Source organism: Peromyscus maniculatus, chromosome 3 (genome assembly GCF_049852395.1).
Source record: "Peromyscus maniculatus bairdii isolate BWxNUB_F1_BW_parent chromosome 3, HU_Pman_BW_mat_3.1, whole genome shotgun sequence".
NCBI classification, from domain to species: Eukaryota; Metazoa; Chordata; class Mammalia; order Rodentia; family Cricetidae; genus Peromyscus; species Peromyscus maniculatus.
The window spans coordinates 154070170-154135223 of NC_134854.1; the positions used below are offsets into that span (position 1 = coordinate 154070170).

Here is a 65054-nt window from a genome sequence, read left to right on the forward strand (position 1 = left end):
TACTCTGTAGGGAATTGCATGACGTTCAGATTATTGCAGGGTGGTGGTATATGAGGGGCTTTGGATTGAGATAAGGCATCTAAGGTCATGTGGGTTGAAATCTCTAAGACGTCTCCCTCAACCATTGTAAATCATGGAGTCTGGGGTTCTGCCTATGAAGGTCAAAGAGGGCAGAGATTATTACAGGAAGGCCTAAAAAAAAAAACCTATGTTAGCCAATGATGATGCAACTCATAAAGACCAACAATGAAAACATAATTTATTCAGGCTGTAATGGGTGTGTATTCTGGAGGGTAGATACTAGGACTTGGCAAAACTACTCCAGTTATGACTTGCCCAAGACTGATGGGCTTTCATGGAGACAGAGAAGGTGATTATTCCTGGAAGACCTTATGTTTAGGCCAGGACACTGTCTGGTTTCTCCAGATACTAAATGGAAAGTGAGAATGGCCTGAGAGGTCTTCAAAGGGTGGTTTAGAAAAGCTTCAAGTGGGAAAGGTAGAGAGAAACAGCCAGGGGAAGAGGCAGGCTGCACTTCTCATACTGTGGAAGCAGAAGTCCTGGGGAAAGTCAGCCTTGACCTTGGCTTGATGTGTCCTGAGACAGTAGCTTCTGCCAAATGTCACTCGGCTCAGCTCCCTTGCCTGACCTTCTTCACTGTCAGCAATGAGTGAAGAGGGTAATGTATCATGAAAGAAAAATATCACCTCAGAACTCAATGGACACCATGAAGTCGGATTACGGAAGAGCTCACAAGCAAAGCTATGAGGGAGGAAGATGGGGATGAAGAAACGGGCAGGTGTCAGCTTCATGTCAGTCACCGTAAACGTTTTGTTCTGTTGTGATTTTATAATATTTAACACATTTCTTTATGGAATGTTTGTTGTCTGAGAAGTGCGTGCATGTATATAATGGATTTTGATCTAATCCATCATTTTTCTCCTCCTCTCTAATTTCTTAGCTATCCAGTCAACTGATATTTTTTTCATAATTCTACATCCTCTTTCTTGAGACATATTGAGTTCACATGCATGTGCACTGGTGTAGGACTAGATTAAAGCTTAAGATGGTGATGCTCATGTTATGTACATTTTCATAAAAACCACATAATTTTAATCTTTTATTCTTATGCTTTTTACCTAGTATTTGTACCATACAAAGAAGTGGTTTGGCTTTGATATATTCATACATACATTTTACTCTCCTTTTCTCATATGCATCTCTAAAATTATCTTCCTCCATTCTTTCTAATACCAATCATCCCCTAAACTCACTTACTTATGCTTACATGATTTGTGTGTGTGTGTGTATGTGTGTGTGTGTGTGTGTGTGTGTGTGTGTGTATGCATATGTGTCCCGTTAAGCCATATTTTGTGCTGCCCAAATTTTCTTGGATATGTAGCCTTCCAACAGAGCACAGTAAATTACAGAGGACAATACTCTGAGAGAAAACTGACCCTTCCTTTCCCAGAAGTTGAGAGCTTCCAATAGCTCTACAAGTAGGGATGGACTTCCATACCTGTTTCCTCTCTACATGCTGGGATTCCATTCAGTAATCCTCTGGATTTCACTGGAATGTGCTCTAATGCTCTCTTTCATTTTTAATTTTATTAATTTATATCTTCTTGTTTATGATTGTTTGTTCTCTGCTTGATATTGCTTGTTTGTTGTTTAAGACAAAGCCTCATGTATCCCAGACTAGCCTGAAAATCACTATGAAGCCAAAGATGACCTTGGATTTTATCTCCTTCCTCTGTATCCCAAATGATAAGGTTATACTTTAATTAAATGCTAAGGTTATAATTTAATTTATTGTTTATTGCTACTTATATCTCCAAAATGCTTAGTCAATTCATTAACACAATAATGCTTTCTAGAGCAAGAGGGCCTGATGCAATTCACTCCTGCCAGCACAGGCTAAGCTGCTCACCTAGTAAACCTCACTTCAATTTTCCAACCATGCAGGGGAGTAATGATTTGAAGGATCAGATGGATTCTACATGTTAATGCATTTGAAGGGCTTAGTACTCTTCAGAAACAGAGGGACAGGTGGTTCTCCACGAAGCTGTTTATAATACTTCGGGCCCAACTGAATAATCTTTGAGGATTTTAAGCAAGACAGAGACATGGTCTGACTTCTACTTTGTAATGACTACTCTGTCTACTGTGAGGAGAACTGATTAAATCCTGTCACTGAAATTAAGAACGACACCAACCTTCCTTGGGATAAGGACATTCCTTCTGAAAAAAGAATGAAAATAGAAATTTTATAAATGTTTTTACCTAGTATTTATTTTGAAAGTTATATCAAATGAATTTGCAAAGAGACCATACATGTGATAATAGGAATTAAAAGTGACTTTGATAACTGGAAAAAATGAGTAAATAAGAAAAGATGAAAAACAGATCAGATCTGAACTGTAACCATAACATGACTATCTTTCATAGTAGACCGTGGGAAAAAGTGATGAAATTCAAGACTTTCAGGGTATCCATAACCTATTCTGAATGGTCCTTGTAAGACACAGACATTCTAATGCAGATAGAGTTCTGATGCATGTGCATAGAGAAAACACAAGAAACACCACTCTGCACTCTAGACATGGAGGCCTCTGAGGAAACAGAACTTTCTTCCAAAGTAATCCTGACATTTGAGCCTCTGACCCATGTGAAAATGAAATTCTGCTTTTCTTCCACTTAGTGTGTGGGACTGCATTATTTTCTTTATGTCATTTTGTTTGTTGTTTTGTTTTGTTTGTTTTTCTTTTGTTTAGTGTTGGTTTGGGCAGCCATAGAAAACTAATACAGAAGAAGGTAGCAGTGTCACAGGAGGAAATTAGTAATTCTGTCTGAACCATGTTGCCTTTGAAATAGATTTAGAACAGTAGTGGCAGAGGACTTCCATGGCCCTTGGTGCTAAAGTGCCAATGGGGCTCATTGCTTCAATCCCACTCTTGTTAACTCAGTTTTCTCTCTCAGCTTTTCTCTAAATGCTATTTTTATTATCTCCAATGAGTTCATAGCTCATGTTTCTATTTAATGATACATCAATCTCTTCACTGATTGCTGACAGTGGATAAAACCTGGGAAGGGCTTGACTGACTTTTGGTAGACTCACATGCTATCCAATGTCATCCACATAACATGAGGGAGTCTTTCTGGCTCTCTCCTTTGCTCTCCTATCTAGCTAATTTCTCACCTGAAGGTCTACCATGTGCCCCTGGTCAGTACCTCACATCTCCAGGTTCCTTCCCATGTAGTGTCTTAGACCAAGTACTTATATTCTGTCTCCTGAAAAACTCATAAATATGGGAAAATTTTCCACTATAGCATCCTGCCATTGTCTCTATCCTCCGCTTTTCTCATGAACTTATTCTTCTTTTTTCCTCTGCTCCTACCGTAATCCATTCTGATAACTCATTGAGCAGTTTCTCTTCACTGTGGAGCCCTAGGGCTCTGCTCTTGGGTGTTCCACATCAGATCCTGTGCTAGGTGGAGCTGGGCTGAACAAAGCCCTCTGAGGTTTGGCCTCTGCTGCTCTGGCTTCTCTCTTTGATGTGGTGAGAACAGGTTGCCGCTGTTCACAGGCCAATTCATGATTCCCTGTTATTCCCACCACTGCTTGTGCACAGCTGATAGAGAAGGATTTCTGACTTCAGCTGTTGCTGCTCTACTTTGGATTCAGGGAAATGGTAACATGTAGCTTCTTGGGAAATATTTCCAAGATTTTCTGGGTTTGCTATCTAGTTGTTCAGTCAATTTTAAGTCATATTTTAAATACTCAAAAAACAAGATTCAGTTTCCAGTGCCTTTCCATAATCCATCACATTAATTTTTATAATTGAAAAATCACTTCACTGAGGATTGTGTTTTACCTGTTTTAACTAAATAAAAACATGTTTTAATCTTCATTGCATAAATTATGAAACTAAAAATCTCTGTTTCTGATAAAAATATAGAACTATTTTCCTCAGATTGGTTAACCATGAAAGCTTGAAGGTCAGTTTACTGTATATACATGTATGTTTGATGGAAATTCCTAAATACTAATTTTCAAATGAGTCTACATATAGGACATTCCAGGCTAAGCAGGCAATGTAGTGAGGCCTTGACTCAAACAGAACAAAACCAAGAGAGGAGCACTTTAGTCCTGATAAGGTCTGAAAGTGGTTAGAGGAACTAGTTGCCTGGGTCTTTGTGTTCATTTGTGTATCTGGGTGAGATATCCTCTTGTCTGATGACTCCAAATTGTGCCACACAGGTAACTTGAACTTGAGAAATGATGACAAATGATCCCTAATGCTGTGATAGTGCAATGTATTGTGTGGGCACTGCCTTAAGTGTGGATACTATTCTTCTATCCAGAATCAAATTTCAGAGCAAAATTCTCACCCCATAATTCCTTGCACAGGCACTTTTCAGTTCATGTTCAAATTACTTTTTATGTGGGTTTAATCTGCTACTTCTTGCTAAAGACCCTCCCTCTGCTGGCTTCACAGTTATGCTTGCTTCACCTTTCCCAAAAGAGCTGTGTTTTCAAGAGGTCAGAAGTTATCCCTCATGTTTTCCATCTCTTAAGAATCCACAGAATCAATAAGAACACAGACCCAAGCCCCCAACAGGCAAAACTTATGAAAGTTAGATATGAGATCTCATATCAAAACTTACGAAATCTCCAAGATCCAACTTGGAGAACGATGATTCTTGGCAGAATTATATTTAAGAATTCAGAACACAGTAAAATGTATGTTACCACCGAAGACATCCAGTGATGGTGAGGAGGAATACCTCTGGGACTCTTCTCCACTCAAACATTGCTGTACATTGTTCAATATTATATGATCTAAAGAGTTAAACTTAGATGGAAAATAGCCCATCAATAATAACCTCATATCTGGGAGATGTAGCTGTGTGCTTGCTTAGTACACATGAAGTACCAGGTCTGTTCCCCAGTACCATATAAGAAGAGCATAGTAGTGCATAGCTGTCATTCCAGCACTGGGGGGTAGAGGCAAGAGGATTAGAGGGAAATGCTATGCACAGGGGCCAGGTGTGATTGAGAATAGGAGGTATCAGGTGGGGGAGGATTGATGAGAGGGAGAGACTACTGGAATAGGTGAATATTTAGGGCCAACATGGAAACCTAGTGCAGAGGGAACTTCCTAGAAGCTATGATGGTGACCCTAGGGAGGTCCCCTAGTAGTGGAGGATATGAAGCCTTATTCAGACATCTTCTGTAAGCAGGTGAGTCTCCCAGTGGTGGGACTGTGACCCCCAAATCAGCCACAATACACTCAACCCACAACCTGCCCCGCCTACAAGATTGTCTGGGACAGTGGTGGCTCAGAGCTTGTATGTGTGACCAACCAATAACTAGCCTAACTTAAGACCCAAGCCACTAGAGGGAAGCCATGCCTGACACTGCCTGGATGATCAGGAACCTGAACCTGGATGACTCATGGATCTAAGATAGAACCAAACATGGATGAAAAAATAAAAAATGCAATGATTCCTAATGATATTCTGAAATTCTCTTAGATCAGTGTCTACCCCAATTATTATCAGAAAGTATTCCTTCATCAGTTAATAGGAGCACATGCAGAGGCCCACAGGTAAACAGTAGGCAGTAGTCTGGGAATCCCTCAGAAGAGGAGGGAAGATTGTAGGACCTGGAGGGTTTGAGGACACCAGGATATAACAGACCACAGAATCAACTAAGCAGTGTTCATAGTGGATCACAGACACTGAACCAATAATGAGGAAGTCTTCATGCATCTGAACTAACCCCTCTGCGTGCATGTTGTTATTGTTTAGCTTGGGGTTTTGTGGGACTCCTAACAGTGTGAGTAGGTGTTTCTCTGACTCTTTTGCCTGCTCTTGGGACCCTTTTCCGCCTATGGAGTTGTCTTGTCCAGCCTTGATAGGAGGGTTTATGCCTATTCTTATTGTATCTGTTATGCAGTGTGCTGTTGATATCCCTGGGAAGCCTTCTCCTTTCTTAAGGGAAACAGAGGAGCAATAGACTTGGGGAAGGAAGGGGAGAAAGGGGATCCTGTAATCTGGATGTATAGTTTAAGAAAAATATTTTTTAAAAAAAGATGTTCAAGGTCTTCTACAATTACATAGCAAACAAAGACCGGCCTGGGCTCCATAAGACCCTATCTCAAATGCAACTAATAAAATTTATATCATCACATGAACATCAATCTACACCATCCTCAGGACAAAGGGTCAGGACTTTTGTTGTATTTTAAATGCATTCAATACAAGTAAAGAGGGAGAGAGAGACATTAGAGAGTCCTGATAAGTAAAAGATTATATTTTTATATATTATAATTATATTTTCATTATAATTTTTTCCATTATAATTTTTTTCAGATTCAGATCAATAAAAGTAAGTATAAAATAAGACATTTATCATTTATAAAACAGTTTGATAATTGAATACTAACTTTTAGTAATATTTTAATAACACCTTTAGTAATACTTAGATGTTATTGCACAGTCATTTTAGATGCAATAAAATGGAACAGAAAATGCAACCTAGGGCTAGAAGCATAAAAACCAGGCAGGTGAACTGAGGAATGGTAAGAATTGTTCAGGTTTTGAAAATGCCACAGATTTACATCTTCTTAGTTTCCTTTAAACCAGAATGAGTCTCCATGAGAGATCTGAAAATCATTTCTTGAACTCTGAATTTGTACTACAGAAAGAAACTACAGGAAGAAACATGGAGTTACAGGACCATACAATGTTTTCATTTGCTATCAATGTTGTGGGTTAAAAAGATGGAAAATTTTCTAAGTGCTTGTGGTGTGTTTTTCTATATGTTTCTATGTTGTAGTCACAGCTCTCAAATTCTCTCCCCTCCATTACTGAAAAATACAGAAAAAATACAAAAAAAAAAAAGCACTCAGAAATTGCACACAGAAAATCTTATTGGGATCATGTAGGAAGTCAACAATGGTTCATTGGCCTATTTTTCTGAAGTACATTATCTTCTCAGGCACTCTCTGAAACTGAAAAGGAAGGAGGAAAGTTACTGAAAATTGGAACATGCTGGAGTTTCAACCGCTACTGTACCACTGAAGTGAGAGAGGTGGAAGGCCAACCTTCTCCTCCATCTCCTGCCGCGCTTTCCTTCTTCCTTTGGGGAGGGGAGGCTTACTCTTGCCAGGCACAGTGCAGAAAATATAACTAAGCTGTTTTTCACAAGAAGTTCTTAGCTTGCTCATCCTTTGGTTCTGATTTAAAATGTTCAAGAATACCTTTCCAAAGGTGTTCAGTGCAATGTTTCAGCTATATCTGGTGAACTTGTAAGTGATACTTTTATTTAATACACATTAATCACTTCACACACTGTTGAAAGTGGAAAAGTCTGTGAAAGGGCTTGAGTCAAGTTGTACTTGGCACATTCACTTGCTGTCTTTTGGGAGCTAGGTAGCAATGGACTGGGATGTCTGCCCCAGCTTTGCTGCTTCTGTTGCCCAGGAACAGCACCAAGCCTGCCTGGCTTCCCCCTCTTTTCTTTCTCTCTGGTCTACTTTGCTACCATAGGTTCTACCATGTGCCAGTTAGTCAGGACCAGTTATCTCCAATTTCCTTTGCATATGGTGTCTAGAGCACTCAAGACCAAGTAGGACCGAGTACCAAACACTTTGTCTCCTGAAAACTTCATGAGCATGGCAGGAAAGTATGGCTGTCCAAATAATCCAGGCATTGTAGATGTAACCAACCGTCTTATTAAATAAGAAACACAGGACCAATGCAAAGAAGAAAGCCAAGAGATCAGAGCTAAGTGCCTTACCCGCCTGCTGCAGCTAGCCTCTTCAACCAAGAGACCTCTGTGAAAGAGACCTACTTCCTGTCTGTTTGTCTTTATATAGACTTTCTGTTCTGCCTTCTCATTGTTTATAAACCCAACCACATGACTACCTCATCACTGCCTGCATGTACAGCCCTCCAGGTCTTCTATGGTATTGAGATTAAAGGCGTGTGTCTCCAATGCTGGCTGTATCCTTGACCACACAGAGATCTACCTTGTTCTGCCTACCAAGAGCTGGGATTAAGGGCATGTGCCATGAATGCCCAGCTCTGCTATGGCTTGCTATTAGCTCTGAACCCCAGGCAACTTTATTTATTAACATACAAATAAAATCACATTTCAGTACAATTAATATATCACCATAAGGCATAATTTTGTATTAAATAGTGTCCCCTTCCTAACACACCCATATTTATGCCATGGACATTATCATATTTTTATTCCCTTCAAGGGCCAAATTGTCTGTTACAAACCCAATTATTAAAGAGCCTTCCTGCAATTGTCTCTGCACCCTTTTAGAAAGGTCTAGAGCAGACCCTCTTAGGCAGAGTATAGTACCCAGTCATCCACATTGGACAAGCATAGTTTCTTAGAGACTTTTATCTATATGCACCTACTTCCCTTCGGCCAATCAAACTATTCACACACTCCACCACACTGTATGAAACTGGATGTCTCAACAACTCTCCACAAGTGTGAAGCAAAGAGGCATCTGGTCTTGATCACTAATTTCCATCTTCCAGGGGAAGGTTGATCAAGGAACTCCTACATATACCAGATTCTACAACTGGTAAAAAAGAAAGTGACTGGTCTAGGTACACAAAGAGGACTTTTCAGAAACATAATAGTTTGTTTTCATATGATAATAGTAAGAACTACAGGAAGTTAAGGAAAACTGACAAAAGGAAAATAAATCAACAGCCCATTATTCAGTTACCCACTACCAGTGATCAGTGGTAAAATCATGTACACTTGCACAAACTGATTCAGGAGGTCATCAGTATTTCATATCTACATTGCTGTGGGATAATGCTCTTGTACACTGTAAAGATTTGTCACTCCTTTTTATTTAATAAAATGCTGATTGTCCAGTAGCCAGGGAGGAAGTGTAGGTAGGGTAACCAGAATAGAAGAAGGCTGGGAAGAGGAGAGGCAGAGACAGGGTCGCCAGCCAGATGCAAAGGAAGTAAGATGAGAATGCTGGACTGAGAAAAGGTACCAAGCCACATGGCTAAACAAGAGCTAGTTAGTCATAAACCTGAGCAATAGGCCAAGCAGTTTATAATTAACATAAGCCTCTATGTGTTTATTTGAGACTGAATGGCTGTGGTACTGGGCAGGACAGAAACTTCCATCTACATTGTGTGTGTGTGTGTGTGTGTGTGTGTACAAAATTAAAAAGGCCATATATTTGATGAAGAGCATGGTGGTCTGAATAAGAATGGCACTCATAAGCTCATATATTTGAGTGCTTAGTCATCAGGGAGTGGCACTACTTGAAAAGGATTAGGAGGTGCAGCCTTGTTGGAGGAAGTGTGTCACTGGAGAGGCTTTGAGGTTTCAAAAGCCCATTCTGTTATGATTATGAACTCAATCTCTGAAACTGTAAGCAAGCCCCCAATTAAACGCTCAATTTCACTAAATTTGCCTTTGTCATGCTGTCTCTGCACAGCAAGAGAACAGTGACTAAGACAGAGGGCGTGGGAAGTATTAGAGGGAGGAATGGGAGGGAGAAATGTGTGTGTGTGTGTGTGTGTGTGTGTGTGTGTGTGTGTGTGTGTGTGTGTGAAAATTCTAAGAGAAATCTTTTTATGTACAGAAGACTTCTTTTTAAAAACATACAAAAATAAATTTAAAAATCAGAGCACAGCAAAGTTGGTATATGTAACTCTAGAGATTGATTTAGAAACTCAGAAGATTTTGTTTATAATGAATGTAAGGAAAAAAAATCTCACTTATCCAGAGGGCCTCATCCAGTTGGGGGCTCCTTAGCCCTTGGTTCACAGCTCATGTTGTTTCACTAGTTTGGCTATTTGTCCCGGTGCTTTTTCCAATCATGGTCTCAATATCTCTTGCTCATACAATCCATCCTCTCTCACTGGTTGGACTCCTGGAGCTCCACCTGGGGCTTGGCCGTGGATCTCTGCATCTGTTTCCATCAGTCACTGGATGAGATTTCTATTATGACAGGGTGTTCGGCCATCCAATCACCAGAGTAGGTCAGCTTGGGCTTTCTCTCGACCATTGACAGTATTCTCTTGTGAAGGTATCTTTGTGCATTTCTAGGGACCTCTCTAGCACTCTGCTTCTTCCTATTCCCATGGAGGCCCCCAGGCAGTGGGACCAGGACCTGTCCTTAGTGCATGAGCTGGTGTTTGGAACCTAGGGCCTATGCTGAGACGTTTTGCTCAGCCTTGGTGTAGGGAGAAGGGGACTGGACCTGCCTCAACTGAATCTACCAGGCTGAACTGAATCCCCAGGGGAGACCTTGTCTTGGAGGAGGTGGGAATGGAGGGTGGATTGAGGGGGAAGGCTGGGGGAGGGAAGAGGGAGGACAGGGGTATCCATGGCTGATGTGTAAAATTAAATTAATTATAAAATAAAAATATTAAAAAAATCTCAATGCCAGATTATGAGGGTAACAATTAGATCAATGCAAAGGATACCAAAACACCATTTTCACAATAAATTAGTGTGGGATAATAGTGTCAGATTATTGTTGTCCTCCTATTGAAGACCAATCTGAAAGAACAGCATCAAGTATGCCTGTTAAACAGAACAGGAATACAAGAGAATGGATCTTTTAAAGACTGAATTAAATCAGATAAACAAGTATTGAATTTGATCAATCTGTAGTAGTGGAAATGATTAAATATATATGTATATACACATATATATTCATTTAATCCTAAAGGAATTAGCGACCAGTCTAATGGACCATTCTGGAACAGAGGGTGTGGGTTACAAGAAATCTTATGAATGGAAACACAAAGATTGTAGTGGGTAGCCATTCCAGCTTGGTTCTGGAAGTTCCAACCCCCATTGAGACTCTGGCAACTGTCACGCCTACGAGGCGGGGCGAGGGGAGGCGCCTGGGGACCCGAGAGCTGGATGGGCCAGCGCTCTCTCTGGGCGCTCTCTCGGTGCCAGAACGCTGACCGGTGGAGATTGACTGTGCAGAGCTCCAGAGAACACCGCTGGACTGCATTACACCTTCCCCAGACCCTGCGACCTACCCATTACTTAATTTGTGAGTTACGCCATTAAATAAATATCCTTTTAACTACATGGAGTGGCCAAAATAATTTCTCCAATATCTGGTGCTCACGTGGGGCAAACTCCAAAGGCCTGGGCGGCTCCCGCCGTCTCCTCCCTAGCTGGCGGGTCCTAAACCCGCCTGCAAAGTTCCATATAACCAGGGAACACCTACACGGTTCCATTCCCGAAAAAGGGAGCAGCTAGTCCGATCTCAATTCCCTAGCTTAGCCCCAGACCAGCGAAAGAGGCAGGAGAGTGCTAGCTCCGATTTCCGCCATCTCCCTCTGACTCCAGCCAAGATCGCCAGCAGGCCCTGTTTCGGAGCTGTACCAATGCCACCTGCTGGCTGAAAAGTGCTACTACACGCCCCCAAACCCACGAAAGGTAAGCATATTGTTTCAAGTAAAGGTACTTGATAATTTTACACCTTAAAATTGACTAACAAATTTTGAGTAATTCGTGTAATATGGCCGACAACATTACCTCACAAGAATTTAAAAACCTTTTTGCCTGTATGATGAATGACATCTTCCTGGAAATATACGACATTCCTAAGGCATATCTGGGCTATACCATTTTGGCATTCATCATAATAATTCACACAGTGTTCAAACACTAGTTTAAGAACAAAGATGAGTCATTATTGGGACTGATACAGGCTTTAAAAGATAGCAATGAAGGCTTACAGAAAAAGATTCTCTCTCTGGAATCTGCTTTAAAAGATAGCAATGAAGGCTTAGAGAAAAAGATTCTTTCTCTAGAATCTGCTAATCAGGATTTACAAAACAGGCTTGTACCCAAAATTGATTTTATTGATAATAAATATGAATATTTAATGGATAGAACACTAACTCTCCAGAGTGAAGTTGTGGATACTCAGACAGTATATAAGGAAGAAAGATTATCGTTAATTGATAGGATAAGGTTGATGGAATCATGTGTTTCTGAGGAACATAAAAACTTCTATGATTCCATGAGAAATATGGAGCCCCTTGCAAGAGAGGAGGTTCACTCCCTAGAACAGACCCTAGGTGCTCGTTTGCAAGCCCTAGAAGAAACTCTCAGTAAACATGACAAGGGAACTAATAAGCAGAAGGTCAAGACCATAGAGGTTGTAACATCTCCAAATGGCTCTCATACAATGGCTTATCCTGTTATTGTCCATGAGAAGCCAGCAGATGACACACACCCCAAGCCATATATGACATATACATTACAACCAATTTCAACAAGGGACTTTAAAAATATAAAGGAAGCAGTAGTTACATATTGGATACACTCCACATATGTAAAACAGATGTTAAATTCGTGGTCTACCTCACATAGAATCATTCCAGATGACTGGCATCAGTTAATTTCAGCTGTTCTAGAATATAGCCAGCAGTTACAGTGGAAAAGCTGGTTGAGAGAAGAGGCAAAAAATTTAGAACAACAAGGTAAAATCAGAGGTTTTGTGATCTCCCAAGATCAAATACTTGGTGAGGGATGTTTCGCTGACAGGAATGTACAAGCCACTTATGATGAGCATACAATATCCCTATGCCATACAGCAGCTCTAAATGCTTGGGAAAAAATTCCAGAACCTGGAAAACCAACTGAGGTATACACAAAGATATTTCAGGGACCGCACGAACCCTTCACTGATTTTTTACAAAGACTGAACAGAGCTATAACAAGAGCTGTGTCAGACAAAGAATTAAGAAAAGCATTAACTGAGTCCTTGGCGTTCGACAATGCTAATGCAGAATGCAGAAGAATACTTACACCATTAAAGATCAGATCAGCTCCTTTGGAAGAATGGATTCAATATACTAATGGTGTTCAGTCTCTTAACTACAGTAATGAGGCTTGGATAGGAGAGACAAATCCCAGAGGTGAAAGAAGCCCCCGTGTTACCAAATGTTTTAAGTGTGGTACACCAGGTCATATAAGTAAAAACTGTACATGGGGTACTCCTAGAAGCAATACTCCTTCTAGGAATAGCCTAAACAGGAGACCCCAACCACCTCCTGGATTATGTAGAAGATATGGCAAAGGCCGACATTGGACCAGTGAGTGCAGATCAAAAATAGATATACAAGGCAACCCTTTACTGGCGGGAAACACCTCAGGGGGCCTCTTGCAGGCCCCCAAACCAAACGTAGTACGAACATTCCCTGCCACTGTGGAAGAAATTCCTCTCCAGGACAACTGAATAAACCAATGCCTAATGTAAAAACCGATACTGCAATGGATGATAAAACAGCTTTGATAGCTGGATCACAGTTTACAAAGAACACTATAAAACAAATATTTTGGCAGACTTCCATAAATGAACAAAGACCAAAGCTTAGAATTCGAATTAATGGCCTGGTTCTGGAGGGCCTGGTAGACACAGGTGCAGATGTGACTATAATTACACCAAAATCATGGCATCCGAATTGGCCTCTTCAAGAGGTAGATGTCCAACTGTTAGGGATTGGCACCCTATCTCAGATAAAACAGAGTTCGAGATGGGTTGAATGCATAGGGCCAGAAGGACAGAGAGGAAGGCTGAAGCCTTATGTAGCAAATGTAGCAGTAAACCTTTGGGGCCGAGATCTGTTACAACAGTGGAATACCCAGATTAAAATTCCTACACTTTCAGAAAAGGAATACAGACCAATGCATGTTTCTAGGAATAATATCATAACATGCTATAAAAATCAGTCACCAACCATTCAGGCTGTTCACAAACAGAGCACGACTGTTGTTGAACTCTCAGAAGTACCAACTGCCTTACCTTTAAAATGGCTAACTAATAAACCTGTCTGGGTTGGACAATGGCCTTTGACAAAAGAGAAGCTACAAGCTTTAGAACAGCTGGTTCAAGAGCAGTCAAATGCTCAACACATTGAAGAATCTACCAGTCCTTGGAATTCTCCTGTATTTGTTATTAAAAAAAAAAAATCTGGTAATTGGAGAATGCTGACAGATCTGAGAGCTATTAATAAAGTAATTCAGCCAATGGGCTCCCTACAGACTGGGATGCCCTTGCCCTCTATGCTACCAAAAGAATGGCCTATAATAGTTATTGACTTAAAAGACTGTTTCTTTACCATACCCTTACAGGAAAATGATAGAGAAAAATTTGCCTTCACAGTACCTAATTATAATAATTCTCAGCCAGTCAAGAGATATCAATGGAAGGTCCTCCCACAGGGAATGTTAAACAGCCCTACTTTGTGTCAATACTTTGTGCAGAAACCATTAGAGACAATTCGTGTAAAGTTTCCACAATCCATAATTTATCACTATATGGATGATATCCTATTAGCTGATCCAAAGTTAGATACATTAGAAAGCATGTTTGAAGAAGTAAAAAAAGTTTTGCCTCGCTGGGGACTGCAAATTGCTCCTGAAAAAATACAAAGAGGAGATTCTATTAATTACTTAGGATATAAGATAGAGCTACAAAAAATTAGACCCCAAAAGGTACAACTAAGAAGAGATAGATTGAAGACTCTTAATGATTTTCAAAAGTTATTAGGAAGCATTTCCAACTTACTGGGTATCATGGGAATACCCAAAGATGGACTACAAAATTTGGCTAATACTCTAGAAGGGGACAAAGAATTAAATAGTCCAAGAGAATTATCAGCCGAAGCTGAGAAGGAATTGGCTCTAGTAGAAAAGACAATTCGAGAAGCACATGTGGATCGTGTGGATCCAGAACTTAAATGCATTCTTGTCATATTCCCTTCCAGACATTCCCCAACAGGTATTTTGATGCAGAGGGAAGATATTATATTGGAATGGATATTCCTACCACGCAAACCAAATAAGAAATTAAAGACTTATATAGAAAAGATCTCTGATTTGATTCAAAAGGGTAAATTAAGACTTCGCCAGTTGACAGGAATGGACCCAGCAGAAATTGTAGTACCATTAACTAATGAGGAAATTTCATCACTATGGAAAGATAATGAATACTGGCAGAGAGCCTGCAGTAACTTTTTGGGAGAGATTAACAACCACTATCCCAAAAGCAAGAGAATAGAATTGATAAAGAAGACTGAATGGGTCCTTCCTCACATTGTACGACAAAAGCCAATTTCTGGAGTCCTCACATTCTATACTGATGCAAATATATCAGGGAAAGCAGGATATAAATCAGGAGACTTGAGTAAAGTGGTGCAAAGTCCATATAGCTCTGTACAAAAGGCAGAACTGTATGCCATTCTTATGGTACTGATGGACTTCACAGAACCCCTCAATATAGTCACTGACTCTCAATATGCAGAGAGAGTTGTTTTACATATTGAAACTGCTGAATTTACTCCTGATAATACAGAATTAACTTCATTATTCATACAATTGCAGGAAATCATCAGAAAAAGGGAACATCCTATATATAGAACACATATCAGATCCCATACAGGTCTGCCAGGACCTTTAGCACAAGGTAATGATGAGATTGATCAGTTACTAATAGGTAATGTGCTAGAAGCTTCAGAATATCATAAGAAACACCATATAAATAGCAAAGGTTTGAAGAAGGATTTCTCCATCACTTGGCAACAGGCTAAGGATATTGTGAAAAAAATGTCCTACTTGTTCCATCTATAACCAAACTCTGTTACCTGCAGGGAGTAATCCAAAAGGTATACAAAGAAATGAAATTTGGCAGATGGATGTTTCATTTTGCAGAATTTGGAAGATTAAAGTATGTACATCATACCATTGACACCTATTCAGGATTTCAATGGGCAACTCCTATGAGTTCTGAAAAGGCTGATTCTGTGATTACACACCTATTAGAAGTTATGGCCATCATGGGAATACCTGTACAAATTAAGACAGACAATGCCCCAGCATATGTCTCCAATAAAATGAGACAGTTCTTTGCTTATTATAATATAAAGCATGTTACAGGTATACCACACAATCCCACAGGCCAAGCAGTCATAGAGAGATCCAATCGAACTTTAAAGGATATGCTAAATAAACAGCAACAGGTAACAATGACTCCTAGAAATAGACTGCATAGTGCTTTATTAACCTTGAATTTTCTCAATGCTAATGAGAAAGGAACAACAGCTGCGGAGAGACATTGGACAACAGACAAAACTCCTGAGCTAAACCAACCAGTTTATTTCAAGGATGTGCTGACCTCAGAATGGAAACCTGGATATGTTCTACGTTGGGGAAGGGGTTTTGCCTTTGTTTCTGCAGGAGAAGAAAAGCTATGGATACCAACAAAATTAATAAAAATTCGATTCGAACAGGAAAAACCCCTTGATGAAGAGAAGTAAAAGGTCATCCACCAATGTGACATCTCTACAAGTTGTAAGAAAAATTTAACAATGAAAGGGTGGGGTAGGGTTCTGTTTTTGTCTTTCCAGGATAATGGAAATACCAATCTTCCAAAACTCATAAGGCCTTGGATATCCGGATGTTTACAGCAGAAAGGAAGAATCTATTGGTACCAATCTACACATGGTAAAATCTCACTGTCTAACATCTTTCTCTCTATCAATCTAGAAAAGTTGTGGTTCCAATTCAATTATAGCCAAGCTGGCTTTGGAGATGGAATTGGCTCACTCCTTCTCTAAACCCAAGCATATTGCTAAAAGAAACGTTTAAGAGATTTTTCAGTCCCATATCAGAAGAGCCCTCGGTGTGAGACAGAAGGAAACCAATAAAAGGGGACCATTGTCTTCTAAATTCTAATTCTCTCCATGCTTACTCTTGATTTCTCAGAATCCTTTCTTACATGCTATGTCCTCTTTAAATCCAAACCTCCCATTTTTGATAACAAATAAGTTTTTCCAATAGCGACCTCAGAAGTCACCAGAAGGAAGATGGGGCCCCAACAACAACAACTCTACCCAATCCAGAATGATGCCATGGTAATCATCATCATACTACACTTCTTGCCAGAATTTCAGACAACCTTACCCATTACTCTAAAACTTGCTGCAGAACCTACAGTTAGTCTAACTGAGATTTAACTATCTGAGCTTTCTCACAGTACCCAACAGAGATAACATCACCCCCTAAACGGCAGGAAGCAATTCTAAGAAAATGACGCCCCTTCTCCCTTAGGTTTCATAATTCTCAGGGTTATGGATGACGGTTATAGGGTTGGGGGTGGAAGAAAATATTAACTCAGGATTGTAAAAAAAAAAAATAAGGGGGGGGGAAGAAATGGAACGGATAGGTATAAGATATGATGGTAAATCATTGTATATACTAGTAAACAAACTTAGTAAAATAGCAACCTTAGACAATTTGCACTGTAATTTGTACTGTTATAGATTCTTATATGTTGATACAAATGTAAACTATTTTTATACTCCTGTTTAAGATAATTTGTATATTGATACAAATACAGAACTATATTTGTTATAATGTACATATATTTCTACTCTTATTTGAAACATTTTTATATTGATACAAATGTAAATTTATATCTGTCATACTTTATATATGTTCTACTTTTGTTAGGATATTTGGTATATTGATATATATTTAATATTATTGTCATATTGCATATCGCACTATATATTCCTACCCCTGTTATAAATATCTTGTATATTGTCACAATTTTGAAGTCATCGTTCTTCACCATACATTTGCTTATAGACTGTTTACCTTATTTACATGAAGCCTTAGTCCTTAGGTTATTTCGATAGATAAGATTTATAGATTTATAGTCGCCTATGCCTGTCATCTCTATAGTTACATTAGTTAGGTTATCCAGATTTACAGATACATAGGTCAGATGGACAGGTAATCTTCAAACACTTCATAGACCTAGAGAATATGGCATTTAAATAACTTAGAATTCTGTTGACGTGAGACACAATTGCTCCTGGCTGCACCAATTGATCCCGAGAGAATGTTGGGCTTCTAAGACATTTCCATTTGGAAGTTTGTCTTTTTGGCACAAAATGGCCTACTGGGCAAAGAACTGCCCTTGCCTTGATGGCTGACAGTAAAAATGCAATGCTGTCCTTTCTGGATAAGTGGGACACAAGGAAAGCGACCACTGTACTCTGCCAAGACAGGGTAAGATGGTCTTTCAGAAATCCTGCTTCTGAAAATGGTCTGTCAGATACTCTAGGTCTGTAGCCAATTTGAATGCACCAACAATGCTGAGAAACATTAGGTGACTGTTTAGGCTGCCAGCTGTCTTGGTCTACTCTTGCAAGATTCCCGAAAGTTGCTTGCATCCGTCAACCATTTCTCAGGGACCATTATGTTCCTTCTCAGGTCTTTGATGGGATTGAAGACTAGCAGTTATAGTTACAACTTAGTATGTATAATACCTTAGATAGAACATATTAAGTATTAGATTCAGGTTCTTTAGGATAGGACACCTTTGAATGATCTTTATAACATGTCGTTTACCTATGCTCTATACTTCTCTGGATTTTAGAATGTGTTTCTTGCTTGATATTGTTTGCATTGGTCGTAGTTACATCTTATCTAGGTCATTATCTTTCATTATTTCTGGACAATATTTGATAACCATTCCTTTGTATATAGTCTTGTATTAGTTTAGAACCTTCTTATTTAGACAAAAAGGGGGAGATGTAGTGGGTAGCCATTCCAGCTTGGATCTGGAAGTTCCAACCCCCATTGAGACTCTGGCAACTGTCACGCCTATGAGGCGGGGCAAGGGGAGGTGCTGGAAACCCGAGAGCTGGATGGGCGAGCGCACTCTCTCTGTGTGCGCTCTCTGTGCCTGGACCCTGGACGGTGGAGATTGACTGTGCAGAGCTCCAGAGAACACCACTGGATTGCGATACACCTTCCCCAGACCCCCGCAACCTATCCATTCCTTCATTTGTAAGTCATCCACTAAATAAATCTTCCTTTTAACTACGTGGAGTGGCCTTTATAATTTTCCCCAATACATTATTTCTCAGAAGTATCTATCTAACCTCAGAATATTATGTTGTTTTTATAGGTTTTTAAAAATGTGTTTTGGCTTTACTTTTTTAAAGCAAATATATACTACTCCATTGTGTGTCTCTGGTACAATTTCTTTAGCCCAGATCTTGTCAGCAGACAGATGATAGACTTTTGCTTTTCCTAGTATGAATAGGTTTTAAGAATGATATTTATGGAAAATTTTTCTGCAATTTATTTATTTATTTATTTTGGTTTTTCCAGACAGAGTTTATCTATGTAGCTTTGGCACCTTTGCTAGATCTCACTCTGTAGACCAGACTGGCCTCAAACTCACAGAGATCCGCCTGCCTCTGCCTCCCGAGTGCTGGGATTAAAGGCATGTGCCACCACTGCCTGGCCTTTCAATTGATAAGGAACAATTTTGGCCTCATTATTTACTCACTGCCAAATAGGAGGGAACCAAAAGCTTCTGCAAGGAATGGAGAAACTGAAGTGGGGGACCCACCTTTCTCTTCAGTGGTACTTACAAGCACTGGAAAATTTCATCATGCCGAGTCTAATAGCTTTCTTTTTTCCTTCAGTTCAGAAACTTATGGAACTGTGGTCACAACTGCATGGCCAATGTCTCAATAAAATAGTTAGCATGCAAGTTCTGGATGTTGTCTTTCCTGGAAGCTGGTGATACTCAGATAAGAATTTAAGGGCCATGGACTCCACATAAGAACATTCAGGACTCTTGGTAATGGATGCTTGCAGAAAGTCCATTTTATTTTTAATCTAATACCAAATGAAAGCCTTCCCTTGTGTACCTTCCTACCTTTTGCCTCCCTGGAAGCAATAGTACAAATACTGCCTCTCTCTGTCTCTCTGTCTCTGTCTCTGTCTCTGTCTCTGTCTCTCTCTCTGTATTCATGCAAATGCCGATGTCCTCTCCCATGATGTGCAGGCTTGTAGAAGCTAGAAGTCAGTGCTGGGTGCCTTCTAGCACTGTCCATCTTACTTCTTTTTTTCCTTTTATTTTATTTTACAATACCATTCAGTTCTACATATCAGCCATGGATTCCCTTGTTCTCCCCCTTCTTCCCCCTCCCTTTTCCCCCAGCCTAACCCCCATTCCCACCTCCTCCAGTGCAAAGCCTCCCCTGAGGACTGAGATCAACCTGGCAGACTCAGTCCAGGCAGGTCCAGTCCCCTCCTCCCAGACTGAGCCAAGCATCCCTGCATAAGCCCCAGGTTTCAAACAGCCAACTCATGCAATGAGCACAGGACCTGGTACCACTGCCTGGATGCCTCCCAAACAGATCAAGCCAATCAACTGTCTCACCTATTCAGAGGGCCTGATCCAGCTGGGGGCCCCTCAGCCTTTGGTTCATAGTTCATGTGTTTCCATTCGTTTGACTATTTGTCCCTGTGCTTTATCCAACCTTGGTTCCAACAATTCTTGCTCATATAAACCCTCTTCTTTGTCGCTAATTAGACTCCCACAGAAATCCACAAAGATACCCCCACAATAGACTGCTGGCAATGGTCTAGAGACAGCCGGAACTGACCTACTCTGGTGATGGGATGGCCAAACACCCTAATAGTCGTGCTAGAAACCCCATCCAAAGACTGAGGGATCTGGATGCAGAAATCCACGGCTAGACCCCGGGTGGAGCTCCATCTTACTTCTTGAGGTCAGGTCTCTCCCTGAACCCGGAACTTTCCATTTCAGCTAGACTTGCTGGTCATGAACACTCAGGATCTCCCGATTTCCCTCTTCTCCTCACTCTTTCCAGTGCCTGGGTTATAGGACTGCATCATCACACCTGGATTTTTCATGGATGCCAAATGGGGATTGGGATATGAACACAGGTGCTCTTACTTGTCCAGCTACTTGAAGGACTGAGTTTATCCTCAGAATGAGATTATTGCTTGTCCTTTGTTTAATATCATACTTCATAGTCACCAGGGTCAACATCACCCTGCACCCAAATGTGGTGGTATTGTGTTCCCCAAAATATTGTGTACCTTAATAAACTTATCTGGGGTCAGAAATAGAAAAGCCACTAGTTAGGCAGTGATAGCACACGCCTTTAATCCTAGCATTCCAGAAGCAGAAATCCATCTGGGATCTCTGTGAGTTCAAGGCCACATTGGAAACAGCCAGGCGTGGTGACTCACGCCTTTAATCCCAGGAAGCAAGCCTTTAATCCTAGGGAGTGATGGTAGAAAGCAGAAAGGTATATAAGGCGTGAGGACCAGAAACTAGAAGCATTTGGCTGGCTAGGCATTTGGCTGATTAAGCATGTGGCTGGTTAAGCATTCGGCTGGTTAAGCTTTCAGGCTTTGAAGCAGCACAGTTCAGCTGGGATTCATTCTGGATGAGGACTCAGAGGCTTCCAGTTTGAGGAAACAGGACCAGCTGAGGAACTGGTGAGGTGAGATAGCTGTAGCTTGTTCTGTCTCTCTGATCTTCCAGTATTCACCCCAATAACCGGCCTCGGGTTTGATTTTATTAATAAGAACTTTTAAGATTCCTTCTACACCCAAATCCACATACTGGATACTGTTAGTTCTTTCTTGCAAATGCTTGCCAAATAGTTAAGATTTATGTTCTTTTTCCTAATGTAGCTGGATTTCATTACACATCTTTGCCACAGTGCAATCTCCAATAATCATTAAGCACCTATTATACAATTTCCTTCAATCTGAACATTGTCTGGAAATTCTCTTTTTGCTTTTAATGCAGTGGGATGATACACATTATGAATTAATGATATTTTATTTATTCTGTTTTTTTGAAGCAACATATCCTATAATTCTTTTAAAATGAGTGCATGAGACAAAAATATTTCCATATTCTTTGTGTCTAGGACTGCATTTAGTTTAGCCTCATGGTAGATTTATATACTGCCTGACCAAGGAACTCATGGTAGAAATGGACTTCCAAATGGAATTGTTACATCAGAGTCCCACTGTCCTCTGTGTCACACTACTCACTCAGGATCCTCCACATGTGGCTTTTTCCCAACATTGTTTTAAATCTCTTATTGTCATTGAAAGTATTAATGAAGATATTCTTTGGCTTTGTGTGCTGATCTTTTTTAAATTTTTTTGTCTCCCTACCACAGTTTCCCCTCCATCTTCTCCTCCCAGTCGCCCACCTTCCCTCTGCCCATGTCCATCCACTTCTCCTCTGTTTCTATTCAGAAAAGGCAGATCTCTCATGGATATCAACCAAACATTGCATATCGTGTTGCAGTTAGATTAGGCACCTCCCCTAGTATTAAGTCTGGCTGGGGCAACCCAGTGTGAATAAAAGGAATCCAAAAGCTGGCAAATGAGTCAGAAACATGCCCTAGTCCCACTGTTAGGAATCCCACAATAAGACCAAGATACATAACTGCAACATATATGCATCAGGCCTATGTCAGAGCCATGCAGGTTCCCTGGTTGTTGGTTCAGTCTCTGTGAGCCCTGTGAGCCCAGGTTACTTGATTTTGTGAGTTTTCTTGTGGAGGCCTTGAACCCTCTGGCTCATAAATTCCTTCCTCCCCCTCTTGTACAGGATTCCCCAAGCTCTGCCTAATGTTTGGCTGTGGATCTCTGCATCTGTTTCAATCAGTTGTTGGATGAAGCCTCTCTGATGACAATTGGCCTAGGAACCAGTCTATGAGTGTAGCAGAATATCATTAGGAATCCATTTCACTGACTTTTTTTTTTTTTTGCTAGTCATGTTTGGTTCTATCCCAGGCCTCTAAGCTACCCAGCCTCTGGGTCCTGGCCCTCCAGGCAGTGTTAGGGGTGGGCTCCCTTTTATAGCATGGATCTCAAACTGGACCAGTCTGGTAGGCTACTCCCACAATTTAAATGCGACCTTTATCCCAGCACATCTTGTAGGCAGGATAAGTTGTAGGTCAAAAGTTACATGGCTGGGCTAGTGTCCCATTTTCTCCACTGGAAGTCTTGTCTGGTTACAGGAGATGGACAGTTTAGGCCCCATATCCTCCGTTGCTAGGAATTTTAGCTAGGATTACCCTTGTAGATTCCTGGGAGTTTCCGTTGCACTAGGTTTCTAGCTTATCCCTCAGACACCCTTATTCCAGTTGTCTCTCCCAGTGCTCTATCCCTCCATCCTCCCCTCACCTGTTCCCTCCTGTCCCTGTCCCTCCCCCACCTTCCCTCCAAGAGTGAGGCTTATTCTGTTTCCCCTTCCAAGGAAGATTCATGTCCCACCCACCTCCTTGAGCCCTCCTTGTTACTTAGCTTCTCTGGGTCTGTGGATTGTACTTTTAAGTGAGTACATACTATGTTTATCTCTCTGGTTTGGGTTACCTCACACAGGATGATTTTTTTTCTAGTTCCATCCATTTGCCTGCAAATTTCATGATGCCATTATTTTTTTAACAGCCGAGTAATAGTCCATTATGTAAATGTACCACATTTTCTTTATCCATTCTTCAGTTGAAGGACATCTAGTTTTCAGTTTCTGGCTATTATAAATAAAACTGCTATGAATATAGTTGAGCAAGTGTCTTTGTGGTATGATGGAGCATCCTTTGGGTGTATGATCAGGAGTGGTATAGCTGGGTCTTGAGGTAGATCAATTCCTAATTTTCTGAGAAACCATCATATTGATCTGTACAAATCTGTACAAAAAGTGGCTGTACAAATTTGCATTCCCACTAGCAATGGAGGAGTTTTCCCTTTACTCCTTATCCTCAACAGCATAAGCTATCACTTGTGTTTTTAATCTTAGCCATTCTGACAGGTATAAGGTTTGGAATCTCAGAGTCATTTTGATTTGCATATCACTTATGGCTGAAGATGTTGAACATTTCTTTAAGTGTTTCTCAGCCATTTGAGATTCCTCTGTTGAGAATTCTATGTTTAGATTTGTACCCCAATTTTAAAAAATGGATTTTTTTTATTTCTAGTTTCTTGAGTTTTATATATATATATTGGAAATCAGCCCTCTGTAAGACGTGGGGTTGGTGAAGATATTTTCCCATTCTGTAGGCTGCCGTTCTGCCCTGTTGACAGTGTCCTTTACCTTACAGAAGCTTTTCAGTTTCAAGAGGTCCCTTTATTAATTGTTGATTTTAGTGCCTGTGCTTTGGTGTTCAGGAAATAGTCTCCTGTACCAATGTTTTAAGTCTATTCCCCACTTTCTCTTCTATCAGGTTCAGTGTATTTGGTTTGATGTTGAAGTCTTTGATCAACGTGGAATTAAATATTCCACAAAATTGAAAAATCTAAAAGATATGGATGATTTTCTTGTTAGATATCACTTACCAAAGTTGAATTCAGATCAGATAAACAATTTAAGTAGACCTATAACCCAATAGAAGCAGTCATTAAAAGTCTCACAGAAAAAAAAAAATCCCAGGGCCAGTTAGTTTTAGTGCAGAATTCTACCAGACTTTCAAAGAAGAGCTAATACCAGTACTCTACAAATCATTCCACAAAATAGAAACAGAAGGAACATTTGCCAAATTCATTTAATTAAGCCACGGTCACCTTGATACCCAAACCACATAAAGACTCAACAGTGAGAGTTAGAGACCAATTTCCCTCATGAAAATTGGTGCAAAAATACTCAATAAAATACAAACTAAATCCAAGAACACATCAAAAAGATTATCCACCATCATCAAGTAGGCTTCATCCCAGAGATGTAGGGATAGTTCAACACAAAAATCTGAGCTTTTTACTAAGTAGTTTTCTTCTCCTTTTGGGTCTTCAAGAAAGTAATTCAGCAGAGAGTCATTGACAGTTTTAGCAGACATTTATGTAGCAAAGTAAGGCAGAAGATATGTTCTAGAGACAGATGAGAGTAGGTTGTCTAAGAAAGGGGAGGCCAACACAACACGTTCTGTGTTTAAGACATTTAATGAATTATGCCATGAGTTTCATATTCATGGAGGTAAGGTGACTGTTTTTTCTTCCTAAACCAGGAAGGATTTAGTCTCCTTCATCAGGTATTTCTTCCCAGGATCCTGTTGAAAAGCCCTATCTTTGCAGCTTTGGCTTCCATGTTCTGGGTGTTGAGAAGGACACTTTCTTAAGTCTTGGAGAGGAAACACTGGATTGAACTTCTGTAACATCCAGACAAACCTTGGACAAAACAAACTTTTTTAATAAATTCTGTTTTCCCAAATAGTTAAAAAGCCTGAAACTTTTAGTAAGAAATATAGGTAATTATCTTCACTAAACATAAAACCTTTGTTTTTAAAGTCTGTCCTCATAATTGTTTTCAGGAACAGATCAATGTCTTATGAAAAACCAGTTGTTTTTAACAGGGGATAGATTCCTTTTGTAGCAGTATATTAAAATTTAACAATCTTTAATTACCATTTATAAGTTTTGTTAGTGAAATCCATGAGAGTCTGTTTAAGGGGTATTAGGGATTTATTAACTTATGAAATGGGGAAATATATTCACAAATACAGGGTATGGGAAATCCAGTTGCAGAGTCCTTGGAAAGCTGGGAACCGATCACATGATGCTTCACGCCACCTGATTTGGTCTTCACCACCCAAGAGGGAGGGCAGCACTCAACTCCCTCTGCTTTTAAGGGGTCATATTTGCAGACAGAAAGTCACACCCGAGGCTTTGTACCCCAAAGCCATTGGCAGAACGAATTCCCATAACAAAGTTTCATCTTCTACAAATCTTCTGTGACTTTCTTGGACTATTTGTGATATATTTATGCTTTTTTTTTTGCCTGTGTGTATCCCTTTACATTTAGGAAAAACTAAGGCAGTTTTTCCAATGCCAAAATATTATTTTACTAGGCAAAATGAATTATGTTTAACATTACCATGTGTGTCATATCTCTCTTCACCTTTCTTTTCTCTAATATTGATTCTTTTCTATTTTTTCTTTTCTTTGTTTGTTTTATAAATCCGAAAGTTATTTTTTTAGAGCCTTACAGGGGAGACCCTAAAAATGTTCCTTTTAAAAGAGAACTAAGAATCTCACACATGAGTATTTCAAATACATATTGCCATTCCTCTCTCCCCCTCCAATTACTTCCGTGTTTCTGTTTCCCCCTCTCCAACCAAATTCATGATATTTGATTTTCTTTCTAAAGATATGAAAATACTTCATAGTAAAGACTTTATCACAAGACAGAGCAATATAGCATACTTACCCACTTTAAAAAAGAGGACAGAGTTCAAAATACATTGATGTCATAGTATAACAATCTATGGACACCTATTCAGGCATTGTTAAATACTTATAATATTCTTGTGTACAGTCAGTTCTATTCAGACTTCATTGCTACAGGAATTTAAAAATTTTATTTTATTTTATTTTATGTATATGATTGCTTTGTGTGCATGCATGTCTGCATATCATGTGTGATTCTGGTTTCAATAGTGGCCAGAAGAGGATTCAGATCCCTTGGAAACAGAATTATAGATTGTTTTGAGCTACTGTTGTGGTGTTGGTAAATGAATCCTGGTCCTCTGCAAGAGCAATAAGTGATATTAAATACTGAGCCATCACTTCTGCTTAGGAATTTAAAACAAAAGGGGGGGGGTTGTAACTGTATGTTTTCTACTTAGACTCACATGAGTCTAAAATCTACAGAATGTGAAATTCCAACAGCAGCTGTTCATTGTAGGAAAGTTTCCGAGGACACTGGGTGGTGAGCCCCCTTAGCATGAGAAAGATGACAGAAGAGCTTATATAAAGCTCTGCAAGTTTTCATATTAGCTCTGTAATATAATATTAAGGGCATCTTTGCCACTTAAGAACTAAGGGAGCTATCGAATGGCTTCTTTTTCATGGAGGACTAAAGAGAAAAGAGAGAGAATCCCGTGGTAAAGCCTGAACAAATGGATGGTCCAGGGGTGGCAGAGTAGATATCGACCATTTGCCCTTTTCACTGTATTTTCTGTTTATCAGTGAGTTATTTTAGGTGATAAGAAGTAACCTACATCCCTGTGGCCCCAATGTCTCAGGATCATTCTCTCATTTCTCACATTGACACCTTTGGGAATCAGGCCTTTCTTGGGATTTAAGGTCCTGAAGTGTGGCACTTTCAACTTAGCAAATGTCCCCATTCAGTGATCATCTGTACCAAAAAGAAGAAAAATCTACCAGGGAAAGAAGGGTTGGTGTTGAAGGGCAATCCTCTATTCTTTTTTAATGTCCTAATAGTCTTCATTTTACAATAAGTTAAGAATTCACAATCCACAGAGTTTTGACCCAATCCCAAAGCTGTAAGCAGTAAAGCAGACAAACCTACAGGAATAAGTCACCTCATTGGGTGACTACAGACTTTTCAGGGGTCAGCAGTCTTCTGTTCAATGTGAGACATTTCATTGTTCCATGATTAATGTAGGAAGGCCAATTCACCTTGGGTGGTGTCATCCCTGGGCTGTTGGTCCCATGTGCTATAAGAAAGGTGGGTGAACAAGCCATGAGGAGCAAGCCATCAAGCAAATCTTCTCTGTAGTCCATGTTTTAGTCCTTGAATCCTAATTCCTGTCTTGTGTTCTTTCCCTGACTTCCCTTCATGATGAATTGCAATCTGGACATGTAGCTGAAATACCTGCCCCATGTTGCCTTTGGTCTTGGTGTTTTATCATAGCAATAGAAAGATAAGGGAAGGAAGAGGGAGAGCGAATGATATATAGTGAGGATGTAACTAATTTTACCATTGTCCTATGAACTCAAAAGCCAGCTGTTCTTCACAGTTGGTTTCTTCCATTCTCCTTTGCTCTCAGCAGTGTGGTCTCCTATCCCCCAAACACAGTCACAAAAACCCATATTCAAGTTATTATACCTTCATCTGTGCTCTGAGCTGAGCTCAGGGCTAGCAAGGCTGCTGTGAGAAGGAACACCAGCATCTCGGAGGAGATAGATGATGGAGTTTCTCTGAAGGGTGTGCTGGAGCATGAGAGGAATCTCCCTTAATAAGAGGAGCAAAAGAACAGTGCCTTTGTAATTCCACTGATCTCATTTCTGTTACAACAGGAAGTCCTACACATCTTAATCCTCCTTTGGACTTTGATCCAGCAGGATACTTTGTGGAGGAGGTTGTCAGTGTGTCATTTCTAATGGATACAGAACCTGAATAGTTTTGTTGAAGAATTATCACTTAAATAATATTGTTGAAGGAACACTCTCCAAACGATTGGCACAAATATAATAATGTAAATTCCATCAATATTCAAATTTGTCTGGTGGTTATATCTGTGAAATTATCTGCAACTACATGCGATCTTGTATTTAGGGTAGAATAGTGTGAACATCCTGAATACTATTCTAGAAATGATGCTATAGGCTTGCAGTGAGGTAGTAAATCCCTTTGTTTCTGCATCCAAAAATGAACATGTTAAATAATTCCATAACTATATCCTTATATACACCAACGGTAATGCACACATCATTCCATATATGACATAAACTAAATTTCCTTTATAAAAGTTAGTTTCTGTAAAACTACCTGATTAGGGTACCACACGACCAAATGGTAATACAAGGTTTACTTTCATTCTACCTAGATACAAAAGCTATCTGTGAGTAGAGGGATGTAGCTTTCATCAGAGACACACTGGTGAAGTAGAACCACGTAGACTAATGTCTTTTGCTCTCATTAATAGAGCTAAGGTTACTAAAGCAAAAGTAGCCAAAGAATCCCCAATGGGATTTCCAATGTAGAGGAACAAGAACACAGGGTCTTGGAATGAATCTTTGTATTGGAGAAATTATTTTGGCCACTCCACGTAGTTAAAAGGATATTTATTTAATGGCGTAACTCACAAATTAAGTAATGGGTAGGTCGCAGGGTCTGGGGAAGGTGTAATGCAGTCCAGCGGTGTTCTCCAGAGCTCTTCACAGTCAATCTCCACCGGTCAGCGTTCCGGCACCGAGAGAGCGCCCAGAGAGAGCGCTGGCCCATCCAGCTCTTGGGTCCCCAGGCGCCTCCCCTCGCCCCGCCTTGTAGGCGTGACAGTTGCCAGAGTCTCAATGGGGGTTGGAACTTCCAGATCCAAGCTGGAATGGCTACCCACTACATCTCCCCCTTTTTGTCTAAATAAGAAGGTTCTAAACTAATACAAGACTATATACAAAGGAATGGTTATCAAATATTGTCCAGAAATAATGAAAGCTAATGACCTAGATAAGATGTAACTACAACCAATGCAAACAATATCAAGCAAGAAACACAGACTAAAATCCAGAGAAGTATAGAGCATAGGTAAACAGCATGTTATTAAGATCATTCAAAGGTGTCCTATCCTAAAGAATCTGAATCTAATACTTAATATGTTCTATCTAAGATATTATATATACTAAGTTGTAACTATAACTGCTAGTCTTCAATCCCATCAAAGACCTGAAAGGGAACATAATGATCCCTGAGAAATGGTAGATGGATGCAAGCAACTTTCGGGAATCTTGCAAGAGTAGACCAAGACAGCTGGCAGCCTGGACAGTCACCTAATGTTTCTCAGCATTGTTGGTGCATTCAAATTGGCTACAGGCCTAGAGTATCTGACAGACCATTTTCAGAAGCAGGATTTCTGAAAGACCATCTTACCCTGTCTTGGCAGAGTACAGTGGTCGCTTTCCTTGTGTCCCACTTGTCCAGAAAGGACAGCATTGCATTTGTACTGTCAGCCATCAAGGCAAGGGCAGTTCTTTGCCCAGTAGGCCATTTTGTGCCAAAAAGACAAACTTCCAAATGGAAATGTCTTAGAAGCCCAACATTCTCTCGGGATCAATTGGTGCAGCCAGGAGCAATTGTGTCTCACATTAACAGAATTCTAAGTTATTTAAATGCCATATTCTCTAGGTCTATGAAGTGTTTGAAGATTACCTGTCCATCTGACCTATGTATCTGTAAATCTGGATAACCTAACTAATGTAACTATAGAGATGACAGGCATAGGCGACTATAAATCTATAAATCTTATCTATCGAAATAACCTAAGGACTAAGGCTTCATGTAAATAAGGTAAACAGTCTATAAGCAAATGTATGGTGAAGAACGATGACTTCAAAATTGTGACAATATACAAGATATTTATAACAGGGGTAGGAATATATAGTGCGATATGCAATATGACAATAATATTAAATATATATCAATATACCAAATATCCTAACAAAAGTAGAACATATATAAAGTATGACAGATATAAATTTACATTTGTATCAATATAAAAATGTTTCAAATAAGAGTAGAAATATATGTACATTATAACAAATATAGTTCTGTATTTGTATCAATATACAAATTATCTTAAACAGGAGTATAAAAATAGTTTACATTTGTATCAACATATAAGAATCTATAACAGTACAAATTACAGTGCAAATTGTCTAAGGTTGCTATTTTACTAAGTTTGTTTACTAGTATATACAATGATTTACCATCATATCTTATACCTATCCGTTCCATTTCTTCCCCCCCCCTTATTTTTTTTTTTTACAATCCTGAGTTAATATTTTCTTCCACCCCCAACCCTATAACCGTCATCCATAACCCTGAGAATTATGAAACCTAAGGGAGAAGGGGCGTCATTTTCTTAGAATTGCTTCCTGCCGTTTAGGGGGTGATGTTATCTCTGTTGGGTACTGTGAGAAAGCTCAGATAGTTAAATCTCAGTTAGACTAACTGTAGGTTCTGCAGCAAGTTTTAGAGTAATGGGTAAGGTTGTCTGAAATTCTGGCAAGAAGTGTAGTATGATGATGATTACCATGGCATCATTCTGGATTGGGTAGAGTTGTTGTTGTTGGGGCCCCATCTTCCTTCTGGTGACTTCTGAGGTCGCTATTGGAAAAACTTATTTGTTATCAAAAATGGGAGGTTTGGATTTAAAGAGGACATAGCATGTAAGAAAGGATTCTGAGAAATCAAGAGTAAGCATGGAGAGAATTAGAATTTAGAAGACAATGGTCCCCTTTTATTGGTTTCCTTCTGTCTCACACCGAGGGCTCTTCTGATATGGGACTGAAAAATCTCTTAAACGTTTCTTTTAGCAATATGCTTGGGTTTAGAGAAGGAGTGAGCCAATTCCATCTCCAAAGCCAGCTTGGCTATAATTGAATTGGAACCACAACTTTTCTAGATTGATAGAGAGAAAGATGTTAGACAGTGAGATTTTACCATGTGTAGATTGGTACCAATAGATTCTTCCTTTCTGCTGTAAACATCCGGATATCCAAGGCCTTATGAGTTTTGGAAGATTGGTATTTCCATTATCCTGGAAAGACAAAAACAGAACCCTACCCCACCCTTTCATTGTTAAATTTTTCTTACAACTTGTAGAGATGTCACATTGGTGGATGACCTTTTACTTCTCTTCATCAAGGGGTTTTTCCTGTTCGAATCAAATTTTTATTAATTTTGTTGGTATCCATAGCTTTTCTTCTCCTGCAGAAACAAAGGCAAAACCCCTTCCCCAACGTAGAACATATCCAGGTTTCCATTCTGAGGTCAGCACATCCTTGAAATAAACTGGTTGGTTTAGCTCAGGAGTTTTGTCTGTTGTCCAATGTCTCTCCGCAGCTGTTGTTCCTTTCTCATTAGCATTGAGAAAATTCAAGGTTAATAAAGCACTATGCAGTCTATTTCTAGGAGTCATTGTTACCTGTTGCTGTTTATTTAGCATATCCTTTAAAGTTCGATTGGATCTCTCTATGACTGCTTGGCCTGTGGGATTGTGTGGTATACCTGTAACATGCTTTATATTATAATAAGCAAAGAACTGTCTCATTTTATTGGAGACATATGCTGGGGCATTGTCTGTCTTAATTTGTACAGGTATTCCCATGATGGCCATAACTTCTAATAGGTGTGTAATCACAGAATCAGCCTTTTCAGAACTCATAGGAGTTGCCCATTGAAATCCTGAATAGGTGTCAATGGTATGATGTACATACTTTAATCTTCCAAATTCTGCAAAATGAAACATCCATCTGCCAAATTTCATTTCTTTGTATACCTTTTGGATTACTCCCTGCAGGTAACAGAGTTTGGTTATAGATGGAACAAGTAGGACATTTTTTTCACAATATCCTTAGCCTGTTGCCAAGTGATGGAGAAATCCTTCTTCAAACCTTTGCTATTTATATGGTGTTTCTTATGATATTCTGAAGCTTCTAGCACATTACCTATTAGTAACTGATCAATCTCATCATTACCTTGTGCTAAAGGTCCTGGCAGACCTGTATGGGATCTGATATGTGTTCTATATATAGGATGTTCCCTTTTTCTGATGATTTCCTGCAATTGTATGAATAATGAAGTTAATTCTGTATTATCAGGAGTAAATTCAGCAGTTTCAATATGTAAAACAACTCTCTCTGCATATTGAGAGTCAGTGACTATATTGAGGGGTTCTGTGAAGTCCATCAGTACCATAAGAATGGCATACAGTTCTGCCTTTTGTACAGAGCTATATGGACTTTGCACCACTTTACTCAAGTCTCCTGATTTATATCCTGCTTTCCCTGATTTATTTGCATCAGTATAGAATGTGAGGACTCCAGAAATTGGCTTTTGTCGTACAATGTGAGGAAGGACCCATTCAGTCTTCTTTATCAATTCTATTCTCTTGCTTTTGGGATAGTGGTTGTTAATCTCTCCCAAAAAGTTACTGCAGGCTCTCTGCCAGTATTCATTATCTTTCCATAGTGATGAAATTTCCTCATTAGTTAATGGTACTACAATTTCTGCTGGGTCCATTCCTGTCAACTGGCGAAGTCTTAATTTACCCTTTTGAATCAAATCAGAGATCTTTTCTATATAAGTCTTTAATTTCTTATTTGGTTTGCGTGGTAGGAATATCCATTCCAATATAATATCTTCCCTCTGCATCAAAATACCTGTTGGGGAATGTCTGGAAGGGAATATGACAAGAATGCATTTAAGTTCTGGATCCACACGATCCACATGTGCTTCTCGAATTGTCTTTTCTACTAGAGCCAATTCCTTCTCAGCTTCGGCTGATAATTCTCTTGGACTATTTAATTCTTTGTCCCCTTCTAGAGTATTAGCCAAATTTTGTAGTCCATCTTTGGGTATTCCCATGATACCCAGTAAGTTGGAAATGCTTCCTAATAACTTTTGAAAATCATTAAGAGTCTTCAATCTATCTCTTCTTAGTTGTACCTTTTGGGGTCTAATTTTTTGTAGCTCTATCTTATATCCTAAGTAATTAATAGAATCTCCTCTTTGTATTTTTTCAGGAGCAATTTGCAGTCCCCAGCGAGGCAAAACTTTTTTTACTTCTTCAAACATGCTTTCTAATGTATCTAACTTTGGATCAGCTAATAGGATATCATCCATATAGTGATAAATTATGGATTGTGGAAACTTTACACGAATTGTCTCTAATGGTTTCTGCACAAAGTATTGACACAAAGTAGGGCTGTTTAACATTCCCTGTGGGAGGACCTTCCATTGATATCTCTTGACTGGCTGAGAATTATTATAATTAGGTACTGTGAAGGCAAATTTTTCTCTATCATTTTCCTGTAAGGGTATGGTAAAGAAACAGTCTTTTAAGTCAATAACTATTATAGGCCATTCTTTTGGTAGCATAGAGGGCAAGGGCATCCCAGTCTGTAGGGAGCCCATTGGCTGAATTACTTTATTAATAGCTCTCAGATCTGTCAGCATTCTCCAATTACCAGATTTTTTTTTTTAATAACAAATACAGGAGAATTCCAAGGACTGGTAGATTCTTCAATGTGTTGAGCATTTGACTGCTCTTGAACCAGCTGTTCAAAAGCTTGTAGCTTCTCTTTTGTCAAAGGCCATTGTCCAACCCAGACAGGTTTATTAGTTAGCCATTTTAAAGGTAAGGCAGTTGGTACTTCTGAGAGTTCAACAACAGTCGTGCTCTGTTTGTGAACAGCCTGAATGGTTGGTGACTGATTTTTATAGCATGTTATGATATTATTCCTAGAAACATGCATTGGTCTGTATTCCTTTTCTGAAAGTGTAGGAATTTTAATCTGGGTATTCCACTGTTGTAACAGATCTCGGCCCCAAAGGTTTACTGCTACATTTGCTACATAAGGCTTCAGCCTTCCTCTCTGTCCTTCTGGCCCTATGCATTCAACCCATCTCGAACTCTGTTTTATCTGAGATAGGGTGCCAATCCCTAACAGTTGGACATCTACCTCTTGAAGAGGCCAATTCGGATGCCATGATTTTGGTGTAATTATAGTCACATCTGCACCTGTGTCTACCAGGCCCTCCAGAACCAGGCCATTAATTCGAATTCTAAGCTTTGGTCTTTGTTCATTTATGGAAGTCTGCCAAAATATTTGTTTTATAGTGTTCTTTGTAAACTGTGATCCAGCTATCAAAGCTGTTTTATCATCCATTGCAGTATCGGTTTTTACATTAGGCATTGGTTTATTCAGTTGTCCTGGAGAGGAATTTCTTCCACAGTGGCAGGGAATGTTCGTACTACGTTTGGTTTGGGGGCCTGCAAGAGGCCCCCTGAGGTGTTTCCCGCCAGTAAAGGGTTGCCTTGTATATCTATTTTTGATCTGCACTCACTGGTCCAATGTCGGCCTTTGCCATATCTTCTACATAATCCAGGAGGTGGTTGGGGTCTCCTGTTTAGGCTATTCCTAGAAGGAGTATTGCTTCTAGGAGTACCCCATGTACAGTTTTTACTTATATGACCTGGTGTACCACACTTAAAACATTTGGTAACACGGGGGCTTCTTTCACCTCTGGGATTTGTCTCTCCTATCCAAGCCTCATTACTGTAGTTAAGAGACTGAACACCATTAGTATATTGAATCCATTCTTCCAAAGGAGCTGATCTGATCTTTAATGGTGTAAGTATTCTTCTGCATTCTGCATTAGCATTGTCGAACGCCAAGGACTCAGTTAATGCTTTTCTTAATTCTTTGTCTGACACAGCTCTTGTTATAGCTCTGTTCAGTCTTTGTAAAAAATCAGTGAAGGGTTCGTGCGGTCCCTGAAATATCTTTGTGTATACCTCAGTTGGTTTTCCAGGTTCTGGAATTTTTTCCCAAGCATTTAGAGCTGCTGTATGGCATAGGGATATTGTATGCTCATCATAAGTGGCTTGTACATTCCTGTCAGCGAAACATCCCTCACCAAGTATTTGATCTTGGGAGATCACAAAACCTCTGATTTTACCTTGTTGTTCTAAATTTTTTGCCTCTTCTCTCAACCAGCTTTTCCACTGTAACTGCTGGCTATATTCTAGAACAGCTGAAATTAACTGATGCCAGTCATCTGGAATGATTCTATGTGAGGTAGACCACGAATTTAACATCTGTTTTACATATGTGGAGTGTATCCAATATGTAACTACTGCTTCCTTTATATTTTTAAAGTCCCTTGTTGAAATTGGTTGTAATGTATATGTCATATATGGCTTGGGGTGTGTGTCATCTGCTGGCTTCTCATGGACAATAACAGGATAAGCCATTGTATGAGAGCCATTTGGAGATGTTACAACCTCTATGGTCTTGACCTTCTGCTTATTAGTTCCCTTGTCATGTTTACTGAGAGTTTCTTCTAGGGCTTGCAAACGAGCACCTAGGGTCTGTTCTAGGGAGTGAACCTCCTCTCTTGCAAGGGGCTCCATATTTCTCATGGAATCATAGAAGTTTTTATGTTCCTCAGAAACACATGATTCCATCAACCTTATCCTATCAATTAACGATAATCTTTCTTCCTTATATACTGTCTGAGTATCCACAACTTCACTCTGGAGAGTTAGTGTTCTATCCATTAAATATTCATATTTATTATCAATAAAATCAATTTTGGGTACAAGCCTGTTTTGTAAATCCTGATTAGCAGATTCTAGAGAAAGAATCTTTTTCTCTAAGCCTTCATTGCTATCTTTTAAAGCAGATTCCAGAGAGAGAATCTTTTTCTGTAAGCCTTCATTGCTATCTTTTAAAGCCTGTATCAGTCCCAATAATGACTCATCTTTGTTCTTAAACTAGTGTTTGAACACTGTGTGAATTATTATGATGAATGCCAAAATGGTATAGCCCAGATATGCCTTAGGAATGTCGTATATTTCCAGGAAGATGTCATTCATCATACAGGCAAAAAGGTTTTTAAATTCTTGTGAGGTAATGTTGTCGGCCATATTACACGAATTACTCAAAATTTGTTAGTCAATTTTAAGGTGTAAAATTATCAAGTACCTTTACTTGAAACAATATGCTTACCTTTCGTGGGTTTGGGGGCATGTAGTAGCACTTTTCAGCCAGCAGGTGGCATTGGTACAGCTCCGAAACAGGGCCTGCTGGCGATCTTGGCTGGAGTCAGAGGGAGATGGCGGAAATCGGAGCTAGCACTCTCCTGCCTCTTTCGCTGGTCTGGGGCTAAGCTAGGGAATTGAGATCGGACTAGCTGCTCCCTTTTTCGGGAATGGAACCGTGTAGGTGTTCCCTGGTTATATGGAACTTTGCAGGCGGGTTTAGGACCCGCCAGCTAGGGAGGAGACGGCGGGAGCCGCCCAGGCCTTTGGAGTTTGCCCCACGTGAGCACCAGATATTGGAGAAATTATTTTGGCCACTCCATGTAGTTAAAAGGATATTTATTTAATGGCGTAACTCACAAATTAAGTAATGGGTAGGTCGCAGGGTCTGGGGAAGGTGTAATGCAGTCCAGCGGTGTTCTCTGGAGCTCTGCACAGTCAATCTCCACCGGTCAGCGTTCTGGCACCGAGAGAGCGCCCAGAGAGAGCGCTGGCCCATCCAGCTCTCGGGTCCCCAGGCGCCTCCCCTCGCCCCGCCTCGTAGGCGTGACAGTTGCCAGAGTCTCAATGGGGGTTGGAACTTCCAGAACCAAGCTGGAATGGCTACCCACTACAATCTTTGTGTTTCCATTCATAAGATTTCTTGTAACCCACACCCTCTGTTCCAGAATGGTCCATTAGACTGGTCGCTAATTCCTTTAGGATTAAATGAATATATATGTGTATATACATATATATTTAATCATTTCCACTACTACAGATTGATCAAATTCAATACTTGTTTATCTGATTTAATTCAGTCTTTAAAAGATCCATTCTCTTGTATTCCTGTTCTGTTTAACAGGCATACTTGATGCTGTTCTTTCAGATTGGTCTTCAATAGGAGGACAACAATAATCTGACACTATTATCCCACACTAATTTATTGTGAAAATGGTGTTTTGGTATCCTTTGCATTGATCTAATTGTTACCCTCATAATCTGGCATTGAGATTTTTTTAATATTTTTATTTTATAATTAATTTAATTTTACACATCAGCCATGGATACCCCTGTCCTCCCTCTTCCCTCCCCCAGCCTTCCCCCTCAATCCACCCTCCATTCCCACCTCCTCCAAGACAAGGTCTCCCCTGGGGATTCAGTTCAGCCTGGTAGATTCAGTTGAGGCAGGTCCAGTCCCCTTCTCCCTACACCAAGGCTGAGCAAAACGTCTCAGCATAGGCCCTAGGTTCCAAACACCAGCTCATGCACTAAGGACAGGTCCTGGTCCCACTGCCTGGGGGCCTCCATGGGAATAGGAAGAAGCAGAGTGCTAGAGAGGTCCCTAGAAATGCACAAAGATACCTTCACAAGAGAATACTGTCAATGGTCGAGAGAAAGCCCAAGCTGACCTACTCTGGTGATTGGATGGCCGAACACCCTGTCATAATAGAAATCTCATCCAGTGACTGATGGAAACAGATGCAGAGATCCACGGCCAAGCCCCAGGTGGAGCTCCAGGAGTCCAACCAGTGAGAGAGGATGGATTGTATGAGCAAGAGATATTGAGACCATGATTGGAAAAAGCACCGGGACAAATAGCCAAACTAGTGAAACAACATGAGCTGTGAACCAAGGGCTGAGGAGCCCCCAACTGGATGAGGCCCTCTGGATAAGTGAGATTTTTTTTCCTTACATTCATTATAAACAAAATCTTCTGAGTTTCTAAATCAATCTCTAGAGTTACATATACCAACTTTGCTGTGCTCTGATTTTTAAATTTATTTTTGTATGTTTTTAAAAAGAAGTCTTCTGTACATAAAAAGATTTCTCTTAGAATTTTCACACACACACACACACACACACACACACACACACACACATTTCTCCCTCCCATTCCTCCCTCTAATACTTCCCACGCCCTCTGTCTTAGTCACTGTTCTCTTGCTGTGCAGAGACAGCATGACAAAGGCAAATTTAGTGAAATTGAGCGTTTAATTGGGGGCTTGCTTACAGTTTCAGAGATTGAGTTCATAATCATAACAGAATGGGCTTTTGAAACCTCAAAGCCTCTCCAGTGACACACTTCCTCCAACAAGGCTGCACCTCCTAATCCTTTTCAAGTAGTGCCACTCCCTGATGACTAAGCACTCAAATATATGAGCTTATGAGTGCCATTCTTATTCAGACCACCATGCTCTTCATCAAATATATGGCCTTTTTAATTTTGTACACACACACACACACACACACACACAATGTAGATGGAAGTTTCTGTCCTGCCCAGTACCACAGCCATTCAGTCTCAAATAAACACATAGAGGCTTATGTTAATTATAAACTGCTTGGCCTATTGCTCAGGTTTATGACTAACTAGCTCTTGTTTAGCCATGTGGCTTGGTACCTTTTCTCAGTCCAGCATTCTCATCTTACTTCCTTTGCATCTGGCTGGCGACCCTGTCTCTGCCTCTCCTCTTCCCAGCCTTCTTCTATTCTGGTTACCCTACCTACACTTCCTCCCTGGCTACTGGACAATCAGCATTTTATTAAATAAAAAGGAGTGACAAATCTTTACAGTGTACAAGAGCATTATCCCACAGCAATGTAGATATGAAATACTGATGACCTCCTGAATCAGTTTGTGCAAGTGTACATGATTTTACCACTGATCACTGGTAGTGGGTAACTGAATAATGGGCTGTTGATTTATTTTCCTTTTGTCAGTTTTCCTTAACTTCCTGTAGTTCTTACTATTATCATATGAAAACAAACTATTATGTTTCTGAAAAGTCCTCTTTGTGTACCTAGACCAGTCACTTTCTTTTTTACCAGTTGTAGAATCTGGTATATGTAGGAGTTCCTTGATCAACCTTCCCCTGGAAGATGGAAATTAGTGATCAAGACCAGATGCCTCTTTGCTTCACACTTGTGGAGAGTTGTTGAGACATCCAGTTTCATACAGTGTGGTGGAGTGTGTGAATAGTTTGATTGGCCGAAGGGAAGTAGGTGCATATAGATAAAAGTCTCTAAGAAACTATGCTTGTCCAATGTGGATGACTGGGTACTATACTCTGCCTAAGAGGGTCTGCTCTAGACCTTTCTAAAAGGGTGCAGAGACAATTGCAGGAAGGCTCTTTAATAATTGGGTTTGTGGCCGGGCGTTGGTGGCGCACGCCTTTAATCCCAGCACTCGGGAGGCAGAGCCAGGCGGATCTCTGTGAGTTCGAGGCCAGCCTGGGCTACCAAGTGAGCTCCAGGAAAGGCGCAAAGCTACACAGAGAAACCCTGTCTCGAAAAACCAAAAAAAAAAAAAAAAAAAATAATTGGGTTTGTAACAGACAATTTGGCCCTTGAAGGGAATAAAAATATGATAATGTCCATGGCATAAATATGGGTGTGTTAGGAAGGGGACACTATTTAATACAAAATTATGCCTTATGGTGATATATTAATTGTACTGAAATGTGATTTTATTTGTATGTTAATAAATAAAGTTGCCTGGGGTTCAGAGCTAATAGCAAGCCATAGCAGAGCTGGGCATTCATGGCACATGCCCTTAATCCCAGCTCTTGGTAGGCAGAACAAGGTAGATCTCTGTGTGGTCAAGGATACAGCCAGCATTGGAGACACATGCCTTTAATCTCAATACCATAGAAGACCTGGAGGGCTGTACATGCAGGCAGTGATGAGGTAGTCATGTGGTTGGGTTTATAAACAATGAGAAGGCAGAACAGAAAGTCTATATAAAGACAAACAGACAGGAAGTAGGTCTCTTTCACAGAGGTCTCTTGGTTGAAGAGGCTAGCTGCAGCAGGCGGGTAAAGCACTTAGCTCTGATCTCTTGGCTTTCTTCTTTGCATTGGTCCTGTGTTTCTTATTTAATAAGACGGTTGGTTACATCTACAATGCCTGGATTATTTGGACAGCCATACTTTCCTGCCATGCTCATGAAGTTTTCAGGAGACAAAGTGTTTGGTACTCGGTCCTACTTGGTCTTGAGTGCTCTAGACACCATATGCAAAGGAAATTGGAGATAACTGGTCCTGACTAACTGGCACATGGTAGAACCTATGGTAGCAAAGTAGACCAGAGAGAAAGAAAAGAGGGGGAAGCCAGGCAGGCTTGGTGCTGTTCCTGGGCAACAGAAGCAGCAAAGCTGGGGCAGACATCCCAGTCCATTGCTACCTAGCTCCCAAAAGACAGCAAGTGAATGTGCCAAGTACAACTTGACTCAAGCCCTTTCACAGACTTTTCCACTTTCAACAGTGTGTGAAGTGATTAATGTGTATTAAATAAAAGTATCACTTACAAGTTCACCAGATATAGCTGAAACATTGCACTGAACACCTTTGGAAAGGTATTCTTGAACATTTTAAATCAGAACCAAAGGATGAGCAAGCTAAGAACTTCTTGTGAAAAACAGCTTAGTTATATTTTCTGCACTGTGCCTGGCAAGAGTAAGCCTCCCCTCCCCAAAGGAAGAAGGAAAGCGCGGCAGGAGATGGAGGAGAAGGTTGGCCTTCCACCTCTCTCACTTCAGTGGTACAGTAGCGGTTGAAACTCCAGCATGTTCCAATTTTCAGTAACTTTCCTCCTTCCTTTTCAGTTTCAGAGAGTGCCTGAGAAGATAATGTACTTCAGAAAAATAGGCCAATGAACCATTGTTGACTTCCTACATGATCCCAATAAGATTTTCTGTGTGCAATTTCTGAGTGCTTTTTTTTTGTATTTTTTCTGTATTTTTCAGTAATGGAGGGGAGAGAATTTGAGAGCTGTGACTACAACATAGAAACATATAGAAAAACACACCACGAGCACTTAGAAAATTTTCCATCTTTTTAACCCACAACATTGATAGCAAATGAAAACATTGTATGGTCCTGTAACTCCATGTTTCTTCCTGTAGTTTCTTTCTGTAGTACAAATTCAGAGTTCAAGAAATGATTTTCAGATCTCTCATGGAGACTCATTCTGGTTTAAAGGAAACTAAGAAGATGTAAATCTGTGGCATTTTCAAAACCTGAACAATTCTTACCATTCCTCAGTTCACCTGCCTGGTTTTTATGCTTCTAGCCCTAGGTTGCATTTTCTGTTCCATTTTATTGCATCTAAAATGACTGTGCAATAACATCTAAGTATTACTAAAGGTGTTATTAAAATATTACTAAAAGTTAGTATTCAATTATCAAACTGTTTTATAAATGATAAATGTCTTATTTTATACTTACTTTTATTGATCTGAATCTGAAAAAAATTATAATGGAAAAAATTATAATGAAAATATAATTATAATATATAAAAATATAATCTTTTACTTATCAGGACTCTCTAATGTCTCTCTCTCCCTCTTTACTTGTATTGAATGCATTTAAAATACAACAAAAGTCCTGACCCTTTGTCCTGAGGATGGTGTAGATTGATGTTCATGTGATGATATAAATTTTATTAGTTGCATTTGAGATAGGGTCTTATGGAGCCCAGGCCGGTCTTTGTTTGCTATGTAATTGTAGAAGACCTTGAACATCTTTTTTTAAAAAATATTTTTCTTAAACTATACATCCAGATTACAGGATCCCCTTTCTCCCCTTCCTTCCCCAAGTCTATTGCTCCTCTGTTTCCCTTAAGAAAGGAGAAGGCTTCCCAGGGATATCAACAGCACACCGCATAACAGATACAATAAGAATAGGCATAAACCCTCCTATCAAGGCTGGACAAGACAACTCCATAGGCGGAAAAGGGTCCCAAGAGCAGGCAAAAGAGTCAGAGAAACACCTACTCACACTGTTAGGAGTCCCACAAAACCCCAAGCTAAACAATAACAACATGCACGCAGAGGGGTTAGTTCAGATGCATGAAGACTTCCTCATTATTGGTTCAGTGTCTGTGATCCACTATGAACACTGCTTAGTTGATTCTGTGGTCTGTTATATCCTGGTGTCCTCAAACCCTCCAGGTCCTACAATCTTCCCTCCTCTTCTGAGGGATTCCCAGACTACTGCCTACTGTTTACCTGTGGGCCTCTGCATGTGCTCCTATTAACTGATGAAGGAATACTTTCTGATAATAATTGGGGTAGACACTGATCTAAGAGAATTTCAGAATATCATTAGGAATCATTGCATTTTTTATTTTTTCATCCATGTTTGGTTCTATCTTAGATCCATGAGTCATCCAGGTTCAGGTTCCTGATCATCCAGGCAGTGTCAGGCATGGCTTCCCTCTAGTGGCTTGGGTCTTAAGTTAGGCTAGTTATTGGTTGGTCACACATACAAGCTCTGAGCCACCACTGTCCCAGACAATCTTGTAGGCGGGGCAGGTTGTGGGTTGAGTGTATTGTGGCTGATTTGGGGGTCACAGTCCCACCACTGGGAGACTCACCTGCTTACAGAAGATGTCTGAATAAGGCTTCATATCCTCCACTACTAGGGGACCTCCCTAGGGTCACCATCATAGCTTCTAGGAAGTTCCCTCTGCACTAGGTTTCCATGTTGGCCCTAAATATTCACCTATTCCAGTAGTCTCTCCCTCTCATCAATCCTCCCCCACCTGATACCTCCTATTCTCAATCACACCTGGCCCCTGTGCATAGCATTTCCCTCTAATCCTCTTGCCTCTACCCCCCAGTGCTGGAATGACAGCTATGCACTACTATGCTCTTCTTATATGGTACTGGGGAACAGACCTGGTACTTCATGTGTACTAAGCAAGCACACAGCTACATCTCCCAGATATGAGGTTATTATTGATGGGCTATTTTCCATCTAAGTTTAACTCTTTAGATCATATAATATTGAACAATGTACAGCAATGTTTGAGTGGAGAAGAGTCCCAGAGGTATTCCTCCTCACCATCACTGGATGTCTTCGGTGGTAACATACATTTTACTGTGTTCTGAATTCTTAAATATAATTCTGCCAAGAATCATCGTTCTCCAAGTTGGATCTTGGAGATTTCGTAAGTTTTGATATGAGATCTCATATCTAACTTTCATAAGTTTTGCCTGTTGGGGGCTTGGGTCTGTGTTCTTATTGATTCTGTGGATTCTTAAGAGATGGAAAACATGAGGGATAACTTCTGACCTCTTGAAAACACAGCTCTTTTGGGAAAGGTGAAGCAAGCATAACTGTGAAGCCAGCAGAGGGAGGGTCTTTAGCAAGAAGTAGCAGATTAAACCCACATAAAAAGTAATTTGAACATGAACTGAAAAGTGCCTGTGCAAGGAATTATGGGGTGAGAATTTTGCTCTGAAATTTGATTCTGGATAGAAGAATAGTATCCACACTTAAGGCAGTGCCCACACAATACATTGCACTATCACAGCATTAGGGATCATTTGTCATCATTTCTCAAGTTCAAGTTACCTGTGTGGCACAATTTGGAGTCATCAGACAAGAGGATATCTCACCCAGATACACAAATGAACACAAAGACCCAGGCAACTAGTTCCTCTAACCACTTTCAGACCTTATCAGGACTAAAGTGCTCCTCTCTTGGTTTTGTTCTGTTTGAGTCAAGGCCTCACTACATTGCCTGCTTAGCCTGGAATGTCCTATATGTAGACTCATTTGAAAATTAGTATTTAGGAATTTCCATCAAACATACATGTATATACAGTAAACTGACCTTCAAGCTTTCATGGTTAACCAATCTGAGGAAAATAGTTCTATATTTTTATCAGAAACAGAGATTTTTAGTTTCATAATTTATGCAATGAAGATTAAAACATGTTTTTATTTAGTTAAAACAGGTAAAACACAATCCTCAGTGAAGTGATTTTTCAATTATAAAAATTAATGTGATGGATTATGGAAAGGCACTGGAAACTGAATCTTGTTTTTTGAGTATTTAAAATATGACTTAAAATTGACTGAACAACTAGATAGCAAACCCAGAAAATCTTGGAAATATTTCCCAAGAAGCTACATGTTACCATTTCCCTGAATCCAAAGTAGAGCAGCAACAGCTGAAGTCAGAAATCCTTCTCTATCAGCTGTGCACAAGCAGTGGTGGGAATAACAGGGAATCATGAATTGGCCTGTGAACAGCGGCAACCTGTTCTCACCACATCAAAGAGAGAAGCCAGAGCAGCAGAGGCCAAACCTCAGAGGGCTTTGTTCAGCCCAGCTCCACCTAGCACAGGATCTGATGTGGAACACCCAAGAGCAGAGCCCTAGGGCTCCACAGTGAAGAGAAACTGCTCAATGAGTTATCAGAATGGATTACGGTAGGAGCAGAGGAAAAAAGAAGAATAAGTTCATGAGAAAAGCGGAGGATAGAGACAATGGCAGGATGCTATAGTGGAAAATTTTCCCATATTTATGAGTTTTTCAGGAGACAGAATATAAGTACTTGGTCTAAGACACTACATGGGAAGGAACCTGGAGATGTGAGGTACTGACCAGGGGCACATGGTAGACCTTCAGGTGAGAAATTAGCTAGATAGGAGAGCAAAGGAGAGAGCCAGAAAGACTCCCTCATGTTATGTGGATGACATTGGATAGCATGTGAGTCTACCAAAAGTCAGTCAAGCCCTTCCCAGGTTTTATCCACTGTCAGCAATCAGTGAAGAGATTGATGTATCATTAAATAGAAACATGAGCTATGAACTCATTGGAGATAATAAAAATAGCATTTAGAGAAAAGCTGAGAGAGAAAACTGAGTTAACAAGAGTGGGATTGAAGCAATGAGCCCCATTGGCACTTTAGCACCAAGGGCCATGGAAGTCCTCTGCCACTACTGTTCTAAATCTATTTCAAAGGCAACATGGTTCAGACAGAATTACTAATTTCCTCCTGTGACACTGCTACCTTCTTCTGTATTAGTTTTCTATGGCTGCCCAAACCAACACTAAACAAAAGAAAAACAAACAAAACAAAACAACAAACAAAATGACATAAAGAAAATAATGCAGTCCCACACACTAAGTGGAAGAAAAGCAGAATTTCATTTTCACATGGGTCAGAGGCTCAAATGTCAGGATTACTTTGGAAGAAAGTTCTGTTTCCTCAGAGGCCTCCATGTCTAGAGTGCAGAGTGGTGTTTCTTGTGTTTTCTCTATGCACATGCATCAGAACTCTATCTGCATTAGAATGTCTGTGTCTTACAAGGACCATTCAGAATAGGTTATGGATACCCTGAAAGTCTTGAATTTCATCACTTTTTCCCACGGTCTACTATGAAAGATAGTCATGTTATGGTTACAGTTCAGATCTGATCTGTTTTTCATCTTTTCTTATTTACTCATTTTTTCCAGTTATCAAAGTCACTTTTAATTCCTATTATCACATGTATGGTCTCTTTGCAAATTCATTTGATATAACTTTCAAAATAAATACTAGGTAAAAACATTTATAAAATTTCTATTTTCATTCTTTTTTCAGAAGGAATGTCCTTATCCCAAGGAAGGTTGGTGTCGTTCTTAATTTCAGTGACAGGATTTAATCAGTTCTCCTCACAGTAGACAGAGTAGTCATTACAAAGTAGAAGTCAGACCATGTCTCTGTCTTGCTTAAAATCCTCAAAGATTATTCAGTTGGGCCCGAAGTATTATAAACAGCTTCGTGGAGAACCACCTGTCCCTCTGTTTCTGAAGAGTACTAAGCCCTTCAAATGCATTAACATGTAGAATCCATCTGATCCTTCAAATCATTACTCCCCTGCATGGTTGGAAAATTGAAGTGAGGTTTACTAGGTGAGCAGCTTAGCCTGTGCTGGCAGGAGTGAATTGCATCAGGCCCTCTTGCTCTAGAAAGCATTATTGTGTTAATGAATTGACTAAGCATTTTGGAGATATAAGTAGCAATAAACAATAAATTAAATTATAACCTTAGCATTTAATTAAAGTATAACCTTATCATTTGGGATACAGAGGAAGGAGATAAAATCCAAGGTCATCTTTGGCTTCATAGTGATTTTCAGGCTAGTCTGGGATACATGAGGCTTTGTCTTAAACAACAAACAAGCAATATCAAGCAGAGAACAAACAATCATAAACAAGAAGATATAAATTAATAAAATTAAAAATGAAAGAGAGCATTAGAGCACATTCCAGTGAAATCCAGAGGATTACTGAATGGAATCCCAGCATGTAGAGAGGAAACAGGTATGGAAGTCCATCCCTACTTGTAGAGCTATTGGAAGCTCTCAACTTCTGGGAAAGGAAGGGTCAGTTTTCTCTCAGAGTATTGTCCTCTGTAATTTACTGTGCTCTGTTGGAAGGCTACATATCCAAGAAAATTTGGGCAGCACAAAATATGGCTTAACGGGACACATATGCATACACACACACACACACACACACACACACACACACACACATACACACACACACACAAATCATGTAAGCATAAGTAAGTGAGTTTAGGGGATGATTGGTATTAGAAAGAATGGAGGAAGATAATTTTAGAGATGCATATGAGAAAAGGAGAGTAAAATGTATGTATGAATATATCAAAGCCAAACCACTTCTTTGTATGGTACAAATACTAGGTAAAAAGCATAAGAATAAAAGATTAAAATTATGTGGTTTTTATGAAAATGTACATAACATGAGCATCACCATCTTAAGCTTTAATCTAGTCCTACACCAGTGCACATGCATGTGAACTCAATATGTCTCAAGAAAGAGGATGTAGAATTATGAAAAAAATATCAGTTGACTGGATAGCTAAGAAATTAGAGAGGAGGAGAAAAATGATGGATTAGATCAAAATCCATTATATACATGCACGCACTTCTCAGACAACAAACATTCCATAAAGAAATGTGTTAAATATTATAAAATCACAACAGAACAAAACGTTTACGGTGACTGACATGAAGCTGACACCTGCCCGTTTCTTCATCCCCATCTTCCTCCCTCATAGCTTTGCTTGTGAGCTCTTCCGTAATCCGACTTCATGGTGTCCATTGAGTTCTGAGGTGATATTTTTCTTTCATGATACATTACCCTCTTCACTCATTGCTGACAGTGAAGAAGGTCAGGCAAGGGAGCTGAGCCGAGTGACATTTGGCAGAAGCTACTGTCTCAGGACACATCAAGCCAAGGTCAAGGCTGACTTTCCCCAGGACTTCTGCTTCCACAGTATGAGAAGTGCAGCCTGCCTCTTCCCCTGGCTGTTTCTCTCTACCTTTCCCACTTGAAGCTTTTCTAAACCACCCTTTGAAGACCTCTCAGGCCATTCTCACTTTCCATTTAGTATCTGGAGAAACCAGACAGTGTCCTGGCCTAAACATAAGGTCTTCCAGGAATAATCACCTTCTCTGTCTCCATGAAAGCCCATCAGTCTTGGGCAAGTCATAACTGGAGTAGTTTTGCCAAGTCCTAGTATCTACCCTCCAGAATACACACCCATTACAGCCTGAATAAATTATGTTTTCATTGTTGGTCTTTATGAGTTGCATCATCATTGGCTAACATAGGTTTTTTTTTTTAGGCCTTCCTGTAATAATCTCTGCCCTCTTTGACCTTCATAGGCAGAACCCCAGACTCCATGATTTACAATGGTTGAGGGAGACGTCTTAGAGATTTCAACCCACATGACCTTAGATGCCTTATCTCAATCCAAAGCCCCTCATATACCACCACCCTGCAATAATCTGAACGTCATGCAATTCCCTACAGAGTATTGAATGATACAGGCAGCTGTGCTTACTGACTAATATGAATTACCAAGAAAAATATGATCAAACAATGTTAGTTGTAATAAAGCAAATATAGGAGAGAAAAGAACCATCAGACCATTCACCCAAAGAAGAGTCACTGCCCACAGAATACCTTGTGTTCAAAATTAAGAATGAACATAATGTGGGAAAGGTAAAATTAGCAATATCATTAGAAGGGTAAATGCAGAGATTGTCCCAGAATAAATGTGATACAGGTGGAAAATTAAATTAATTCATGACATGGAATATCAACAAACCATTTCCACAAGGAAAATGTACAATAACAAGAATCAGTATTTGACAGAAAACCCTCTATTGAAAATCAACCAGAAAGCATCATAGAAGGGGGCTGTAAGACAGTACAGGCATGACAGACACATAATTCCTACTTAGAAGCTGTGTATACCATCCTAAGCACAGGTTTCATTGTGCTCAATCACGTATCATGACTGATATTAAAACTACTCCCTAAGAGGAAGAAGAACACTCACATTCAGCCTCATGGAACATGCTGGAGAAGGAGGCACTCTTACAAGAACTCTCACAACATGAAACACATATTAATTCTGGAAAATATATATCCACATCACTGTCTAAATTCCTTTGAAGGTTTTGGCCATTTTTGCTTTACCAACCTTTAGATCTTAATAACAATGAGACTTTTTTAGACCATGTAATCTTTTGTGTTTTTAAACTTTTTATTCATTTTATATACCAACCACAGACCTCCTTCTTAACCGTCTTCCTGCCCTCCTCCCAGCTCCTCCCTTGAACCCCCTTTTCTCCTCCTTTAAAATGGTAAGTTGGACATGGACAGCTAAGCCTAATATATACAGCAGAGGCAAGACCAAGCCCCTTCCCAGTGTATCAAGATGAGCAAAGTGTCTCACCATAGGTAATGGGATCCAGAAAGCCAGCTCATGCACCAGGGATAGATCCTGATCATACACCAGGGGCCCCTCAAACAGACCCAACTACACAACTGTCTCTCATATGCAGAGGATTTAGTCTGGTCCTATTCAGGTTCCACAGCTGTCATAGACCATGTAATCTTTATCAACAGGGCATCTCTGCCTACAATCAGGTGGTTTGAGATTGAGAAAGGCTTTTTGGGCCTGCACAGACTGATGGTCAATCTTCTAAATCTAATGTCAAAGTAATATCCTAACACGTTAGAGGCTTGGGTAGGAATCATACCCATATCACCAAAACAATAGTTAAGTATCACACACAAATGGTACATATATCACGATTGATGGAGATCTGGCTGTAGTCATCATGGGAGATGCACTGCTCACTGTGTTCTTTGAATCCTGTATGGTCTCTATTGGTACATCTCTCCATCTCCTCCACTCCAGAACACACATGATCAACACTGAGTGTGATCAAGTACTGTCAACTAGACTGACATTAAAATAATGAAGAAAATTTAATTCAAATACCTGGGCTTGTTACAGGAAAAATATTCCTGTTTCAAAAATTTTCTATGAGACTTTCATATGTGAGTATTGTACTTGCATAATTTCTATCCTTTCTTCACCTCTCTAAGTCTTTTTCTCCTCTCGTTTTCCTTTCAAATTCATGACATCTGATTTAATGATTACTGATACACACATACTCACACATGCTTATAAATATCACTGGCTGAACCTATCTAGTGTTGCTTGTATGTGTATGTGTTTAGGGCAGGCCACTTGAAATTGGATATATACATGCTCATCCTAGTAGAAGACTAAGATTCTCTGTCTCAGCAGTCATTAATTTACTGTATTTCTTTATCTAGGAGTGTGGCCTCATGTGATTTCCACCAACTATGTGGGCATTCCAAGTGGTGTTGTCATTGTGCTGGTTGTCCTTAGGTAAGGCTCATTGAGATTTCAGGGGTGCAGTTCCCTGTCATATATAAAAGGCACTATCTTGCAGATGCCCTAGTCCTCTGTCTTTTACAGTCATTCTTCTCCCTCATCCATAATGTTTTCTGAGTCATAGGTGTAGGGGTTGTGGTGTAGAAGTATAAAGTGGGGATGGACACCATGAGCTTGTTCTTCTCTGGACTCTCACCAGTTGAACATTTCTGTATATTGTCGTCCTGTTACAACAGAAGGTTTATTTATTTATTTATTTATTTATTTATTTATTTATTTATTTATTTATGAAAGCAAAGAGCTACAGTTGTCTGTATGTATAAAGCTAAGTATTGAGAATGTAGTTGGATTTCTCTAAGAACACTATTGACCTCTTTTCTTCCTTAGCAACATTCTCATTACTTTTGGGATGCTATGGAATCTAGTCTTCAGGCAGGAAGTTTCCAGGATTGTTCAAACCTGATTCCTTCAAGTCCTATTTCCAAAAGATGTAGTGTCATCTGTAATAGGCTCTTACCATCATGCTCTAGAAGGCAACCCAGGACAATGGAAATAGCTGATATTGTTTGGAGGTCTTTTGGACCCACAATTCTAAGGGAAGTTTCCCATGCTCCCCTTAGAGTTTTTGTTAGGTTGTCTATGCCTCCTGGGGGAGGCATTATCTACCAAGAGGTGCAACTTCATTTAAACTAAACATGTACTTGTTTGGATACATATACATTTATGTTTTTTGCATGTATTTTAAATAAAAATAGAATATATGCTTCATTTCCCAATATATTTAGTGTTATTTATTACTCGTTGTTTTTTCTCCTTCTGTATTACCCATCTTATTGGTCTCCTCACTTTTTTCTGTTTCCCCCCATAGCACCATTATCCTACCATTGTCCTCTCTAGAACTCTTTCTTTTCCTTAATGCCTTTTGGTCTTTTTACTTCCCTGGTTACTGTGGTAACTCCAGGTTCTGTTTATTTATATGTAAATATTCAGAGGTATAATCCACATACATAAGAGAATGTCTAGCATTTGTTTTTCTGTGTGTGGGTTACCTCACTCAGTATAATATTTTCTAGACCTATGCATTTACCTGCTAAAACTTCTAGAAATCATCAGCACTTTCACCAAAGTGGCAGGATAGAAATTAAATTAGAAAAAAAATAACATCCTTCCCATATACTGTGAACAAACAAACACACACACACACACACACACACACACACAAACAAACACACAAACAATGAGAAATGGCTAACTAGAAACAATCCCATTTCCAGTATCATCAAAAACTATCTATGAAGAAACTTGACTAAAGTTTTGTGAATTTTCTACATTGAAAACTTCAAATCTCTGAAGAGAACACATTAAGGAATGCACTAGAAAATGGAAAGATTGTCCCGGATCATGGTTTGATACAACTAACATTGTAGAAATGACTATCCTAATAAAATTTGGAGATTCAATATAATTTCATCTGAAATATCCATGAAATTCTTCACAGAAATAACAGATAATCCTAAAATTTTTGTGGAACCATAAAAACACCCTGGATAGTCAATAAATTCTGAGAAAAAATAATTCTGGAGGGATTACATTACCACATTCAAAGCTGTGTTATACACCGATTCTAATAAAAACAGCATGGTACTAGCAAAACCAGACACATGGTCAATGGAATGAAATAGGAATCCCACACAGGACTGTGTCAAGCTACAGCCTTGTGATATTTGATAAAGATCCTAAAAATACATAGTGGCTTGAACTGCTTGGAGGGCACCCAGGCAGGGTGTTTGGGATCCTTCCCTGGTGCTTGGGCATGCTTTTGGGAATCTGGTAACTGTGGACACCTTGCACAGCCTTGGTACAGTGGGAAGGGGCTTGGACCTGACTCTCCTGACTCTCCTGACTCTCCATGGGAGACATTGATTTTGGGTATGTGGGGATGGGGGATGTGGAGTGGCTTGGGAGAGAGGACTGGGGAGTGGGAGGAGGGAGGAGGGGGGTTCTGTGGGTGGTGTGTAGAGTAAGTAGAAAATTTCTTAATAAAGAAAAATGAAAAAAAATAAAATAAAAAAATACATAGTGGAAGGAAGACAGCATCTTCAACAAATAGCTGGCTAAATAATGTCTACATGTAGAAGAATGAAATTAGATCCATATTTACCACCCTGTAGAGAAAATCAACTCCAAATGATTCAAAATCTTATGTGAACTCTGAAATCCTGAAACTACCAGAAGAAAAAATAGCAATCTGCAGGATACAGTTATAGAAAAAGACTTTCTGATTAAGAATCCTTTTACATAATAATTAAGGAAAATAATTGATGAATGGGATCTCATAAAACTAAATATCTGTACAGCAAATGAAATAATCAAGTAAAGATGAAGGTCACATGTTGAGAGAGACTCTTTTCCAGCTATCCTTCTGTGAGGAGATTAACATCCAGAATGAACAGGGAACTCAAAACAAATGAACAATCAAATAACCAATCAAGAAAGCAAAAAGCTCAAATGAAAATGGGCAAGGGACTTATTGAAAGGGTTCAAAATAAAGAAATAAAAATGGCTAACAAGTACTGCAAAAATTGTCAATATTCTTAGGGTTATATAATTCCCAAATAAAAATTCTTGGATATTTCCGCTTACATCGTTCAGAATGGCCAATATCAAGAAAACAGTTGACAACAAATGATTGGGAGGATTTTTGAAAAAGGGAGTCCTCATGTGTTGTGGGAATTAGCTCTGCCAATGACCTTGGACCCATAGAGGTGTGGTTTTTTTTTTTCTGGGTACATGACTGCTTAAAACTTAGGAGAAGGCACACACTCATGCTCTCACTTGGGTGGTGGAGACTGAGTCACCCTGAGTAAACTGACGTGTCTGTCTCCATCTTTCCTGGGCAAATTGAAGGATTCTGCAACTGGATCAACCTTATCCTGTATCCATGAGTCTTTTCCCCCATAATATCCATAAATAAATTGAAAAATGTTCATATATATACACACACCCTTTTGGCTTTCATTTCACTCATCCACTTTTGGTGGGCATGCAAACTAGAGCAATCAATATGGAAATAGAGGTGGAGAATTCTGAAATCCTAAATGTACATTATCTTATGACCCAGCTGTATCACATATACATATACCTTGGCATATGTTCAAAGGAGTCAACATCCTAATTCACAGATACTTGCTCATTCATGTTCATTGCCATTCTCTTCACAATAGCCATATAGGGAAACAATGTATATCATACAACTACTGAATGGACTGAAAATGTGGTACATACATAATGAAATATTACCTTTCTGTGAAGAGACAATGTTCCTTTAACCACGTCACCACATTACATGTTATTCCTTCCAGATAGGATATGTTGACAATCTCCACCCTGCTGGGCTAAAGTCCCAAAGAGAAATAATGGAACTAGGTCTTCCAGCTGTGGATCAAAGATTTCATTGTTATGCTCCTTTTTATAAATGGAATGGCCTTCGATGTCACAACACTTGAGAACAACTCCAGAGCCTTCTCCAAGATGCTGGCAGTTCTGTTCACAGCGGCCTTGCTGGTCCTGAGCTCAGCTCAGAGCCCCAATGAAGGTACAAAACCTTATAGGGTGGGAGATGGAGACTTTCAAGAGAAAGAATGGAGAAAAGAGAGGATAAGGGGAGAGAAAGGACAGAATCAGGTGAGAAGAAAGACAGTCCAACAGAGTATCTGTGGTAAGGGTTAGAACAGTTATATACTCACCACACAACATACCCTTTTTACTTAATATTTAATCTGGAAGGCATAAAAGGCTTGAGCAGAGGAACAAGATGGCCCATTTTGTGTTTAGAAAAGAGGCATGGAAAAATGTTGAGATTATTGAGCATCTTCTGATAATCAGAGTGAATACTGGGATCAGCTGTCCTTGCTACACAGTGGATGCCAGACACATGATATAGACAAACATGCCAGGATTAGTTCAAGATCAGAGAATTACAGAGTAAATTCAATGCTCTAGACACTCAAGTACAAGTATTGGAGCCCAATTTAAATATTTTACTCAGGCCTACATTCAGAATTTTAATATGCTTCAGGCAGTATGTGTTACTTTGTATCATGTGTCCTCCTTGATTTACCTCTTGAGAGCTCTAACAATTAATGAAGGAACAAACTGTGGGACATAGTCTTAAGGTGACTGAAATATGCAGAATACTTAGGAAAAGGGAGCTGTTTGTTTTGTAGATGTGCAGGGAGGAGAAAAAGATTTTCTATTTAGAGCTAGTGGGTAGCAGCACAGGGAATCTGTACATGCTCTTGCATCCCAGAACCTTTCCAGGAATGTCTCAGAGGCTGACTGATGAGCTCATTCATGCTCAGAAGCTTGAGTCTGGAAAGTCACATTTTCTTGCAGGACATCTTTAAGCTCTGAAAGATTGCAATCTGAATTTTCAGTTCATCCTATGCTGCATTTGTAGAGGATCCTTCTGTTGTTTCAGCTGGTAAAGCCTAATCCATCATCTTTCCATGTTGTTCAATTGTCTGTGTTTCAGTGTGTTGTCTTACCATATTTTCTGTCTTAGGAATGAATAAATATTGGTTTCTCTAAAGATATAAACGCGTTCCCCAACCTTGATACTTGGAACGTGATTGAGTTCAGCCAGCTGAATGATAGAGAGACCAAGCTTCCATAATAGCAGAATGAATATGTCTGCTCTACATCCAGAAATGATCTCTGTCAGATGAGGCAGAAAACAAAAGTGCCTCCCCTGGTAGTGGGAGGGTCTGTGGCTTCCCTCTTCCTCAGTGTTCCTGTCTATCATTACACACTTCATGAACAAGGTGGAGAAATACTTAGCTTTCCCTGTTTTCTCTCTGCTGTTTTCATCATTCACCATGCAACTGTCTTTGATTTAAAAAGAAATGACAAATTGTCCCCAGACTTTTATTATTGAATTTGGTGGTGGCCATTTTGTTCTCTTCTCTCAGGGTTTCAGTGTGTAGATGTAAAGTATTGAAAAGCTAAGTCAAATTTCATCCTAGGGCTCAGAAACCAGGGCTAGAAGCCCTTGCACAGGCAGGGAGTCCTTGATAACAACTGGAAACCTTCCTCATGTTAATGTATTCTTTCTTCTTTTGCATTACTGCTCTTTTGCCTTTGGGGACATCTCATGTGATAAATAAGGGTCCCCAAACTTTCATGTTTTCTAGCTGTAGGGGCACATGCTTGTCCCAGGATACAAATACCAAACCTTCTGTCTCATTGGGATGTAGATTTAGAAAGCCAAGGACAAGGATGTGTGGAAGAAGAAGTTAGCAGTTGGCAGACAGGTTCTGGGAGAAAGGATTGTGCGATCAGGTCAGGGAAAGGAAACAAAAGGAAATTCTTTCACCAATGTGCTCTTCTCTTCTGTCCTGACCCATACAGATACTGAAAGCCAGAGCCCAGTCTCAGTGGACTCTGCTGCTCCTGAGTCTGAAAATGATCCACAGAGTGACTCCCCACCAGGAGAGGAACAAGTGTCCTCTGATGATGCTGTTGAGAATGAAGTAAATAATCCACAGCAGGAACAATCTGCAGAAGGGCCTCAGGATCAATCTTCTACTCTTCCTGAAGACTCAAAAGGACCAGTCCAACAAGAAGGCCAGCAGCATGACCTTCCTCCTCCTGAGTTTCAACATAGACCTCCTCCTCCTCCTCGTGGTCCTTTTCCAGGCAACAAAAGGAATCCTTCCCATAATGTCCATAAGGAACAAAGACCACCTTTAGGTAGAGGACAGAATGTGAAAAATCTACCTCATCATCCTCGGTCCAGACTGTTTCCTTAGGTAAGATGCTTTTGAGACTAATCTTCCCAGTAATCCAGATGCCAGTGACATGTATTAGTTAAATTATTAAACAGAAACCCTTCCCTTCTGTATTTCTCAAATAGTGTAAAAATTAGTTAACTGGAGTGACATCCTTTATGGGCACATTTCTAATCTTTGCATTTAGATAGTATAAGATGGTATATGTGTGTTGTTATAGGAAGACCATGGACAAGCTCTCCAAGGTATTTCTGCCTTTGAGGAATATGGCTCCACAGTTCCTCTTATCTCAGTGATTGCCTGTTGAGTTTGGTTGGGTTTTAGAAGTACAGCAGCAACCTCTCTTTGGTTGCCTGTCTCCTGTGTTCAATCTCACTGGTCTCTCATCTCCAACCTGTACATTTAGCCCCATTCACACTAGGAATGTTCAGATCCATTGTCTCTAAGTGATACCTTAGAGACACCTCTGACCTTGGCCAGACTTTTAATACATTCTTCTAAATTTGTGTGTGCCTAAGTTCCTCATAACCTACCTTTCTAGGAGGGTGCAAGGGTGAATATTATGCTTATATATTTTTCTGAGTTCCCATGCTTTCTTTTTTCTGAGTTTCTGGAAGCCACTAGTTTGAATCCTATCGCAACCCTCAGGAATATTACTTTGTGTATGTGTGCTATTATATAAATGTAGCATTCAATTTTACATGAATATCATTCTGTGTAGAACTTTAGGTTATTTATTTAAAAAAACACATTTCATATAAAACTGCATTGCTTCATACAAGTATGTTACCCGGATCTCCCTATAGAATGCTTCACTGGTGTTCTTGGTTATATGTTGCTATTTGTGTACTCAGAATTTTTTTGGTGTTAACATTGTATACTACTGCATTGCATGGTCTGTTTTGATGTCCTTACTTGTCATTCTTTTAATAAACATTTAGGCTGGTTTCAGTTTTTCATCCAGTTAGGGTGCATTTCAGTCAACACCTTTGAAATAAATCTTTGAATATTTAAAATCAGAACCAAAGGATGAACAGGCTAAGAAACATTATTCACTTCCATACTGTAAGAAACAGCTTAGTCCCATTGTATGCTCTGTGCCTGCCATGAGTAAACCTGAGAAAATGAGGAAGGAGAGAGAGGAAGTAGTTGGGAGAAGAAGAGGGTTGGGCTCCCACCTTCCTCACTTCAGTGGTACCAGGAAGAGTTGAAACTCCAGCATGTCCCAAGTTTTCACTCACTTTCCTCCTTCCTTTTCTGTTTCAGGGAGTGCCTGAGAAGAATATGTACTTCAGAAAAATAGGCCAAGAAGTCATTGTTGATTGACTACCTGACCCCAATAAAATTTTCAGCATTCGATTTCTGGGTGTTGTGTATAATTCTTAGCAATGGAGAGGCTAGAATTTGAGTGGTGTGGTTATAACATAAGAACATCTAGAAAAGCATCCCATGGATACTGGGAAAATTTTCCATCTTTTTGTCCACAACACAGATAGCAAATGAAAACACTGCATGGCCCTGTATCTCCATGCTTTAATTTTAACACAATCTACAGTGAATAAGTTTTTTTAAATTGTAAAAGTTAATGTGATGGAATTATGGAAAGGCACTGGCAACTGAATCTTTTTTTTTCAGTATTTAAAAATATCACTTAAAACTGACTGAACAACTAGACAGCAAACCCAGAACATCTTGGAAACATTTCCATCAACCTACATGTTACCATACTGAATCCAAAGTATAGCAGCAACAGCTGTGAGTCAGAAATCCAGTTTGTTCCTGTAGCACGGATCCTAATTGGTCTTTTCTTTCTTTTTTCTTTATTTACAATTTTTTTTTCATTTTACATACCAATCCCCTCTCTCCCCTTCTCCTTCTCCCCATCTTCTGCCAATCCACCCTTATCCACTCTTCCAAGAGGGTAAGTCCTCCCTTGGAGGATCTACAAAGTCTGACATACTAAATTGAGGCAGAACCAACCCCCTTCACCCCTGTGTCAATGCTGAGCAAGGTATCCCACCCTAGGAGAAGTGTTCCAAAAAGTCAGTTCATGCACCTGGGGTAAATCCAGGTCCCACTGCCAGGGGCTCCCCAAACAGATCTCGCCACATAACTGTTACCCACATTCAGAGGGCCAAGTTCCATACCATGCATGTTCCCCAGCTGACAGGCCAGAGTCCATGAGCTCCCACCAGCTTGGATTAGCTGCCTCTTAGGTTTTTCCCATCATGATCTTGGCCTCAATTGCTCCTGTGATCCCTCCTCCCTTTCTTCAACTGAAATCCAGGAGCTCAGCCCAGTGCTTGGTTGTGGATCACTGCATCTGCTTCCATCAGTTACTTAATGTAGGTTCTATGATGATAATTAGGGTAGTCATTAATCTGATTATAGGGGAAGGTTAAGTCCAGACACCCTCTCCATTACTGATAGGAGTCTTAGCTGGAGTCATCCTTGTGGATTCCTGGAGATTTTCCTACCCCTAGGTTTCTCCCTAACCCCCTAATGGTTCCCTCTACCAAGATCTCTTTCATTGCTCTCCCTCTCCATCTCTCCCTCCACTTGGCCATCTCAGTCTCTTCTGTTCCCATTCCTCATCCCTTCCCTTCTACCCACCCCTCCCAGTTTACCCAGGAGATATTATCTCTTTTCCCTTCCTGGGGCCCTCCTTGTGTGTCCCTCTTAGGGTTCTCCTTTTTACCTCGTTTCTCTGAGGTTGTGGATTGTAGTCTGGTTATACTTTGCTTTGTGTCTAATATCCACTTTAGAGTGAGTACTTACCATGTTTGTCTTTCTGGGTCTGGGTTACCACACTCAAGATGATTCTTTCTAGTTCCATCTATTTGCCTATACATTTCATGATGTCATTTTTTTTTTTATCACTGAGTGTTTCTAATTGGTTTTAATGAAAACCCAGAGCCAGATATTGGGGTAAATGCTGTAAAATCAGAGAGATAAAAGAAATAGCCTTCCCCATCTCCTCAGCCAAAAATACTGTACTCTTGTCTCCTCCTGTCTCGTATTCCTTTCTCTATCCAGCCACATCACTATCATTTCCTGTCTTGACCTCTCTAGTGCTGAGATTAAAGGCACGTGCCTCCCAAGTACTGGGAGCAAAGGCATGAGATCCCAAGTGCTGGGATTAAAGGTGTGTGCCACCACGGCCTGATCTCTAAGACTAACTAGTGGCTGGTTTTGCCCTCTAATCTCCAGGCAAGCTTTATTTGTTAGAACATACATAAAATATCACCACATGTTCCCAGCTGTGCACAAGATGTAGTGGGAGCAACAGGAAATAACGAACAGCCTGTGAACAGGGGCAACCTGTTCTCACTATGGCAAGTGAAAAATCGAAGGCAGCAGAGGCCAAACCTCAGAGGATTTTGTTCACTCCAGCTCCACCTAGCACAGGGTCTGAAGTGAGACCTTTGATACATGAACACCTGAGAGCAAAGCCCTAGGACTTCATAGTGAAGAGAAACTACTCAATGAGTTATCAGAATGGATCACAGGCCGGAACAAAGGAACGGAGAAGAAAAAGTTCATGAGAAGAGTGGAGGCCAGAGTCACAGGCACGATGCACAGTGAAAATTTGTTAAAATTTAGTAGCGATTATCCCCATGCTTTTCAGGAGACAGAGTTATGTGGGAGGCGATTTGGAGTTGAGTGATCTTAATTAGGAGAACATGGTAGCTCTTCAGTTGTGAAATTAGCTAGAGAGAAGACTGAAGGAGAGTGCCAGCAGACTTATTTTTTGTATGTGGGTGACCTTGGACATGGCAGCACTGGGGGAAATCTACAAAGTTCATTGTTCACAAAAGATAGCATGTGATTCTGCCAAATGTCACTCAGCTCAAGTCCTTCTCATTTTTCCTCCCACAATTAACAATGAGTGAAGAGATTAATGTCTCATGGAATAGAAATGTGAGCTATCTGCTCACTGGAGAAAATAAAAATAGAATCTAGAGAAAAGCTGACAGAAAAAACTGAGTTAGGAAAAGTGGATTTGAAGCATTGAACACCATAATGATAATGGACTAAACCTCTGAAACTGTAAGCCACTCGATTGAATCAAGTTCCTCTGCAATTAAATCTACAAAACAAAATTAATGCTGAATAGATCTAGCACAAGGATAAAGGAGTCACAATCAGATTTCCACTTTCAAATGGCAACTAGGAGTCACACTACTGAAGAAACTATGAATCTTCAGAAAATTTATTTATAAAGTCACAATGAAAGGACAAATTTCAACCAGGTTGAACATCAAAAAAAAAATGGAGAAAGCTTTATGGTTTTTGCAAATAGTTCACTGCTGCAAAGATATAATTTACTGAGCCAGGCATTGTGGCATACAGCTGTAACTCCAGTACAAGGAAGATAGGGAGGAGAAGATTTAGGCATTCATAGCCCAGCCAAGGACACACAGTGAAGGATTAGTCTCTTGATTAGGCCAGAGCCTTAAGGACTCAATGGGTTTCCTAAGCCCCTTCAGTTAGGAACTCAGTCCTCAACTTTTCATATTCAAACTGTAGAATCAGATAATAGTGCTAATGTTATAATATTTAATGTGTAATATTTCTTTGAATAGAGAGCAAACAACTGGGAGAAAATCCTTTAGGTTTCTACAGGCCATCTTTATATTTGCACCCCACTGCTTACTTTGAAAGAACAATTCTTTCTCTCTCTTTTTCAATGGGCCTCAAGTTAAAAACAGACCTTTTTTTTTTTTTTTTTTTTTTTTGGTTTTTTGAGACAGGGTTTCTCTGTGTAGCTTTGCGCCTTTCCTGGAGCTCACTTGGTAGCCCAGGCTGGCCTCGAACTCACAGAGATCTGCCTGGCTCTGCCTCCCGAGTGCTGGAATTAAAGGCGTGTGTCACCACCGCCCGGCAAAAGCAGACCTTTTAAGCAATGCAGTCTTTATTTATTCTTCAATCATCTACTCTGGAGCTTTTAAAAATTGTGGCCATCAGTTCTTTATAACTATCTGTACCACCCTTTGCGATGAACATACTGGTGATCTTTGAGTTTCCATGCTCATTTCTGTTTGCAGCTATTTATCAGCCCAAACATATTTATAAAATGTTTATAATTAATGTCCTCAACATATCCTTCCTTTCTGGCTGATAATCTGGGCAGTGTATTGTCTCTTAGGCACAATTATGATAAAAATTCCTCATACTCCTCATTTAACTTCACGGCTACCAAAGGCCCTAGAGTCTACAACTCAGCATCAGAAGAGAAAGCAAACCAGATGCTCAAACATACAATGTTTTAATCATTCCCACTTTCCCTTCAGGGTCACCTCCTACTCCTAATTCAGACTAAACTTGGTGCTTCAAAGACAGAACCATTTTACATCTTCAGCTGTCTTTAATCTATGTGTGTTCAGTTGTGTTTCTTTTCATGTTGAACTTCTTTCAATCCATACTCTGTACTAGCTATCTTTAGCAATTCTTCACAAATTCCTAGTCCTCAATTAAGTTCTTTCTGTTATTTTCCATAATATTACAAATTCTTACCTTTTTTATTTATTTTTTTTTTTCGAGACAGGGTTTCTCTGTGTAGCTTTGCACCTTTCCTGGATCTTGCCCTGTAGACCAGGCTGGCCTGGAACTCAAAGAGATCTGCCTGCCTCTGCCTCCCAAGTGCTGGGATTAATGGCCTGCGCCACCACCTCCTGGTGAATTCTTATTTGTAAAAGTGCTTTCTATATGTTCAGAGACTTTGACTCAAAAGTCAATGTAAATCTTGTTAACTTTCATTTTCTTAGTCCAGTTTCATTTATACCATTTAATAATAGTTGCACTAAGAGCTGAAGGTGATCTAGGCTATTTGAAATTTTTCATGATTTAAAATTCTTAAAAATTGCACCTTTGCCATGTTTCTATAGCAAGTACTTCTACTTTAATAAATATTTAATTGTTAGAATAATGACAAGCTTAAAGAAATAGGTTTGAAATTCCCTGTTTGTTTGGGTTTTTTTTTGTGGTGCAAAAACAGTTTTTAAGACACATTACCTTCCTACTCCTTAAGATTTAAAATGAGATTTAAAACAATGAAGAGAAATTATTTGCATTCATGATTATGAGTCTGTTTTTGAATGTGATACATTTGCCAAGTACTTGCATTAATGTATTAGTCAACAAACTACTCATGAGAAAATCTTCAGTTATTTTCTCTCTCTCTCTTTCTTTCATCTGTTAATTGTGTCGTGTGTGTGTGTGTGTGTGTGTGTGTGTGTGTGCGCGCGCGCGCGCGTGCGAGCGCGCATATGCCATAGTGCATGTGCATATGACCTGTGGAGGTCAGAGAACAACTTTTAGAAATTGTTCTCTGTAGATGAATTTTAAAGGTCTTATTAAATAAAAAAACAAGGAGCCAGATATAGGGGTGAAAACCTAAGAGATCAGGGAAACAGGAAAAGGCACAAGCTAACCTCACCTCACTAACACCTCAATCTCCAAAAAGACTTTCTGTATACCCATGCCTATATGCCTTTCTGTTCTGCTATTTCATTTGCTCTCTGTCCAGCTACATCACTTTCTCTTCCTGCCCAGCTCTCTCACTTCCTATCTGTCTGTACAGACCTCCACAGCTCCATGGTTAACGAGTGTTGGAATTAAGGCATTGCCACCATGCCTGGACCTGCTCCCAGCATGGTCTTGAACTCACAGAGATCCAGACCGATCCCTGCCTCCCGAATGATAGGATTAAAGATGTGTGCTACCATTGCCTGACTTCTATGTTTATTATAGTGGCTGGTTTTTTCCTCTGATCCTCAGATAAATTTTATTGGGGGACACAGTATATTGGGAGATAAAGTGCAATGATGTCAAAGAAGATATCTAGAAAAGAAAAAACAGATTTGTGAAGGCCCACAAAGGTTTCCTAGTGAGATCTGAGCTTGCTTTATCCAGCAGGGCTGCATTAGAAGATTACTTGACCACATGCATAGTTACCAGGTGATTGGAAGGGTCTTCACTTGGCTGTGCTGTGGGGAGGTCTTTTGCTCCACCCCTTGGCATTCCTATCAAAAGCCCTTTTGAAGAGACCAGTGGATACTGATCCAGGCCCTCCCAAGGCTGTCCTGTGTTTCTATTTCTCTCCCCTCTACCTTTCTATCTAAATATTTCTCCCTCCTCCCTCCTCAAGAGTACCCTGGGGGAAAAGTGGGAGCGGGTCCCCACAGGTAAATGGGTAGGTTCCCCACACAGATTGAAGCAAAGGGTTAATTCCCCAGTCCTACAGAGCTTATGAATGTCCTGTGGTGAAATACTACTTCTATCTACTCTCTACATAACCTGTAACTAGGCTCCCTTGGACCCTTGAGATTCTGCTGGAGAGAGGGGAACCTATGAGGCAGCAGGGCTTCACCATGCTGTTACCCACCTTGTCCTCCCTGTTAGCCCTCACATTTTGTTACTTTTATTGCTGATTTTGCTGAATATTCATATTTCGTTTTCAAATGTTATCATCCTTTTATGAATTACATTCATTAAATACTTGGATTAATATATTTTTCAAGAGGACCACCAAAAAGTAAACATGTACAGTATCTCAAAAATCATCTGAAGCACTTTAAAGTGATGAATATATAAGGGAATAAAACTCATAAATTGTGTGTTACATTTCTCTCTGTATATGCAAAGAGGTGAGATTCATCATCTGATTCTGTTACTAACAGCAGAGATGTACATTTATCTCCATCTGTCCTGTGTCTACTCTACAGCAAAGCTAGCCACATGAATGTTCACTTTACGTCCTCACAGGGCTTTCTTATCTCTTAGCACCTCCCCATGTATCCTTACAGTATAGAGAACCATTGTGCAAGTGAAGCATTTTTTTTTGTTCTTCATGTCAATATATTTTTTTGGAATACCAGTTGCTTATCAACTAGGATAATCTAAATGTGTCATGGAGACAGGAATATGCTTTTTCATAAGAACTCTTGCTGTGGATATTGCTCTATATAAATAAAACACTCATTGGCCAGTGACGAGGCAGGAAGTATAGGCAGGACAAGGAGAGAGAAGAATTGGGGGAACAGGAAGGAGGGGGAGACACTGCCAGCCACTGCCAGGACAAGCAGCATGTGAAGATGCCGGTAAGCCATAAGCCACATGGCAAGGTATAGATTTATAGAAATGGGTTAATTTAAGATATAAGAACAGTTAGTAAAAAGCCTGCCACGGCCATGCAGTTTATAAGCAATATAAGTGTCTGAATGATTATTTTATACGTGGGTTGTGGGACTGCAGGGTTTGGTGGGACCTGGAGAGAAATTCTCCAGCAACAAATGGCGCCCAATGGCTTGAGTTTCCACCTTAAACCTTATATTTAATAATCAGTTCTAAACAGAGCCAAAAACGGGTTCCTGCTTCATGTCTCATACGGGCAGCTAGATGCCGCAAAATGCAGGTTTGAACACTTGCGGGTTCCTGGTGTGCACATCTGACCGGCAGTATGGCGGGAATGAGGCATCTGCCAGCAGCACATTACGCTGTGTGGTAGATTTAGTCTTTACTACTATAAAGAGAGGGGGGGCAGTTTCTGGGCTACACGCTACTTTGATAGAAGTGTAGACCCACTATTTCTGAGACTTGATGACTCCCAGAGCTTGAGAAAACATACCACCGCCATGTTGGGAAGCTGAAGTGGGCGGAGCCAGCAGCCACAGCACCCTTTTAGTCTTAGAATGCTTCAGTTTAAAGCAATAGCTTCACAATAAGACTGATTCAGACGAAATAGTTTACAATGTATGTAAAAATGTACATAGGCTTAAAAGAGAGAAAGAAAAGAATATATACAGTTATATAAACAAATAGATAGTTTTTAAAAATCAACTCTTTAAACAAACAGTAAAGGTAATAAGTCACATAAAGATGGCTATCACACACACAATCTGGATTATGTTGTCTTTGATATTCCTGACTAAAGAAAAACATTTGATTGTAAAAGCTGTTGAGTTATGCCAAAATGTATATTTTAAAGGTACTTTGACTTCAAAATTTGGATATAAGGATATGTTGCTTTGGAAAAGAGGTTCTGCTTTTGTTTCCACAGAAAGCCAGAGGCTATGGATTTGTTCCAGATTAAGATACATCAGGTTTGACCAGCCAAGACCCCCTGAAAGATCTCCAGTGACACCATGGCCCAGATGATCCAACATCCAGAATGGTTTCAAGGCAACTGGCTCAGATGATACACCCACACAGACTACTCCATAATCCTAAAATTTTCTTTGTGTCCCCATAAAATACAGCGCCCCCCTCCAGCAGGAAGTAGTAAGAGACTCTACTCCCAAATTCCCAAATATACCAAGCTGGCTTTGGAGATGGAATGGGCTCACTCCCTCTCTCAACCAAGACATAGTCCTAAAATAAAAAGGTTAAGAGATTCTTGTTTCCCAAATCAGAAGAGCCCTCTGGTATGGGACAGAGAAAAACCAATATTTTTATTTAAAAACAGGTTGATTATAAATGCAAATTCTTTCTAAAAAACAAAAGGGGATATGATATAGATATGATAAGATAAAAGGGTAGCTTAATGAACCTACTTTTAAAGAGTAACAA

At 39.8% G+C, this 65054-nt stretch overlaps 1 protein-coding gene across 2 annotated transcripts; it reads left to right on the top strand.

Annotated features, from left to right (window-relative positions):
- Positions 1 to 21239: 21239 nt before the first annotated feature.
- Positions 21240 to 56853, top strand: LOC143272546 (uncharacterized). Of its 2 annotated transcripts, XM_076568084.1 has the most exons (5): positions 21240 to 21384; positions 49614 to 49689; positions 53058 to 53290; positions 55105 to 55505; positions 56751 to 56853. In XM_076568084.1, the coding sequence occupies exons 3-4, from the start codon at positions 53155 to 53157 to the stop codon at positions 55503 to 55505; spliced, it is 537 nt and encodes a 178-aa protein (XP_076424199.1). In that variant the 5' UTR covers positions 21240 to 21384; positions 49614 to 49689; positions 53058 to 53154; the 3' UTR covers positions 56751 to 56853. The 2 variants fall into 2 exon arrangements, with proteins under 2 accessions (XP_076424199.1, XP_076424198.1); XM_076568083.1 differs by lacking the exons at positions 21240 to 21384; positions 49614 to 49689 and adding an exon at positions 51429 to 51624.
- Positions 56854 to 65054: the final 8201 nt, after the last annotated feature.

Excerpts from the sequence above, each read along its gene's own strand:
- LOC143272546 (XM_076568084.1), top strand. The coding sequence starts at position 53,155 with ATGCTCCTTTTTATAAATGGAATGGCCTTCGATGTCACAACACTTGAG. Across the intron at positions 53,291-55,104 it reads AGCTCAGAGCCCCAATGAAG|ATACTGAAAGCCAGAGCCCA; the intron begins GTACAAAACCTT and ends TGACCCATACAG.